Source organism: Ambystoma mexicanum, chromosome 1p (genome assembly GCF_040938575.1).
Source record: "Ambystoma mexicanum isolate Mex_15411 chromosome 1p, UKY_AmexF1_1, whole genome shotgun sequence".
Taxonomy (NCBI): Eukaryota; Metazoa; Chordata; class Amphibia; order Caudata; family Ambystomatidae; genus Ambystoma; species Ambystoma mexicanum.
In genome coordinates, this window is record NC_090921.1 from 64000199 (window position 1) to 64072287 (window position 72089).

Genomic DNA, 72089 nt, shown 5'->3' on the forward strand with positions numbered 1-72089 from the left:
ATAGAATCCTTTGCTACTGAAATGACTTCACCATTACCACATATGCCAACTAATTTTCTTTTACAATTACAGGAAAAAAGAAGATTGACAAAGTCATCTACCGAACAAACAAAACTCTTCACGTCCTAAAAAGTAAGTATATTAATATAGCAGGTACATCACTCTAATTGTAATAATTGTAAAGAAACCAAGCATATTTCTCCATCAAACCCCTTGGAATCCTCTTTTGGTGTGACCGGAGAAGGGTCATCGCTGTTGGGTTCGGAACCAGAGAGGGAGAAGGAGTCTCAAGGTGAGACATGAGATCCCCCTTTCTGTAACACCTCCCTACCCGACATTCCCTCTGTTACCATACATAATTTCAGAACCCATACCTTTGCCCCCTCCCCAATTCCAACAAGTACCAACATGGAAGAGAGGCATAGGAAACGGGGAGAAGGAAATCACATATGTCACCCCATGCCCTACAACAACAGGTCTACTCCCTCTTTCCTGACCATATTGTACTGGATTTTCCTAAACCTATTAATGAAAACTACAATTCCCATGATTCCTCCCCTCTGTCCTTTTCTAAAGCCACTGAAACGAGGAGGAGAGAGATTGGGAGGATTAAGATTACCAACAGGGAACCACAGTCGCAGACAACGGACTCTCCCCTTTCTACAGCAGACTGTCCCATTAATGAGGCCAGGCTAAATCAGACCTCCCTCTTTAATTACTCGCACCTGACTTCCAGGCAGCAGAAAAGGTGAAGCAGGAAATCACACTTCGAGTGAGTTGGGGATGCTGGAAGGTGCCGGGTAGCAGGAGAAAGACCTAGCGAGCTGCAGAGACCTTGGGAGACCTGGAGGGGGACAAAACATCCCAAACACTGTCCCTGAGAGGAGACTGCAGTGTGGAGGAGGGAACTGTACCTCCAGAAGGCAAGACCAGGGGTAGCTGGGGTTGCCTGACACCACCCACAGAAAAACTCCTCCCCTGGGTCAGGCAGGCAACCCCAGGTCTTTGAGAGGCAGGTGGGGAGACCCTGACCTCCAATTAACATCCCCTTTTAGCTCCTGCAGTACCCAATTCCATAAAATGCCATTTCGGGGAGCTGTGTAGTGGGAGTGAAATTAGCCCAGTGCATTCTGGGACTAGACATCCCAAAACCTTTTTATTTTACGAAATTGGGGAAAATGAAAGGAGTCTTGAGCCTGGCTGAAGGAAGCCTTCTTAGTGAGCTGTGAAACGTGAGAGAATGCTCAGGCCCGGCTGAGGGAAGCCTTCATTTGTGAACCTTAAGAGCTGGAAAGGAGGTGAAGCCACCAGACCGAAAACCGTGCCCAACAAAGCAGAGGCAATAAAGGCAGCACAGCCGGGGGGGTCGGTTTGGCTGATGGCAGATAGGCTTGTGTTTTGAGGCAAGGTTGTAAGCGGCAACATTGTATGAAGAAATCCACAAAAGACAAAGTTTGAAGGGCATGTGAAGAGAGGCGCGAACAAGTGGAAACTAAAGGAGTTAATGTACTTTAAAAAAGCCAAATAAGATACTGTGTACAGACTGGTCCGGTACCACGTGGGTGCTCTTACGAAGGTCTCTGTTAGGTATACAACGGAATGGCAACTGCATTGTGAAAAATGAACTTTGTATTGAAGTGGTCCTGCGACGGGTCAAGCTAAACCCTGTGCACATTCAAAAGTCTTCGATAAGTATAAAGTAAACTGCAATTGGTCCGAGCGCAGCTGAGCAAGACTAATTGAATGTAAAGAAGGAATCTGAGCCAGGCTGAGGGAAATCCGGGGTGAACTGTGAGTCACCCAAGAAGGAATATTTTTGGAACCTTAAAATAAAGGGATCTGGATCCACAGTAATAGAAAAGGGATCTGAGCCCGGCTGAGGGAGATCCAGGGAGAGACACCCGAATCACATAATTATACGAAGAAAATAACTTTCTATTTTTGTTTTGTACATCAGACCCGCTGAATCAAGAGACTTTGATGAGAAAAGAGACTTTGGCACAGAAGGCCCTGATGCTGGAATTGGATCTGTATCCTTGTGTCGAGGAAGCCAGAGTGTGTGCTTGGCACGAGTGAACCGCATTGCCCCATGCTGAAAATGTAGTGTGCGATATTTGGGACAGGTTGATTGGGAAAGGACACCTCTCCACGATTTCATCTCTGTTCACCCCACTGTTTGGTAACCCTTGATTCTCACCAGGAATGAGCCATGCCTCCTTTACGATCTGGTGGGCAGTGGGATGTGAAAAGGTAGGGTACATGATGATTCAAGGGGAATGATTGAAGAGTGTAAGCAGCATCTGAGGGTATCAGAAAAGGACAGATTGGAATATTACCAATTAAGACATTGGCTAAAGCAACCTACCATGAGGCCGACAACACAGAGAGAGCTCATGGTGTTCGAAAAATTCATAACGTCAAATGCGGGGGACAAACTACTGGTATCGAACCTATATGCAATTTTACAAGGGGAGGGTTCAGACCATATTTGGCCATACTTGTTGAAATGTCAGAAGACATTAGGTGAAGAAATACCAATGCAGCAATGGGAATGTCTCTGGGCACAGATCCCCAAACCTACTCTATCCATACAAACTAGGGAGGCATGGTACAAGATGGCTCTACACCCCAGAAAGACTGCACGCAATGTACCCAGGAGTAACTCAGGAATGCTGGCGGTGGTGTTTGGAGAGGGGGGATTGGAGACTCATCTGGTAGGAGTGCCGTGGCATTTGGTTATTGTCAAGCTTTGTATTGCTGTATTTGCAAATTATTGAGGAGTCAGGTTTTTTTGTATTTATTTTCTGCTGTCGTTGGGATTCCTGATTGTCCTGTATTTTGTAGGCCATATCTACTATGTTTGTACTATTTTTTTTTAAAGTTTCTGCAACAACACAGTCATACCTTTTCTGGTATTTCAGCAGATGTGTTTTTGAAACTTTGCAATTTCTTTTTTGTATGTGTTTGTAAGGAGGTTGGAGTGTGTGAGGTTTTCGCTAATGTTTTCTAAAGTTACTGAATTTTCGAAGTCACCTTCAGTTCCAAGATATTTACTTTGGATGTGTTCTATTTCTCGAAGGAGTTCCTTAGCTGTTCCATGTAGGAGAATGTTATTTAATGTTTGCAGTTCTAGAGCAGGACTTTTTGCAAAGTACAATCTATGGGCAAGGTTTCGTATAGCAGAATGGTGTGTTGCTAACATTTTGATGTGATGGAAGGTGCTTTAGCAAGCAGTTCCTGAAATGCAGGCTAATGCATTTCCTTGCAGCCCAGTGTGGCTGTGCACTGGGCAGGAGTCCATGGTTTGTAAAGTTTTGATTCTACTTTGTCTTTTAGTTTCACATAGTGATTGAGGATTTTTCGTAAACATTTGTATGATTGTTGGCATACGTTACATATTGAGCTACAGGTCCATTTGTACACTGGACGGCTTGTTTGGACAAAAGGAAAATGTGGTTCAAAGTCTGTTGGGGAAGATTTTTACATAAGGGTTTATTTTGCCATAATGGTGTCTCCTAACACTTCACTGCCTCACCCATTATTTTCATTGGCAATTGGGTTTATTTTTTCTTATTTATAAGCCTCTTCATTGAAATAAGGTTCTGTACTGCTTGTGTGAAACCATTGACCTTCACGGAAGTTTGATAAGGTATCTAGATTAACATTGCACACTTTTTGTAATTTATTTATTCTGTTTAAAATCAATATAAATAACTTTTTCTGTAGTAGAAATTGAGATTGTTAAGAACTTTACGGTGGACATTTTTGTAAAATTGACTTTCTGGAATGTTTTACTGTGGCTACGTTAACATTGGTAGATATAGTGCTAGGATCATTTTTAGGTTGAGTTTAATTTCTGCATTTATTTTACTTTTATTTTTTTGAAAGAGTGGGCTTACTCTTTTTAGTGCTGACTGGTTTAGTTTAATTGAGTGGGGTACTAGCTGTTCTGTTGGAATCTCCATTGTTTTAGAGACGGGTGACTATATGGCTTGTTTTTATTTTTATCCACTCTATATTTTCTTTGTTTTCTACAGAGTTTGTTTTTAGTAGGCATTCTGCTGTGTCTGATAGGGGAAGAAAAGTGTGTGTTTCAAAGTTGTGGAATGTTTATGCATTTATTATTTTACAAAAATGATGGGCGCATGGGTGTCATTGTAGAGATGAAAAACAGTGTTGTGTGATTGTGTAGTGGGATGATAGGTGTGGTCGGGAAGGTTGTTAGAGTACGAGGCTGTGTAGGTGTCATGGGTTGGGTAAATATGACATTGAAATTGGGTGGTGTTGTATAAAATAAGTATATTCATGTGATGGGGAATGGGTAATAAACTTTTGATAGTAGAATGTGTTGAGCAGTCCTGGTGTTAGTGAGTAAGGAAGTGGTGATGTGATTCAATAAGTAGGAATATTATGATGTGTTGAGGAAAAAAGTGGTGATTTAGTGCATAGGTATGAGGGTTGTGTGGGTGTAATTCAAAAGGGGCGAGGAAGAGTGTGTATCAGTGGTAATGTGTGTTAATAATTTGGAATGCAATGTGTGTAAAAGTTGTTGAGTTAGAATTGAGGACTGGAGGTGGATGGGGTTATGGAAGCATAAAGAAATGAAATTGTGGTATAGAAGTTCATGAGATAATGTTGTGTTGGGCAATAAAGAATTGGTGATGTTTTGAATAAAGAGCAATGTTGAGATATGATTAGAAAGTGTATGAATGCTGCAATAGAATCAGTAAGAGGGAAATACAATATTGTTGAGTAGAAAAGAATACTTTAGGCTAATATGTAGTGAAAGTACATTATGTAAGGAAGGCATGGTATCGAAGTAAGACAGACACAAGTGCCACAGTTCAAGGGTGTTTATTGAACGTTCACAAGGGTGGGGTGAAACATGCCTATCTAAACGTAAATCCACAGATGGGAGAAAGCTACAACCATCAAATGATAATAATACAGTCCTAGCAGAGTCTTGTCAAAATAAAAGGGCCTATACTTAGAAAAACTATTGCCAATCCTTACTGCTAATTTACAGATAGTGTGGGGGAATGTTCATGCAAAGGAAAGAAGTGTTCACAAAATGATGTATGTGGCTCAATCCTACCTTTTTGGGCCTATCGAGTTTGTCCAACCACAACATCCCAGAAAGGGGGACCCCGCAAACGCTTGATCCATTCTAGCCCATATTTTAGTGCCCTCGCTAGATAACCATTCCCTTAGGACCCTCAACTGTGCCGCTGCATAATAGTTTGTGAAATTCGGAAGGTCAATCAATGTAACCAGCGCTATTCTCGCAGCTTTCGTCTGCCAGGTGTAATGTGAGATCATTTTATTCAAAGTCTTCAAAAATATTTGTGGGACCTTGACTGGAAGCGTTTGCAAGAGGTATAACAATTTGGGGGGACCCACAATTTTTATTGAGGATTTCCTACCCAACCAGGCTATTCGGAGTGGTGTCCATCTATTTATGTCCGTTCTGATTGCAGAGAGAATACTTGGGAAGTTTGTCCCATACATTGTCGAGAGTGAATTTGTTAATTTCACCCCTAGGTCAGGGATTGAGTTTATAGCGAATTTAAATGGGGAGACCTTCTCCAATGTGAGATGTTTTAACCCAGTTAGGCTCTGCTATGCTGCAGCACTGTCTTATGATGGTGCCAGAAATATCAAATGACCGTAAAACCCTTGTGCGCTCCGAAACCTCTGAAAATCGCGCTTTGCAACGCACAAAAAGATGGCTGCCCAATCTGCTACGAATGTTGTCAGTGGAATATGTCACTGGGCTCCACAACAAGTGAGAATAGAGTACAGAAGGAAAAAGCAGTGTTTTGCTAAATGAAACCCCTAAATCTTGCTTTAAATCCTTTTTTCTTTGTTACTGAAACTGCAGATTGTCGGTGCAAAACACCCTCAAACTCCCAAAATTCTTGCTGGGTGCTACAATTTAATTAGTTTAAAAAATCATTGTGAACTTGCAAGGTCCTGAAAAGCTGAGAGCATAAAGAAAATTCCACAGCAAAAGTGGCCAGTCTGTGGATCTGTCAAAAATCTGAGTGCAGTACCCTGGGCCGCCTGAACGACAGCTGTCAGGAGCCTGCCTGATTAAACTTTAAACAACTATATAAACTGAAATCAAATGTTTGCAATCTAACAGGCCTGTTACTGAGAGTAACCTATGTTGTATTTGTTTTGATCCCATGTTTTAAAACCTTGAATAAGTATTCTAGCTGCTATTTTGAAATCACAAGTTTGTTTTAAGCTTGTTCATCCCTATTCAGTTAAATGAGGGAAGGACTCTGTTCTCGCCCGAGTATGTGTGAACAACGGTAAGAGCTTCATCAGCGAGGCGAGTTTCCGCAAACTCCCAAAAGATCCAGCCATTCCCACATTTAAACTAATAGACAAATGGGAAATGGACCTGGAAACACCCAATTCCAAACATCTCCTACCTATCAGGTGTATGCTCAGAATTGCCACAAGTGCATAGTCCATAATTGTTGGGTCGTGCGAGATGTCCCTGCTGCATTTTATTTAGGCAGTGACATTCTCAATCACTTTGCCATTAGTTTGGACCTAATCAACTTCAAAGCTTGGTCCAGATTAGCGGGTAATCCCATGGACTTTGATGACCCAGAGAAAGCATTTCGGTCATCTCAGCTGCTGCCCTATGCAGTTGAGATTCAGATTGGAGAGGAAGTCACCATCCCAGAATGGACCCGACAATTCTCACTGGAAATAAAAATAAAAAGAGCCCAAAAACTGAAAAATCCTGACGCCTGTGTCAGTCGTAATGCTCATTTCCAACAGCAAGGGTTGGGGGTAAACCCAACACCACTAGTCAACATAGAACACAACACCATTCCAACAGAGATGGATATCAGCGACCTAAAGAGTATCACTCTGGGCGCAGGCACCATTATTGGAATGGTGGTTGATGACCGACATTTTTCCATAGATTTAGGTAATGAACTGTTAGGACCAATCTCCAAGGACTGTTGTGACAGTGATAGCGATGATGACACAACACCAGACTGGATCTTCACCCGGCATGGGGGGAATTTCCTGTTGTACTCTTCCTGCCCTTATGGTAAGGAAGATGTAACTTGTGACTTCAGGAGGGATGAGATGATCTTTCAAGTCGACAAGGACTGCCTTCCCCACCTGAAGCCTTCAGTCCAAATTAACACTTTGACCAGGGACTTCTCCACCCAGCTGGAGGAGGCCGCTGAGATAGCCAAACCAGAAGTCTTCCCAGGCTTCAGGCAAATGGTTGAAGAGTGAGTCAACCTAGCTGATGCCTGTGAGACTCTGGAGCAAAAGCAAAAATGGAAACAAGTTTTCTTAGATTTCCAAGATCTCTTTGCGGTGGACTCATGTGACTGTGGTCGCACCGACATCCACACAACAACAATTCCCACGGACCCTAGCATGACTCCATTGTTTGTGAAGCAATATCGCTTGCCTCTCGCATCAATGGAGTCCCTTACTGTAATAATTAAGAACCTTGTGTCCCGTGGGATAATTCGTCCAGTCCACAGCACCTTCAATAATCTGGTGCTGTGGATTTTTAAACCGAACGGCCAGTGGAGACACTCTGCTGACCTGAGGGTGCGCAACAAACGGGTCCATACTTCCCGATGGCCTCTTCCCTACATTGACCAAGGGCTGGCCCAGATCCAGGGGTAAAAGGTATTCACTGCCATTGACCTGACCAATGGGTACTGGATTGTACCTGTCAGTAGGGAGGACCAATACAAGCTGGCCTTTACCTTCGGGGGGCAGCAGTACACATGGACCCAGACTCCCTTCGGATACATCAACTCCAGCAATGAATTTAACATCTTTCTACATAAGGCCATGCCCAACCTGGGTGAAAGGGGTAACCTGGCCTAGGTAGATGATGTCCTAGTCAAAAGCTCAACTATGGAGGAACACATAGCAGAGATCCATTATTTTCTGACACAGTTGAGGGCTGCCGGAGCAAAACTCTCCTTTCAAAAGGCACAGTGGTGCAGAACACATGTCAATTTCTTGGGGCATGAGATAACTCCTCAGGGTCCCTGTCCCCAGGAAAAGAAAGTAGAAGCCCTCCAGAAAATAAAAGACCCCACAACTCTGCGGGAACTAAGGAGCCTCCTTGGACTAACTAATTATAGCAGAAAGCTCATTGAGGATTACGCAGAGATCACAAGACCGCTGATCCATCTTTTGAAGGGGGGATCAAGTGGGAGTGGGGTCCAGAACAAGCCTAGGCAGTAAGACAACTCAAAAGAAGCCTCTCACAAGCGCCTTGCCTAGCTTACCCTGTCAAAACAAGGAGTTCTTCTTGGAGACAGGGTTCTCAAACACATGCTTGACTGCAGTATTATATCAAAAGCATGACAAGGTCAATAAAGTAATCTCCTATGTGAGTAAGACTTTATCCTCTGTGGAGGAAAAATTCAATGATTGTGAGAAGGCACTCCTGGCAGCGGAGTGGGCATTGAAGAATTACCGCCCGTTTACCCAGGGGGAACATATCATAGTGGAGACTCCACACCAACCTTTGCTATATCTTCAAAGTGACAGAATCCGGGCCGTAAATGTGAGTAATTCCCGAATTAATTCCTGGATTCTGTCAATGCAAGGCTTTCCTGTGGAGGTCAGATATGGCCAAAACAAGAAGAGTCCCCTCCCGCAAGGTCTGGCTGACTTGCATGATTGTGCCAGAGAAAACTGTCTCGAGGACGAAAGTCTTAAAACCAAGGACAACATGGAAGCCTACCTTAATTCCCCACACAAAGTCTGTGAAGAAGACGAGTGTGATGGAATGCCCACTGTCTATGTGGATGGGTGCTCCTACCATGTTGACAGCAACAGGGAAAAGGAACTTGCGGCCGACGTAGGGAATGCATGGGTGAATGATGCCCCAGAACCCTCCATTGGGTACAAAATCGGTCCCCCAAGTAGTTAAGTGGCAGAGCTGATGGCTGTGCATCAAGCCATCCTCACTGCTGTCCAACACCAACTCCTCGAACTGGTCATAATCACTGATTCAGATTATGTACAGAACGGGTTCGTGGAGCACCTGGTTAATTGGAAAACCAGAGACATGCTATGTGCTAATAATAAACCTTTAAAACATGGAAAATGAATACAAAATATTAATTATCTGGTCACCTCGAATGGGACGACCATCTACTGGAAAAAGATCAAAAGATCAAGGGTCATTCTAATGTAAAGGGACCAGACAAAACTGGAAATGACCTAGCTGATCAGCTGGCCAAACCTGGAGCCAACCAAGGGGATCTACTTGAGATTGAGTCCCTGTTGGGGGAAATCCAGGTCACTGCTATCACTAGATCCCAGACAAATGCTCACAATGAACTTGCAACTGCACAATGGAGTAAGGAGACCCCAGATGCTGATTTGATTATGGCTCAAAAAGGGGATCCAATAATTGGTAAGTTTTATCAACACATTGAGGACCCTGAGAACTTTCCCCTGACGGATACCGATTACATTGGGAAAGAGGACCTCAGCGTGTTGATGAAATGTCCAAAAATGTTCCAAATCCAAGACGGTTTGCTGGCAAGGAGATCCATAGCTGGCCATGACCAGTGGGTGGTCCCGAACTCATTCCGAAGCCTGATGATAGGTCACACCCATGATGTGGCCACAGCCGGTCATCGGGATTTCATACGACACTAGAAATCTTGCGAGAGGTTGCATACTGGCCACACATGGGGCAGGACCTCGACCAATACTTGAAGGGGTGTCTTGTGGGTGCACAATTTCAGCCAACATCACTCACACACCGTACTCCCCTCCAAAAGAGGGGGATGACACTGCCTTGGTCAGATTTACAAGTCGATTTTATCGGGCCCATGGTTCGCTCCTCTAGGGGGAACAAGTACATGTTCACCGTAACATAATTGTTCACTAAATGGGTGGAATGTCTCCCGGCCCCAAATTGCAGGGCAGAAACAGCAGCTGCCCTGATGATCAATCACATCTTCTCGCATTTTGGACTACCTCAAAGGATTGAGTCAGACCGAGGTAGCCACTTCACTAGCGAAGTGATGACAAAGATGTGGGAGATACTTGGGGTCAAAAGGAAACTACACATTGCCTACCGGCTAGCCTCTAGTGGTGTAGTTGAGAGATACAACAAACTATTGTGAGCATATTAAAAAAGTTTGTGGCAGATTCTGGGCCAAGTTGGGACATTTGATTACCTCTTGTCCTGATGGCCATCAGATCTACCCCTTCTTCAGCAACAAAAATGTCTCAGTTTGAGCTGATGACTGGACGAAGGATGGTGCTACCCCAGCATCTGCACTACAGAACACAAGAGTAGACCTTGTTAAATGCCTCCACAACTCATGAATACGTTGAGAATCTGAGAAAACATCTTCAACATGCTTTTGCCTATGCTCAGCAAAATCTAGAAAGATCTGCAGACAGTATTGTCAGGTACTGTCAGGTTGGAGTGACATATTCTTTACATACAGTATCATATACTCATTTTCATTGGGTCAGGGAGACACATATTTAGTATAGAAAGGTTTTAGGAAGTTATTATGGGTTATATTTTTAAATAGCCAATTTTGCCCTTAACCTTCATTGCAGTCTATGGAGATTGCCCCAAGCCAAGATGGAGGTTCTCAGTCTAAATTCTGGTTGGCTGGAGATTGTTTATAGGGAGGACAATGAACATTCTAAACTGCCTTTCATCGTCCTTGCCCAGCTGAGAGGTTGTGTGCCTTGTTGCTCCTGCTTAACTTTGTCAAGGGTGACAAGTTTCTAGCAGTTGAGCGGAAGATCTGAAAGTATAACAGGAGTCGTGTTTGGAGTTTGGTGGAGACACAGGACAGGAGTCAGAAACTTCAATTTTTTCTGAGAAAAGAAGTTTTCAAGTCTTATTCACAAGATAAGTGACATTCCAGTTTTGTTGAACTTTGTAAAAAGGTTATATTTATCTAAGGGATTGAAATCGCAAATCTGTATCTAAAAAGATTGAAGCGCGTACGTTTGTTTTTATCGCTACGTGTCAAATCAAACTAGCGCGTGAGTTTTTTTGTCCGTTACTTTGCGCCCGCGCGTGTGTCTCTGCGCGTGAGAGTGAAGCGCGAGCGTGTACTTTGGACTTGCGTTTACTGTTCGTTTACGCAAGGGTTTTTTCTGCGTGATAAAATAAGCGCGTGTGCATTTTGCGCGTGTACGTATTTATTCTTGAGTTGGACTTTAGCGTGAGTGCTTTTTACCCGCAAATTGAATTGTCAGCGCGTGTGCGTTTTTCCCGCGACTTTGAGGAAAGCGCGTGTAATTTTTATCGCGTCTTGGACTTTAGCGCGAGTGCTTTTTACCCGCGAATTGAATTGTCAGCGCGTGTGCGTATTTCCCGCGACTTGGAGGAAAGCGCGTGTAATTTTTGTCGCGTCTTGGACTTTAGCGCAAGTGCGTTTTTTCCCGCGAACTTGATTGTTAACGCGTGTGCGTATTTCCTGTGATTAGGAGAAAAAGCGTGTGATTTTTTTTCTTCCCGCGGTTTCTGGCTTTCCACGTGAAGATTCCATCGCAAGTTAAATTCGTTCCTGAGAAAAAGACTCTCTACAAAGAAAATATTAAAAACAAATACAAGAACTTAAAAGAACTTCCTAAATCTTACTTGAAGACCTTGTTCAAGAATTTTAGAGTTGAGCAGACTAACTACAAAGTCAAATTACATTCATGGACCTACTGAGAAGGCTGAATTATCTATAAGATTCTGGTCCACAAGTAAGGAAGTCTTGTCTGCTTGTCACTTCTCTGGGCATTCTGAAGAGAAGAACCAGGTATGGTTTTTAAACTATTTTGGTAAAGGATTTAGAGTTTAAGGTTAGTATAGTAACCCATGAGTAATGAGGTATATTGCATGTTTATGTTTTAACTACAGGTGAAGAACCAGCGAGTTGATAGCTTCCAGCCTGGTGTTTGTTTCTTTGTCCCTTCCCCCTTTCCCCTGAAAGTGAGGTAAACTGAGCAGTTATATTTATGTCAGCTCAGAGTGCCACATTTTGGGTGGATTGTCGGGGGTTCAGCAGCTTCTGCAGACACCAAGTTCTCAGCATGACAGTATGAAAGGCCAATAAAAAAAAAAAGTGTCTGCCCGAGCTGTTATGAACCCCGACGAGACAACCATGGAGGCATTGGGAGTAATGGTTAGGGAAATGAGAGAAGAGTTACGGGTGGCTCATCGGGAGTATTCAAGTCTTTGTCAAAGAATGGATGAGTTAAATTTAAAGGTAACCCAAATACAAGAAAGAGAAGGTGAAGTTTCAGAAGGTGCAGGAAACCCACCTGAGTTGGTAAGAGTAGGAGAAGAACAAGAACCTAGGCTTCCCAGGGGGGCAGAGAGAGGTTTAGGAACTTTAGTTATGCCTGTTCCTTTGGCAGCTCCAGAACGTTTCTTAGGAGATTCTAGAAAGTTTCAAATCTTTCAGACTCAGTGTGAATTGCATTTTCTAAGTCGTCCAGAGTTGTTTTCCACAGATGCTTCAAAGGTAACATTGATTTTATCATATTTATCTGGAGAAGCTTCTGCGTGGGGAAGTCTTTTGGTTAGTCAAAAGAATTTGGCTTTGAATAATTATTCCCTTTTCCAGACAGAATTTAAGAAAATGTTTGATAAGAGACAGTCATCTTTAGAGGTTGATGGAGAATTACTGGAACTGTGCCAGGGAGGAAAGGAGTTGATTTCTTATATCACTCAATTTAGAACTTTAATTTTAGAAAGTAAATGGCCAGAGGAGAAGAGGGCTTCCTTATTTTATAGGGGCTTAAAGGATGAGTTAAAAGATGCTATGGCTGGAGTTTTGGAGCGACCAAATACTTTAGATGCCTTAATTGATTTGGTGGTACAGTTGGATTTTCGTTTAACAGAAAGATGTTCTGAGCGTAGACGTACTCAGGGAGAGGTTAGGTTTCCGGGAAGAATGGAGAGGCCTAAAGTTGAAGTGGTGAACAGAGAAGTGAAGTCAAAGATAATTGACCAGCAGAGCCGGGTGAAAGGTCAGTTGCCCAAGGAAGAGAAGGCAAGAAGAAGGGAGAATAATTTGTGCTTATACTGTGGTAGGAGTGGTCATTTTCTTGAAAACTGTCCTTTTACCCCCAAGAAGATCTCCAAATCTTCAGGAAGAGTACAACAAGTGGCAAACACAATACAGACAGCGGTTCCTCACATAACGGTGAACGTATCCTTGATGTTTGAAAAGGTATTTTTAGGTTCTGGGCCAATTATTATTGATTCAGGAGCTACGGGTAATTTTATGATAGAGGATTGGCTAAAACTCTAGGTGTTCCTATAGTTGCTAAGAAAGAAAAGGACCAGGTCAGAGCAGTTGATGGGACATCTCTTTCTTCAGGTCCAATCACTCATAATACATCTCCATCTCCAGTTACTTGAGATGGAGATGACTGGAGGTCATAAAGAAAATATCTCTTTTGAGTTAATTGATGCTCCAATCTTGAAAATTATTTTGGGTATGCCCTGGCTTACACTTCATAATCCCAGAATTGATTGGAGTGCAAGAATTGTATCCTTAGAATCAACCTTTTGTCAGGAACATTGTCTTTCAGGAAAATCTTTTGAAGAGAAAGAAAAAGTTGTGAATTCCGTTTCATTCTCGCTTGCAGAAAGAGGGGCAATAGGTTTTGACATTGGAGCAGTTGTGGGTCAACTTCCAACTTATCAGGATTTTTGGGATGTTTTTGATGAAAAGGAAGCTGGAGAGTTGCCTCATCATAGGCCTTTTGACTGCAAGATAGAGTTGGAGCCTGGAGCTATTTTACCAAGCATTAGGGTTTATGCCTTAACTGAAAAAGAGAATGATTATTTGAAAAAATATTTAAAGGAAAATTTGGATAAGGGATTTATTCGGCACTCTCAATCGCCGGCAGCCTCACCATTGTCTAAAGCTGATGGTTCTCTCAGAACTTGTATACATTACAGGGCAGTAAATAGAATGACAGTGAAAAATTGGTATCCTCTCCCTCTCATTTCAGAAATGTTAAATCAAATCCAAGGTGCAACCATATTTTCTAAGTTGGATTTACGTGGAGCTTATCATCTTGTAAGGGTCCAAGAGAGGGATAAGTGGAAGACGGCATTTAAAACCAGATTTGGCCTGTACGAGTACCAAGTGATGCCTTTCGGTCTTTGCAATGCCCCAGCGGCTTTTCAATTTTTTATCGATGAGGTTCTTCGGGAATTTCTTGATGTTTTTGTTATCGTCTATATTGACGACATTTTGATTTTTTCCCAGAATTTGGAGAAACACAAAGTTCACGTCCGACAGGTCTTGAGGAAATTGAGAGAGAATAATCTTTTCGTTAAATTGGAGAAGAGTCAGTTCCATACGGATTCAGTAGAATTTTTAGGATTTGTGATTACTCCTTGTGGTCTGGAAATGAATCCAAAAAAGGTGGAAGCCGTTCGTGATTGGCCTACTCCAACTAAGGTGAAGGAGATCCAGAGCTTTTTGGGATTTGCCAATTTTTACCGAAGATTCATTGAGGGCTTCTCCAGTTTAGTAGCTCCAATTACTCGACTTTTAAGAAAAGGAGTTCCATTTGTTTGGGAAACTAAGGCTGATGAGGCTTTTCAAATTTTGAAGGAGAAATTCATTACCTCTCCTATTTTGATTCATCCTGATACTTCCAAACCATTATTTGTAGAGGCTGATGCTTCCAATGTGGCAATGGGAGCAGTGTTGTCTCAGAGGCATAATGTTACAGGACAATTGCATCCAGTGGCTTACTTTTCTAAGAGATTTTCACCTGCAGAGGAAAATTACACCATTTCAGACCGAGAGCTTCTTGCTATCAAAGCAGCATTTGAAGAATGGCGACATTTTTTAAAAGGAGCACGTCACACTGTGACTGTATTAACTGACCACCGAAATTTACTCTTTTTGAAGACAGCGAAAACTCTGACACCTCGACAACTTAGGTGGTCATTATTTTTTGCGGATTATGACTTTATAGTTACTTTTAAGCCAGGTAATCAAAATAAAAAGGCAGATGCTCTGTCACGGCAGTTTCCAGAAAGTGAGGTTAAGTCGGTCTGTGAGCCTCTTCCATTGATCGCTCCAGAACGTTTTGTTCTTGCTGGGGTTGAAAAGGAGAACGAAATCTTCAAGAAAGTAAGGGAATCCATTTCTGAGACACAACTTGAAGATTGGGTTTGTTTGGATCCAGCTCGCAAAATTAAAGATGGTTTACCTTATTTAGATGACAGACTCTATTTACCATCAATTGAACTTAGAGAAAAAATGTTGAAGGAGTGTCACAAATCAGTCTTGGCAGGACATCCAGGGTATCGGAAGACTCTTGAGTTGATCAGAAGAAATTTTTGGTGGGAACAAATTCAACAAGATACCCTTAATTTTGTTAAGACCTGTGAAATTTGTGCTAGATCTAAGAATCTCATCGGAAAGCCTTCTGGGTTATTGGAGCCGTTACCAGTTCTACCGCGGCCTTGGTACTCAGTGTCTTTAGATTTCATCACGGACCTTCCACAAGATAAAGGTTGTACTTCGGTATTGGTTGTAGTTGATTTACTCACTAAAGAAGCACATTTCATTCCAATGAAGGGAGAGGTTACTGCTGATAGTTTAGCTCATAGTTTCTTGCAAGAAGTGGTAAGATTACATGGAATTCCCGGTCAGGTCATCTCAGATAGAGGTTCTCAATTTATTTCTAAGTGTTGGAGAGCTTTTTGTAAGAGATTGGGAGTGGAGGTATGTTTATCATCAGGTTACCATCCAGAAACCAATTGGCAGGTAGAAAGGATAAATCAGGAGTTGGAAAAATATTTGAGGTGTTATCTGCAGACAGGTGAAGAGTGGGTAGATTTGTTGTGGGTTGCAGAATTCGCACATAACAACTGTAGTAAGGATGCCACCTCTATGTCTCCGTTTTATTTGGGACGAGGTTTTCATCCTCGTTTTCTTAGTATTGAAATTAATAATGATTCAGGAAACCCAGAAGTCGAAAGGAGACTAGAAGTAATGAAAAGAAATTTGGAAAAGGCAAAAGGGGTGTTGGTGGAGAGTAAACAAAAATACAAAGGGTTTGCTGACCGTAAAAGGAAGATTAGTCCTCAATATAGTGAGGGAGATTTGGTGTGGTTATCAACCAAGTTTTTGAGAATTAAAGGAAGAAATAAGTTTTGTCCTCGTTTCGTAGGACCGTTTGTTGTTGAAAAGGTGATTAATCCAGTGGCTGTTCGTCTTAAATTACCCAGTCATATGAAAACACATCCAACTTTCCATGTTAGTTTATTAAAACCTGTGGTTAAAGGAACTAGATTAACACCTACTCCTTCGGCAGTTGTGATTGAGGAAGATGCTTCCGAAGAATTTCTGGTTAAGAGAATTCTGGACTCTAGAAGAGTAAGAGGAAAGCTACAGTATCTCATTGATTGGGAGGGCATGGGTCCTGAAGAGCGCACTTGGGAGAAAGCAAGTGATGTGCATGCTCCTCGTTTGGTAGAAAGATTCCATAAAAAATTTCCATTGAAGAGTGGCGCAGGGACTGGGCGTTAGGAGGGGGGGGGGTACTGTCAGGTACTGTCAGGTTGGAGTGACATATTCTTTACATACAGTATCATATACTTGGGTCAGGGGAGACACATATTTAGTATAGAAAGGTTTTAGGAAGTTATTATGGGTTATATTTTTAAACAGCCAATTTTGCCCTTAACCTTCATTGCAGTCTATGGAGATTGCCCCAAGCCAAGATGGAGGTTCTCAGTCTAAATTCTGATTGGCTGGAGATTGTTTATAGGGAGGACAATGAACATTCTAAACTGCCTTTCATCGTCCTTGCCCAGCTGAGAGGTTGTGTGCCTTGTTGCTCCTGCTTAACTTTGTCAAGGGTGACAAGTTTCTAGCAGTTGAGCGGAAGATCTGAAAGTATAACAGGAGTCGTGTTTGGAGTTTGGTGGAGACACAGGACAGGAGTCAGAAACTTCAATTTTTTCTGAGAAAAGAAGTTTTCAAGTCTTATTCACAAGATAAGTGACATTCCAGTTTTGTTGAACTTTGTAAAAAGGTTATATTTATCTAAGGGATTGAAATCGCAAATCTGTATCTAAAAAGATTGAAGCGCGTACGTTTGTTTTTATCGCTACGTGTCAAATCAAACTAGCGCGTGAGTTTTTTTGTCCGTTACTTTGCGCCCGCGCGTGTGTCTCTGCGCGTGAGAGTGAAGCGCGAGCGTGTACTTTGGACTTGCGTTTACTGTTCGTTTACGCAAGGGTTTTTTCTGCGTGATAAAATAAGCACGTGTGTATTTTGCGCGTGTACGTATTTATTCTTGAGTTGGACTTTAGCGCAAGTGCTTTTTACCCGCAAATTGAATTGTCAGCGCGTGTGCGTTTTTCCCGCGACTTTGTGGAAAGCGCGTGTAATTTTTATCGCGTCTTGGGTTTTAGCGCGAGTGCTTTTTACCCGCGAATTGAATTGTCAGCGCGTGTGCGTATTTCCTGCGACTTGGAGGAAAGCGTGTGTAATTTTTGTCGCGTCTTGGACTTTAGCGCAAGTGCGTTTTTTCCCGAGAAACTTGATTGTTAACGCGTGTGCGTATTTCCCACGATTTGGAGAAAAAGCGCGTGATTTTTTTTCTTCCCGCGGTTTCTGGCTTTCCACGTGAAGATTCCATAGCAAGTTAAATTTGTTCCTGAGAAAAAGACTCTCTACAAAGAAAATATTAAAAACAAATACAAGAACTTAAAAGAACTTCCTAAATCTTACTTGAAGACCTTGTTCAAGAATCTTAGAGTTGAGCAGACTAACTACAAAGTCAAATTACATTCATGGACCTAATGAGAAGGCTGAATTATCTATAAGATTCTGGTCCACAAGTAAGGAAGTCTTGTCTGCTTTTCACTTCTCTGGGCATTCTGAAGAGAAGAACCAGGTATGGTTTTTAAACTATTTTGGTAAAGGATTTAGAGTTTAAGGTTAGTATAGTAACCCATGAGTAATGAGGTATATTGCATGTTTATGTTTTAACTACAGGTGAAGAACCAGCGAGTTGATAGCTTCCAGCCTGGTGTTTGTTTCTTTGTCCCTTCCCCCTTTCCCCTGAAAGTGAGGTAAACTGAGCAGTTATATTTATGTCAGCTCAGAGTGCCACATTTTGGGTGGATTGTCGGGGGTTCAGCAGCTTCTGCAGACACCATGTTCTCAGCATGACAAGTATAAAGACCCACTATGACCTTAAGACAACTAAAAAAGAATACCAAGTAGGAGACCGGGTCTACTTGTACAATTTCCAAAGGATCCAAGCCAAACAGTGCAAATTCCTCCCAACTTGGCGGGGTCCTTCTGAAATTGTAGACAGAATCTCACCAGTCGCCTAAAAAATCTGCATCCCCAAGGGCAGTTTGGCTGAAGGGGAAGACAAGTGGGTCCACATTAACCAGCTGAAGAGTTGCCAACCTAGGCATACTTTGCAGCAAATAGAGGAGCAAACTGGAAACCCAGAGGGGGACATTCCAGATACCTAGAAGAATCCACCTGTTAAAACCATTAGTAAATACAGGCAGGGAATATTGTAAATTGTATTTCAAATGTATGCATCTGCCCAACCACATGAGTAGTAGTGGGGAAATTTCCATAACCATGCTCTGTTCTGTCTCACAGCATTGGAACCAGGAATTTCTGATTACCAAGGAGGACCACTCAGGGACTGGGAGGAAAGACCCAAGGAGCCCGGAGTATCGCTCCATACTCCCATCCAGAACTGGCGAGCAGAGCATGTTGATCCAGCACTGATGGGAGAATCAGCTGACTTTCTCTACCTGGACTATAGAAAGAAAGAACATCCCAATCACCCGACTTCCCCTTGATGGGCTGTCAAACTAAAGTAGTGAGGGGGGCTCTGTGGGATTTTTTAACCACTTAGGCTCTGCTATTCTGCAGCACTATGTTTTGATGGTGCCAGAAATATCAAAATGGACGCAAAACCCTTGTGCGTGCCAAAACCTTTGAAAATCGTGCTTTGCAACGCACAAAAAGATGTCTGCCCAATCTGCCACGCATGTTGTCAGTGGTGGAACAGAGATCTCCCTCGTGGAATGTGTCACTGGGATCCACAACAAATGAAAACATGAAAACAGGAGTACAGAAGGAAAAAGCAGTGTTTTGCTAAATGAAACCCCAAAATCTTGCTTTAAATCCTTTTTTCTTTGTTACTGAAACTGCAGAATGCCGGTGCAAAACACCCTCAAACCCCCACAATTCTTGCTGGGTGCTACAATTCACTTAGTTTAAGAAATCATTGTGAACTTGCTGGGTCCTGAAAAACTGAGAGCATAAAGAAAATTCCACCGCAAAAGTGGTCTGTCTGCGGATCTGTCAAAATCTGGGTGCAGTAGCCTGGGCCGCCTGAATGACAGCTGTCAGGAGCCTGCCTGATTAAACTTTAAACATGTATATAAACTGAAATCAAATGTTTGCAATCTAAGTGGCCTGTTATTGAGAGTAACCTATGTTGTAATAGTTTTGATCCCATGGTTTAAAACCTTGAATAAGTATTCTAGCTGCTATTTTGAAATCACAAGTTTGTTTTAAGCTAAGGGAAAATGCAACAAAATTAACAATTAAATCAAGCCTGGCTAAAAGCCACCAAACTGGAATATCAGGTTTCTCCACAGAAGGATGGCCTTTCCCCCAAGCAGGAAATCACATGAAAGTGATAACTATAGGGTTTGGAAAGAACCTGGTCTACAGAGGCAAAAGGGAACAATGAACAGCTGCCACTAAGGAAATGTGGGGTGTGAGGACAGTCGGAAAATGGCCTCAGCCAAGAGCAAACAGGGAGGAGACTGCTACTGAACTGCAGGGAGACAGAAGGAGGCAGAGACAAACAACCATCTGTGGCTGAACCTTCACAAAGACCACTTTTTAAAAGACTTATAATTTGCCAGTGAAAATTGTGTAAAATATAGCAGTAACAGATTTGTGAATCTAAATTTTGGCTGCACGTTTCAAGAGGCTGCAAAATCGTGTGACATGTTCTGGAAAGAAACGGCAGAAAATGTAATTTTACACAAAATGTATTTTCGCTAGAAGTCTGAAACTTTATACACCTATGCCCATGTTAAACGTGCACACTTGTAGAAATTTGCTTATAAATTGGACATTGTGTTCCTAATGAAAAGGGAAAAGTTCTGCGAAAGGCCGAGAAAAGATCCCACCGCTACGGGGTTTGGAGGGATAGCTGCTGTATAAAATATGTGATCTGTATATGTGATTCTTATAGAGGTTGTACATGTGAAATATGTATGGTGCCAAAAGTAGATTTTGTGTTCAAGGGGCCAGGGGTGGATCCTCAGCCTCATAAAATCATACCATAAAGGTGACACGCTCTTTCTCTCCTCCTATCCAGGCAGAGAGGAGACTCTGACCCAATCACCTGTCAAAGGGGAGAGCTTAGGATAAACCAGCCCACACACCCCTTTATCATAGCATAAATAGAGACAGCTCAACACTCAAAAACACAGACAGATTCACTCACTATCCTGATGCTGGCGGAGCACCCTGCTAATGAACTTTACATCTTCCTTGCTCCAGACTCCAGAAACATGGCAAAGCAGAAATCCATTGCATAGCTGAACCATTTTTAGCTAGGCCTCAAATTCCAGAACTAGAACCCCACAAACCTAAGGGGAAGCATCAAAATACAGCCGGGCTGCGCTGTACTGCTTGACTGCTGAAAGAATTATCATCAGAACCAAGAAGGGCCGATCCAACACAATACTGTGCCGTGCTGTGACCAGAGTGGTTTGCAGATCCAGTCCAGTCCTGTGCCATGCTGTGACCAGAGTGCCTTGCTGATTGCAGATCCAATTCCTAGAACCAGATCCAACTCCCTGACCAGAATCTTGATGGACCAGAATCCTGATGCTTCTGTTTAAAAACATATCTAGTGAGTATCTATAGATTGAACTGTGTCACTAGCATATCTACCTTGCTTAGTTAATCCCTATCTTAAACCCATCCTGTCTTGTATTCAAAACCTGTATTGTTAGGAGTATGTTTTAATTGTTTGAACCCTCTATCCTATCTATCCTATCTTCCTCCTGTACTAGTATTGCTAAAACTATCTCTGCGCTGATCTTTTCTCATCTGAAAAAGGCGAGTTTCCTCTGCAGGCAGTCACTCTGAACAAGTGGCTGTGTTCCTGTGGGGTATTCATTTTGTTCATTGTCATCCGCCAGTATAAGAAATCCTTTTTGTCATTTTAAAAGTGCATTCCCGTTTCCCATTCTTGCGCCTATCTCGAAAAAAAATGACCTCCACTAAAATGTCCATAACTTCCTCGTTTTTGTGCTAGAAGCACAATTCCAACTTCTTCTTGTTGCTAACATCCACAGCATTAAATTGCATCTACAACTGCATCGCAAATCCATACGGTTCTCCCGTTATCGCGATTATCGCACATTGAAATGTTTGCCACAAATTTCGTTTTTGGGAAATTCTGACACGTGTAAAACAGCTTTTGATTACTTCCAACTTGAATTTTAAGATTTCAAATTGTTTCTTGGTATTAAATCATTGCTTGTCTTTGTGTGCAACTATCCAAAGCGGCTCCTATAAGAATTTATAGCAATTTAAGCAATTTTGGCCATATTAGTGTTGTTGCCCAGTCCATTCTAAGATAACTTTAAAAGCCATTCTGACAGCTTGACAGTCAATTCCGTTTTTCTCTTGTGTTTGCTGGGGGAAAGTGGGATTGATATTTTGTGTGAATTCTGCCATTCCTGAATACCTGCTCTCTCCTCCTATCTCTTTACATTGCCTATTGAGGGTTGAGGGGTGTGCAGGGGGAACCTTTAACCACAGTGCTATCTGATCTGCACACACACACAAAAGTATTATTTCTGTGCTGAATTGTTTGCTCGCTATTACTCCTTGTGTATTAAAGAGATTATTCAGTGTTACATCACCCCATTGGTGATTATTGTGTACCCATTAAAACATAGTGTGATTAAATTGTAAATACATAAATAAATATTTTAACTTTGCAAACCAGCCTGATTCCTGGTTCAGTGTGACCGGGTGGGTTCCAGGAGAGGGGCGTGATATGAGTGGTATATCGTTCAGAATAAAGAACTTTTAGACAAAAATAAATAAGGATTTCAGTTGTGCATTACACGCTAGGCCTTGACTTGGGTGTGTGACGGATTGAAATCACTTACACCAATATCGCCAGCTGGTTTCCAGTGAGCCCTAGATTTAAAATGTCCGATTTGGCCATATTGACCTTTAGCCCAGAAACCGTCTCCATTTCGACAAGTTCCTGTATTGATGCTGAAAGTGATGATTCTGTCTGTGATAGAGTCATCAGCATGTCTTCTGTGAATGCTGCCAGTTTGTGTTCCACAGCCCCGTGTTCAGGAACCGGCCTCAGCGTCCTTTTCTTTTTTTTTTCTTTTACGGGGGCTGCAGGGGTTTCCCCCACAACCCCCCGCTCACTATACTGTCAAGTATAGTGAGCAGGGTGTTGCGGGGGACACCCCCAAAGCCCCCATATTTTTCCTTTTTGTTTTTTCGTGGGTGGGCTGCGGGCGTGTCCCCACAACACCCAGCTCACTATATCACACAGTATAGCAAGCGGGGTGTTAAGGGGGACACCCCCGCAGCCTCCATTTGTTTACTTTTTGTTTTTTTTCACGGGTGGGCTGTGGGGGTATCCCCCGCAATACCCCGCTCACTATACCACAGAGTATAGTGAGCGGGGTGTTGCGGGGGACACCCCCACAGTTTTTATTTCTTTTTCTTTTTACTTACTTGCAATGCTACCACCAAAGGCTCGAACATTTGGTGTTCAAACCTTTGGTGGTAGCATATTTAGACCTTTTTGTATGTGCAACCGTTTAGATATGGTCAAAACGTACAATCCCTAGCTCCAGCATATAATAGGGGTGACAAGGGTCACCCATGTCTTGTCACTCGGGATAATTGTATAGAGTCAGATAGGTGTGAGTTTACAGAAATTCTCAAGGTAGGGTTATTATAAACTGCCTTTATCATTTTTACAAATCTCTGATTTACCCCATGTCTATAAGTGTCTCCATTAGAAATGGCCATTCAACTCAGTTGTACGCCTTCTCGGCATCGAGCACAATTAATACTGCTGAGACGCTGTGGCGTTCGACCTTCTCTATCAGGTGGGACACCTTTCTAGTATTGTCCCATATGTGCCTCCCTCTTTTAAAGCCAGCTTGGTCCGTTCCCACAAGCCCTGGTAAGAGGGGTACCAAACGCACCTCCACACCGTATAAATCTTTGCATCCAAGTTTAACAGCGCTATCGGGCGGTACGATTCACATAATGTCGGGTCCTGTTTGGGTTTACTCAACACTATAACTTTAGCCTCTGTCATTGAGGGGCCCAGAATGCCCCTGGAAGTGAACGTGTTGTAGAGTCTTGCTAGTATGGGGCTCAACTTTGTTCGGAACCTTTGTAAAAAAACCTGTCGGGTAGCCATCAGGGGTCTTATTGCTCAGTAAACCTCTAATCACCGCCTCCATCTCCTCACTACCTCCTCACTAGTGATCTCACCTTCCAGGAGGGCCCGATCCGGATCCGCTACTTTCAGCATTGAGGCTCGCTTTAAGTCCTGATTCACCTCTTTTTGGTTGGGATGATCTGATTTATATAGGGCACCATAATATGGCTCAGAGGCATTAGCCATTTTCCCTGTTTCCATCCACAATGTGCCATCACTCATCCTCAGGGCCGTTATGGTATACTTTGTCTCATTTTGCCTTAACTGCCTAGCCAGGAGTCTGTCTGCTTTATTGGCGTTGATGTAATAACACTGTCTAGTGTACAGTAAGGACCTCTCCGCTTTATGAGAACGAAGCAGTTCCAGCTGTGAATTAAGATCTTTCAGAACCTATATGTGGACCGTTTCTTATCGGTTGCTAAGGAATGCATGGTCTCCCGTATGGTATCTGGTGTTTCCATCTAATTCCTATCCATCGAATTCCTATCCATCAAATTGTATTCATTGAATTGCTTTTCCATCGAAAAGCTTATTCATTGAATGAATTTCAATGGATAATTTTGATGGATGATTAGGGTTAGGGTTTGATTTAGGACACAATTTAAGGTTAGGATTTAGGGTTAGATTAAGGGTTAGATTAAGGGTTAGATTAAGGGTTAGATTAAGGGTTAGATTTAGGGTTAGAGTTAGAGTTAGGGTTAGGGTTAAGCTTAGAGTTGGGGTTGGAGTTACAGTTAGGATTAGGGATGGGTTAGAGTTAAGGGAGATGGCCGAGGGGGTTGAGGGTTCTGGGGGGAAACCCCCATTATACAATAAGCATTAAAAAGTTACAAGGAGCTGGCCAGTGCTGAAATTTCAGCATTGGACAGCTCCATGTAACGTTTCAACCTGGAAAATAAATGCATCGAAATGCTATCTTTTACATTTAAAAATAAATATCCATGGAAATTGTCCATTGCTATATTCGATGGACAAGTTTCGATGGATATGTACTTTTAATGTAAAAGATAGACTTTGGATGTGTTTATTTTCATTGGATTTCTTTCAATGGATTGTCTTTCGATGCATTATTCTCGATGAAAAGACCATAAACCCTCCTGTATCTGGGCCTCTATGTCTCGCTCCACCACCTCTCTCTGTCTCTTTTTTGAGACTGTATTGCTATGATTTCCCTCCAAAGAACCACCTTGAAGGCCTCCCAGACCCCTTCCAGTGACACCCCGCATTTCTCAATTTCTGTAAAGTATTTGTCTATTTTGTCTCCCAAGGTGCCCAGAGTCACATCATCGGACTGAATCTTCCTGGGAAGTGCCCATGCCCATAGTCCTCTGCGTGGTACCCATCTGCGTATTGAGATAGTCAACGGCGCATGATCTGATAAAGAGGTTGCCCCTAGGTCCATATCCTCAACCTCCCCAACACTGACAAATGTAGTCGATTCTGGAAAGCGTCTGGTGTACAAAAACAGGTGAACCCACTGTCCTCATCCTTCACTGCTCGCCAGGCATCCCTGAGGGCAAAGTTCTCAAAGGCTTCTTTTAAGCTTTTAGGAGGGGAACTGTAACCTTGAGCACTATTTGAGCTCCGGTCCCTAGTAGTATTCCAGGCTAGGTTGAAATCACCTGAAAGTGTCATCTCTCCTATCGCAAATTTTTCTAGTTTTAGGAGTACACTACGGAGCAAGCTGGGCTGGTTAGATTTTGCTTCGTATACAGAGTTACGTTTTTGGGTCCCACTTGTATTTGCACAAAGACATATCTTCCCAATTTATCCTCCATAGAATGTAAAACCTTTGCCTGGAAGGAGCTTCTGATGCCTATCATTACCCCTGCCGTCCTCCCCAGTGTGTTAGCTTGATATATGTGTGTGTTAACTGTTGAAAGTGGGGGACTGCTTTGCCCGCTTTTTTATGTGGGTCACCTGTAGCATAATAGTGTCTGGTTTGTTGCGAATAAGTAACCTTTTAACTTGTTTTCATTTGGCGGGGGAATTCAGTCTTCGTACGTTAAAGGAGGTGATCTTAACTGACATTATCCCTGTAGTAACCTCTTCCTTTGAACCACGTTATTGTAAAGGTGTGTCCCTGTCCTTCCGTAGCATTGCAGGTTCCCTTCATATCACTTCTTAACTCCACCTTCCCCTCCCGCATAACCCACTTAATCCATCTGGCCAGAGTGGAAGAGGATACCGGCTTATGTGGCTTCCTATAGGAAATCAGCAGCTGAGAGGTGTTAGGAGGTCTAAGACCCTCTGGGCCTCATTACGAGAATGGAGGTAATGAAAAAAGGAAGGCAGAATGGTAATAGCGGCATCGTTAACGGGTCCGGGGCATTCCGACCCGACAACCCGCCAATACCGGCATCGCCCGTACCGTGCCCCCTCATACCAGCATGTGCGCGTACACGCGTCGCCTTCGGGGAGCAAATACCGGCTTGCCGGTAATAGGAGGATATCACAACCCATGCGGACATGCAAATACCGGCATCCCGAAGGCGGTAATCACGGGCTGCACAATGCCGGCCATACGGCATCGCGGACCACCCGCAAACAGCAATCAGCAATCAAGCCAACTGGCACAGGTGCACACAATCACCACAGGTGGACTCAATGGAGTCAGGGCCAGTATAAAAGGAGTACACCACACCCCTTCCTACACCAAAATGCTACCACTAGCTGTTGCAATCATGGCGCTGGAGGACATGCCTATATTGCTACAACTACAGTAACAACAGCAAGTACAACAACAACAGCAGCAACAACAGGCAGCACAGAGGAGACGCAGGAGGAGAAGGAGGGTGAGACAGGCCCAGCAATTACCACCAGTGCAGCCAGTAGTCCCTCATAGGCAGCCGCCAATTCCTCGCAACAGACTTCAATCTAACCCCTGAGCAGATCCACACCCTATAGCGGCTGGACCGGAACACCATCACCACCATAGTGGACATGATAGGCAACAACATTGCCAGCCTCATAGAAATACGCACTGCCATCCCCCCGCTACTAAAGGTGGTGTCTGTGCTCCACTTCCTGGCCACAGGCACCTACCAGCACACAAGGGGCCAACTGCATGGCATTTCACAACCACTATTTTCACGCATGCTGACCCAAATGCTGGATGCCCTCCTGAAGCACGCTAGCACACACATATCCCTACCACAGACTGCCCAGGAGGTAGCCGATACCAAAATAGGCTTCCATGCACTGGCAGGCATGCCCAAATGTGTTGGTGCCCTGGACTGCACCCATGTCGGATTGGTTGTCCCCCATGCCGTAGAGGCGGTGTACCGCAATTGCAAGCAATACCACTCCATCAATGTGCAGATGGTATGTAACTCCAGCAAGATCATCACACATTGCTGCGCCCGATTTCCCGGATCAACACATGATGCCATGGTGCTGAGGAACTCCACGCTAGCTCATCACATGGAGCGACATGCTGGACCACGTGCCTGGTTACTTGGTGAGTGGTGTGAGTGGGCCATGGCAGTGCATTGGGGTAGGGATGTGTTTCGATGTATACCCCATCTGGGTGGGAAGGGGGGGAATGCATACCCCACCTGGGTGGGAAGGGGGGGTGATGGCATACCCCACCTGGGTGGGAAGGGCGGGGAATGCATACCCCACCTGGGTGGGAATGGACAGTGAGTGGAGAATGCACGCAGAACTAATGACACCTGACCTGAACCCCCCAACCCCAACAGGACACATCATTGGCATACATCTGACCATTAACGCATATCATTGACCACATGTAAGACGCACAACCTGACCACCATGTGTATGTCAAGCAATGCATGACTAAACAGGATTGCAACTGTGCCATGCACAGTGTAGTATACACAGCATAAATGGGAGGTTAAACATTGTCGTACAACCACAGTACATCCCCCTCAGCATGCATCATTTCACCCTGCATCATCTATTGAACGCCATCCAGACTACCACACCTCATAGCAGTATAGTATGCATCTAGTTAACATTCGTGCATGTCCACATCAAATAGCTGCGGCCATGACTGTGATTCCTGAAGGTGGCAGCTCAGAGTGACACACACCTATTTGTATTGGCTTGCACGTTATGGAGGATATCCCTTGAGGCCATGGCTACTTACCCCTGTGCGGAACCTGCAGAACAGCCATAAAGAGGACTACAATCGGGGACACACCCGTACCCGTGTTGTGATTGAGCGGACCTTTGGCCTGTTGAAGGTGCGGTTCCGCTGGATAAGCAGGTCTGGTGGCACACTCCTTTATAGGCCTGAAAAGGTGGCAAAGATCACCATGGCCTGTGTCATGCTGCACAACATGTGCGTCCGGAGAAATGTACCACTGCCACCTGACATTGACATGCATGCACTGGGTGAGGATGATGAGGATGGAGACGCATGTGAAGCAGCACCCCTGCCAGTATGTGATGCACAGGATGGCCATGCAGTACGCCAATCACTGATTTACGAATACTTCTGAACCACAGGGACTTTGACAGGCATGTGTCAGTGACACACGGGGTCCATGTGGACATGCCCACAGGGAATGTTGGGATTTGGGCACTGAATACCATCATACAATAAATGGATACACACCAAATCACCAATGTTCAGCCATTTTGTTTTTTATCACAACGTGTGTATTGGATCAAAGTGCAAAAATGTGAAACCCCCCCAACTCCCACAATAAACTCCCCAACCCCCCCATTGAACTCCCCAACTCCCCCCAATAAACTCCCCAACCCCCCAGTGAACTCCCAAACCCCCCCAATAAACTCCCCAACCCCCCAATAAACTCCCCAACCTCTCCAGTGAACTCCCCAACCCCCCCAATAAACTCCATCAAATGCTCCCATTCACCCCCAACCATGTGTCTGACTCCCATTGTCTGCCCACACCACTTGCAGGACTTTTTGCTGTCCAGGGGAAGCATTTTGCTGTGCCTTGCACTCCTTCTGGTAGGACGCACAGGGCTGGTGGGGACTGGGGAAGCAGGTGTGGTGGCTGATGAGGAGTCGGTGGCAGATTCAACACCTGCTGCAAGGCGTGGCCGCTGCATGTGGAGCAGGATGGACGTTAGTACCTGTGTTATTGCCCACAGACAGTCCCACATCAGCACTGCCGAAGCATTCACTGCGGCTGTGTTAGCTGTAATAGCGGCAGTGGTCCTCACTATGGCAGTGGCTATTTCCTGCCTGGTGTCCTCGCCATCTGCAATGTATCGCCGCAGGAGCTCCAACATGGACTCCTGTCAGGCCTCCACCCTCGTTAGATGTGACTCGAGGGTGTTGGTGGGAGCAGAAGTGGTCACTCACGGGGCCTGCATTTTCAGTGCTGTCCTCCTCGAAGGGGCTCAGGTCTGAATCATGCAGGCGGGGATCAGCAAAGCTGTAGGTGGGTGAGGGCTGAGTTTGGGGCGGGTGGGTGGACATGGGGTTTGGGGTGGGTGGGCATGTCATTTCCGTGACTCCCTCCTGGTCCACATTCTCCTCCAAGTCATCTTCTGTGGTGGCCAGTGCTTGTAGGGACTCCCCTTCCACAGGTGTGGATGTGGGCTGCTGGGTCTCGAGTGTGTCAGGCACACTGGCTGTAGGTGTGGCCTGCTTGACTGCCCCGGAGGTGGTGGTGGTAGCCCTTTTCTGTGTGCGGGACGTGGATGCGTTCGCGGTGGTGTCTTGGCTGGTATCTTCTGCATCGGTGCCTGGGGAGTAGGAGATGCAGGGCATCAGTGATGGTGTTACATGCCAGAAGCATACTATGGTGCTGTTCATTATTCATTAAATCATGCATTCATGTCTTACAGGTGTGTCACAGAGGGTAGTCTAAGGGGGCATTTTGGCATTTGCTGCATGGCAGGTGGCATGCCGTTGATTTGGGGTTTGTGTGATGTATTACATGGGCACGGTCCATGTGTGTTGGCTGTGTGTTGGTAATGGGAATGGCACTCAGCATGCATTTCTGTCTGGCAGGGTTTGGCCCGCCATCTGGACTTTTATGTGTTCATGTGGGTGTTGGGACATGCATTGCCTTGCCTAGACTCTCTTCCACATCACTTGTGCTATGTCAAGGGTTCCCCTACAGGGATCTGCAGGGTCACTCACCTCCTTCTGGTGATGAGGCCGCCCCCTTCTCCATCTCCCGAAATCCCTCAATAGTCTCTGGATTAATGAAGCTGCTTGCGGTCTCCTCCCAGGTGGTCATTTTGGCAGGAGAGTGGGGACCCCCGCATGTGGCCATGGCCTCCCTCCTATTGCTTGCCACGATGTTACGGACCCTCAAGCGGAGGTCGTCCCACCTTTTCCTGCAGTCCTTGACACTACGTGGGGTGGTTCCTACAGACAACACCTTGCGGGCTACCTCCTGCCAGATGACCTTCTGCTGCTGCACCTCACACTTGAGGTTCTGGGATTTTATGACATCTGCATGTGCAGCAAGGGTGTCCGCTAGCATATTTAATTCAGCGTCGGAAAAGCGATGTTTCTGCAACCGGGGGGTGGTCTTCCGGGTTGCCTTGGACATTATGGTAGTACTGGCACAGAGCTCTCCAGGAAACAACTGGTGGCTTCGGAGGATTGCAATGGATTGTGTTTTTAAAGATGGTTGCCGGGCCATTTCCCATTCCGACGCAATGATGTTATTTCCAGGTCCGGTATTACGAGCCCGGTATTAGCATGTTGGTATTACCGGGTCGGTATTTAGGGGTTCCTTCTAGGCGGTGGCGGTATCAGCGGGTCCCGTGATGGTGCTATCAGGGGGTTGGAGGGCCTTTTGCAGCATGCCGGTATGGCCATTACTGGCATGGAGGTTTGCGCAAGCTCGCGCACTGGTAATCACCCTCTATTAGCGGTGTCATACGAGCACGGATCTGCTCGTTCCGCCATGCCAGTAATGACCCCTTTTTTACCGCGCTACTCGTAATGAGGCCCTCTGTCCTCAACTCAAACATTTTAAACACTGAATGACACATAGTTTACATTCCTCTGGAAAAGCTGGATAAGATATTGAAGAAATTAAAAGTTTAGTTCTCCTTGAAATAAGAATGTGACCCTTTGAGGGGTGGACATTTTGTTGTCCACATCCAACGCTCTGATATCAGACACCCTCTTAATAGACACCAGACATAACAACATTGCCCATTTGTTAAATGTTAAATGTTAAATGTTAAAGGTATTTGTACCGCGCACCGTCACCAAGGGAATTGGTCGCCAGGTGCTCTGGCGGATCTGTAAACGATAAGGTGGGATGGGTTAGTAAGGTGAAGAGCGAGTAGGATAGTGAGAGGAGTGGTGTTCTGTTGGCAGCTTCAGCTCGGTATACACCAGATACTGAGCTTTAGTGCAGGTACTGGATCGGTGTCAGTCCGCGTGTGCTGTTGCTCTGTCTTATGTGTTGTTGCAGTGTTGCGAAGTGCGTGCAGCTTGTGGTGCGAGAGATGGTTGTGTGAGTTTTTGAGTGAGATAAGTTTGCAGAGTTTGAGGTTATATTGGTTAGTGGTTTACCTGACCTTTAGCATGTTGGCCTTCACAGTCTTATCTAGCAGCGGTGCAAGCCAATGTTCAGGGTTCTATCTAGGTGTGGGCATGCTAACATTCACAATCTTATCCAGGAGGGGCGTAGGCTGGTGTTCACAGTTCTAAGTGCGGCACATGCTAACCTTCAAGTTTCATCTGGGCGCGGGCATGCTATCCTTCAATCAAAACCAATCTAGATGCGACACAGGCCGACGTTCACAATTCCAGCTATGTGTGGACATGCTAATATTCACAATTCTATCTAAGTGTGGACATGCTAATATTTACCAATCTGTCTAAGTGTGTGCATGCTAATATTCACAATTCTAGCTAAGTGTGGACATGCTAATATTTACCAGTCTGTCTAAGTGTGGACATGCCAATATTCACAATTCCATCTAGATGCGACACAGGCTAATATTCACAATTCTAGCTAAGTGTGGACATGCTAATATTCACAATTCTATCTAAGTGTGGACATGCTAATATTTACCAATCTGTCTAAGTGTGGACATGCTAATATTCACAATTCTATCTAAGTGTGGGCATGCTAACCTTCAAGTTTCATCTGGGCACGGGCATGCTATCCTTCAATCAAAACCTATCTAGATGCGACGCAGGCCGACATTCACAATTCTAGCTATGTGTGGACATGCTAATATTCACAATTCTAGCTAAGTGTTGACATGCCATTATTCACAATTCCATCTAGATGCGACGCAGGCTAATATTCACAATTCTAGCTAAGTGTGGACATGCTAATATTCACAATTCTATCTAAGTATGGACATGCTAATATTCACAATTCTAGCTAAGTGTGGACATGCTAATATTCACAATTCTAGCTAAGTGTGGACATGCTAATATTTACCAATTTGTCTAAGTGTGGACATGCTAATATTCACAATTCCATCTAGATGCGACGCAGGCTAATATTCACAATTCTAGCTAAGTGTGGACATGCTAATATTCACAATTCTATCTAAGTGTGGACATGCTAATATTCACAATCCTATCTAAGTGTGGACATGCTAATATTTACCAATCTGTCTAAGGGTGGACATGCTAATATTCACAATTCTATCTAAGTGTGGGCATGCTAACCTTCAAGTTTCATCTGGGCGCGGGAATGCTATCCTTCAATCAAAACCTATCTAGATGCGACGCAGGCCGACGTTCACAATTCTAGCTATGTGTGGACATGCTAATATTCACATTTCTAGCTAATTGTGGACATGCCAATATTCACAATTCCATCTAGATGCGACGCAGGCTAATATTCACAATTCTAGCTAAGTGTGGACATGCTAATATTCACAATTCTAGGTAAGCGTGGACATGCTAATATTCACAATTCTAGCTAAGTGTGGACATGCTAATATTCACAATTCTATCTAAGTGTGGACATGCTAATATTTACCAATCTGTCTAAGTGTGGACCTGCTAACATTCACAATTCTAGCTAAGTGTGGACATGCTAATATTTACCAATCTGTCTAAGTGTGGACATGCCAATATTCACAATTCCATCTAGATGCGACGCAGGCTAATATTCACAATTCTAGCTAAGTGTGGACATGCTAATATTTACCAATCTGTCTAAGTGTGGACATGCCAATATTCACAATTCCATCTAGATGCGACGCAGGCTAATATTCACAATTCTAGCTAAGTGTGGACATGCTAATATTCACAATTCTAGGTAAGTGTGGACATGCTAATATTCACAATTCTATCTAAGGGTGGGCATGCTAATATTCACAATTCTAGCTAAGTGTGGACATGCTAATATTCACAATTCTAGCTAAGTGGGGACATGCCAATATTCACAATTCCATCTAGATGCGACGCAGGCTAATATTCACAATTCTATCTAAGTGTGGGCATGCTAATATTCACAATTCTAGCTAAGTGTGGACATGCTAATATTCACAATTCTAGCTAAGTGGGGACATGCCAATATTCACAATTCCATCTAGATGCGACGCAGGCTAATATTCACAATTCTATCTAAGTGTGGACATGCTAATATTTACCAATCTGTCTAAGTGTGGACATGCTAATATTCACAATTCTAGCTAAGTGTGGACCTGCTAATATTTACCAATCTGTCTAAGTGTGGACATGCCAATATTCACAATTCCATCTAGATGCGACACAGGCTAATATTCACAATTCTAGCTAAGTGTGGACATGCTAATATTCTCAATTCTAGCTAAGTGAGGACATGCTAATATTCACAATTCTATCTAAGTGTGGACATGGTAATGTTTACCAATCCGTCTAAGGGTGGACATGCTAATATTCACAATTCTATCTAAGTGTGGGCATGCTAACCTTCAAGTTTCATCTGGGCGCGGGCATGCTATCCTTCAATCAAAACCTATCTAGATGCGACGCAGGCCGACGTTCACAATTCTAGCTATGTGTGGACATGCTAATATCCACAATTCTAGCTAAGTGTGGACATGCCAATATTCACAATTCCATCTAGATGCGACGCAGGCTAATATTCACAATTTTAGCGTAGTGTGGACATGCTAATATTCACAATTCTATCTAAGTGTGGACATGCTAATATTCACAATCCTATTTAAGTGTGGACATGCTACTATTTACCAATCTGTCTAAGGGTGGACATGCTAATATTCACAATTCTATCTAAGTGTGGGCATGCTAACCTTCAAGTTTCATCTGGGCGCGGGCATGCTATCCTTCAATCAAAACCTATCTAGATGCGACGCAGGCCGACGTTCACAATTCTAGCTATGTGTGGACATGCTAATATTCACAATTCTAGCTAAGTGTGGACATGCTAATATTTACCAATCTGTCTAAGTGTGGACATGCCAATATTCACAATTCCATCTAGATGCGACGCAGGCTAATATTCACAATTCTATCTAAGTGTGGACATGCTAATATTCACAATTCAAGCTAAGTGTGGGCATGCTAATATTCAAAATTCTATCTAAGTGTGGACATGCTAATATTTACCAATCCGTCTAAGTGTGGGCATGCTAATATTCACAATTCTAGCTAAGTGTGGACATGCTAATATTCACAATTCTAGCTAAGTGGGGACATGCCAATATTCACAATTCCATCTAGATGCGACGCAGGCTAATATTCACAATTCTATCTAAGTGTGGACATGCTAATATTCACAATTCTAGCTAAGTGGGGACATGCTAATATTTACCAATGTGTCTAAGTGTGGACATGCTAATATTCACAATTCTATCTAATTGTGGACATGCTAATATTTACCAATCTGTCTAAGTGTGGACATGCTAATATTTTCAATTCTAGCTAAGTGGGGACATGCTAATATTTACCAATGTGTCTAGGTGTGGACATGCTAATATTCACAATTCTAGCTAAGTGGGGACATGCCAATATTCACAATTCCATCTAGATGCGACGCAGGCTAATATTCACAATTCTATCTAAGTGTGGACATGCTAATATTCACAATTCTAGCTAAGTGGGGACATGCTAATATTTACCAATGTGTCTAAGTGTGGACATGCTAATATTCACAATTCTATCTAATTGTGGACATGCTAATATTTACCAATCTGTCTAAGTGTGGACATGCTAATATTCACAATTCTAGCTAAGTGGGGATATGCTAATATTTACCAATGTGTCTAGGTGTGGACATGCTAATATTCACAATTCTAGCTAAGTGGGGACATGCCAATATTCACAATTCCATCTAGATGCGACGCAGGCTAATATTCACAATTCTAGCTAAGTGTGGACATGCTAATATTTACCAATCTGTCTAAGTGTGGACATGCTAATATTCACAATTCTAGCTAAGTGGGGACATGCTAATATTTACCAATGTGTCTAGGTGTGGGCATGCTAATATTCACAATTCTAGCCAAGTGTGGACATGCTAATATTATGGTACTCTATGTCATTGGGAGGTAAGATAGAGTGGCAGTGGTTTTCTGGAGTAGAGTAATTGCTGCACTCCCCACCCATGCCACACTTACAGTTTTTGTTGGTGTCTGTTGACTGCTGACTTCACTGGCTTCCCCTGCGGACACCTGCAGACACATCTTGGAGCCGCCAATGTAGGAGCCGTCCTTGGCCTTGGGGTCCTTAGCCACAGAGGCTGCCGGGCAGAGGGCTGCCCTGGGATGGTTTATGATATGTGGCTAAGAGACCAATCAGGTTGCCGGGGGAGGGTTGGGAGGCGGGATTGGGCTGGAGAAGGAGGGTGGGAGGGAGGAAGGGGACTGGAGCGCCGAACGCGCTAAAAGCCATTTTCAAACACTTTTACAGTGTTTGAAATGGTTGTGGGGCCATCTGGGGGCAAAACTCACCGTGGGCAGCATCTTCCAGTGTGATGGAGGTGGCAAGAACGCCACGTTCGTTTTGTTTTGGAAAACAGTTGCTGCAAAGACTAATTTTCATTATGAGGCCAGGCTCAGAAAAGATCCAACACCAAGTTAACATCCCAGAGAACAGAATACCTCGCTTTTGGTGGGACCTTAATGCGAATGGACTTTAGGACTCTCCGTACCAAAACATTTCTACCGATAGGTTCCCCTTTAACCAAAATGTGACCCGCTGGAATAGCAGATCTGAAACCATTTATAGTCCTGTAAGCTTTGCCATCTTTAAATAACTCCACCAGAAAGTTAACTACCTCTACTGGCGGGGGCAGAACAGGGATCAAAATGCCTAGCCACACACCAGCCAACTCAGCGGCTCTATGCTGAAGAGTATCCTGACTTAGTAGAGGCCACCCAGGTGTCTTTGATGACCGAGGCAGAGTCCTGCAAAAGTCCCTGGAAGCACCAGGAAGAGCTGAAATCTTCCAAGACATAAGAGAGGGGTGCCCCTGAAGGACCAGCTCATGAGAGAGACCCGTCGGATCGGACAACAGCCGGGGATGGAGAGGAAGAAGACGAGGAACGTCCACTGCCAACTCCAGGAGGGCTGGGAACCACACCTGGGAAGGCCAAAAGGGAGCAATCAATACCAGAATTGCCTCCTGCCTGTGCACTTGAACTAGCACCCTGGCTATCATGGCAAAGGGAGGGAAGGCATAAGACAGAGGGCCCGACCAATCCTGGAGGAAAGCGTCGGTAGCTAGAGCACAGGGATCCGGTCTCCAACTGTAGAACCTGGGAACCTGGCAGTTTAACCTTGAGGCAAACAGATCCACTGCAATGGGACCCCAAAGAGAAAATATCCTGGCGAAGAGTGCCCTGTCTAACATCCAGTCGCTTCTGTCCTGCAGATGCCTGGAGTTCCAATCCACAACCGCGTTGCTGACCCCAGGAAGATATTCCACGTTCAACATAATGGGCCTCATTACAAATCAGGCGGTCCAGAAATAACGGTGGCGGTAAACCCGCCGCCACCGTTGTTTCCGGACTGCCTGATCCCGACTCCTGCATGCGGGAGGTGATGTTCCCGCCAGGTTTGACCTGGCGGGTTTAACACCGCCCGCCTGCAGGCGGACGAGGAAACACTGGCAGCATTACGAAATGCTGCCGGTGTTTCCATGATCCCCATTCCCATTGAGTCCCACAGGGCTCAATGGGAATGGGGATTAACACCATTCCGCCTCCGTGATTCCCGGAAAACCGGGGTTGTAATGCCCCGGTAATTCCGGGAATCACGGAGATGGAATGGTAATACGAGTCCGGCGGTAACCAGGCGGTTTTACTGCCTCGGTTACCGCCGGACTCGTAATGAGGCCCAATATATCGATCCAGGCAAAAATGCCAAAATTCCCTTGCTAGATCCTCTAGGGCCTTGGACCTGGTGCCCCCCAGGTGATTGATGTATCTCACTGCCGAGACATTGTCGATGCAGAGGACACAACAACTCCCCTGATCCTTGAGAAGGCTCTTGACTGCGAAAGAGCCTGCTAACAACTCCAGACAGTTGATATGCAGTTCTTTCTCCAAATCGGACCACTTCCCCCCTGTGGAGACCTGTCCTAACCTGGCTCACCAGCCCGCTCTGCTGGCATCAGACTCCAGAATGACATCTTGTGAGGGACCAAAAATTGTTCTGCCAATCCAGGTATCCATGTGTCTGAGCCACCAAAGGAGTTCTAACCTGGCCTCGGGGGACAGCACCACTAACTGTGAGTAAGATAGACTCTTGCACAGGTACTTGGCTTTGAGGCATTGCAACGCTCTGTAATGTAGGGGGGCTGGAAAGATAGCCTGAATCGATGCTGACAACATCCCCACTATGCTGGCCAACTGCTTGAGGAGACCTTTCCCTTTCTGAGGAGAAGACACATTTCCTTCCTTATCTTGGAGAGCCTGCAGTCCAGGAGGATGCAGAGCTTTGAATCTATATTGAAGCCCAGAAACTGGATACATTGCGTAGGCTTCAATATGGACTTCTTTACATTTATGACAAACCCTAATCTCTGGAGAAGGGACACTGTAACCTCCAGATGAGTGGGAAGAGTCTGAGAGTTCTGAGCTAAAATTAGCATATCGTCCATTTGGATCAGAGGTGAGCCATCACTGGTTTCATTAACTTGGTGAAATCCCAGGGAGCTGACGACAGGCCAAACGGAAGGGAGGCAAACTGCCAAATGCGATCCCCCCACTAGAACTGAAGAAACCCTTGGTGGGGAGGGAAGACAGGGACCATGAGTTACGTGTCCTTGAGGTCTAACAGACCATCCAGTCTGCTAGGAGAAGGGTAACCCTGAGCAGATGGATCCCTTCCATTTTGAAGTGATGGTATACTACAAATGAGTTGAGTGCTCTTAGGTTTAGGACCAGACAGATCATGCTCAGAAATTGAGAGGCTGTGTAGGAGGATGGGACTACCGCTCCTTTGGAAATTAGGTCCCTGACCTCCACATCTATCAGATTCTATTTGACCTCGTCGAACACCAAGGGAAGGGCAAAGGAGAACTGAAACCCCTTTAGGATGTGAAACCCCTTTACTGTCTACAACACTCAAGGGTCCGAGGTGAAGGCCTCCCACAGAGGAAGAAACCTGGCTAGCCTGCCCCCTAAATTTCTGTGGGAAGAAACCTTTAACACATGCAAAATTACCTGATGCTCCTCTTGATCTGCCAGCACCACGGCCGGCACGTCCTCTCGAATGGAAATTTCTTGGAGGGTAATACTGGGCAGTCGTTCTCCGAGCAGAGGAGGAATTATGCGTGCCTCTTGATGCGTATTGGCGGGGACAGCTAGCGCCCTGGGAAAAATGGCAAGAGGAGAGGACTCTACCTCTTCCAGCCTTGTTGAAAACCTTAGGGGCAAAGACCTTTTTAATGTTAGCTTGAGCTTTGTCCAAATCAGTGAACGTGTGCACATAGGCTGAGAGATCCTTCAGAAACCTATCCCCAAACAGATTGCCTTCGGTCAAAGGACCCCCTTCTCTCTCTGACATTTTAGCCAACTTTGGATCCAGCCTCATGAGCAGGGATTTTCACCTCTCTTTAGAGATGGAAGCATTAGCATTGCCGAGCAGGCAAACAGTTCTTTGAATCCACCCTCTCAGGATGTGAACGTCCACAGGAATGTTAGAGGTTGCTGCCTCCTCTGCTAACTCAAAAATGTTTGTTACCGGACCCAACACGTCCAATAACTTGTCTTGGCAGCTGCGCCAGGCTTTATCAACCTTATCGGGAACCACCGGCCTAGGGCATTCTGAGCATAACTTATTTATGTCCTCTCTGGGGAAGGGACACCTGACCCAATAGCTCAATAAAGAGGACACCTCCTCTGAAGGATGCCATTTGGCAGACCTGGGGTTTTGGATAAGGACAGGTTCAAAAAATGGGACCCCTTTAACATCCAGAACTGGCCTCTTTTCTGGAGGGACAGGGGCTAGTTTCCTTTAGCGCCTTTTTGGAGGTGAATCGGAATGTTCTGAGCTATCCGAAGATGAAAAAGGAATTACAGGAGTTGGAAGATGAGAGATGGCTGGTCAAGGGGGAACAGAGTGGGCCTGTTGGGATTCTTACAACCTACGCTTCTGACCCCTCCCCAGGGAAGAAATTTGAGACGGGACAGTGGATGGACTAAGTTGTCCGTGAACATGCTTGGTCTTATTAGTACATTTTCTAGGGGCTTGAGTATTAATGGAGGGACCCGCCTCCTGGGAAGGGTGAAAATCAGATATTCTATGAATAGCCTGTCAAAAGCAGAGGCAAGGGTATAATTGAGGTCTGACAAGGCTGTGTCTAATGACAACTGAATTGCCTGAGCCACCAACGGCTGGCTATGATGGGAATGGTCTCCCAAACCTCCCCCAACTTGTCACTTTTTTTAGAAGGGCGCGCCTGAGTGCTGGCATCCGCAGAAGAAGGACCCTCCAAACTTCTAGGCTCCATGACAGCACAAAACACCAAAGTGAAATTAAACCAAATAAACAAAGAAAATATAAATATATATATATATATATATATATGAAATATATATATATATATATATATATATATATATATATATATATATATATATATATATATATATATATATTTATGCAAAGAAAATTGTGTAATTCCTACAAAACAGACCAAAAGTCTTGGTATTGGGCACCCCTTGTGCCTCCCTGGAGGAAAAAGTCAAGCAGGAGTACCTCCCAGCTGCTTGCCCTAGCAGGGTGTGAATACCAGCAGCACACATGGACACAGCCTCGCAGAAAAGTCAGACACTGCCTGAGGCCTAGCAGGCATAAACACACGAGCAGTGTGAAACACCTGGGCATAAAAGGCTGTGAAAACTTCAAAGAAAGGATAACGATTTCTGTGAATGGTTATGACTTCTGTGACACCCAACGAGCCTGAAGCAAAGCTTCTTGCAGGCCGCGCAAGTCACAGCAAATGAGGGAAAACTATTCACGCCGTACTATTGCTGTTTATTCTCCTGCATGCGTAGTTTGGAAAGCAAGAGCAACAAAGCCTGCACGTGACGGTCTGAAGCAACGGCTTCAAAGGCACGCCCGGCAGGCGGTCACTAGAGAGCTCTGTGAGGAACAGGGGACGGTGTGTGTAAACGCGCCGTCAAGCAAATAATGCAGAGTGCATGCGATGGCCTGAAGCAAAGGCTTCAAAAGCATGCACGGCAAGCAGCCGATAGGGAGCTCCGTGAGGAACACGGCGCAGTGAGTGTAAACGCGCCGTTAAGCAAATAAAGCGAATTTCACCCGCTGACAAAAATATATAAATTATTAACCCTAACGGTACACTTTCCGAATGCGAGCGTGAAACAAAAGCAAACGCTGCACCTGGAAAGAAAAACACTGTAGCAAACAATTGTCGCCAAGTATCAAAGTCAAAACTTGAAAGGAACTAGAAGGAGTGACTTAGATGTGACGTCAGCAGCAAAGAAAGAGGAGTTGGTGTTAGAGTAAAGGACTTTTATGGGGATGGGTCTCAGCTCATTGGCCATCTGCAGGGCATGATCTGCCCTCCATATTGGACTGGGGTGTTCCCCATACACTGTCTTTGAACTGTGTTCTAACTTATGGTTTAAACTTTATTTGTTTGTAAAAGTTTTCTTTGTTGCTGTGGTTTCAGGAGTAAAGATTGTAATGCATAATATGAAACCTCCTGTCTTGTCATAGAATCAGGGTGGAACTCAGTGACTTGCAGTATCACTATTAGTTCACACAAATGGTACAAGCCCCATATGTCCCAGGAGTACCCAAGTGTCTCATAGACAGCCTGAGCATGCTGCTGGTTCAGGAGCAGGCATGGGAACTCAACAACACGAAAATACTCAAACGGGTCTTCTCAACCAACTTAAGGTCATCCAGATATGAACTTATTTGCAACAGGTACAAGTGCAAAAGGCGCAGACCTCAGGTGCGAATGTACACAACAAGGGTCTCTCAGCAACACTCTGTGGATGACTTGGTCAGGGGAATTTGCTTATGCTACCCCCCAATTCTTCTCCCATGAAATGTGATCCACACGTTGCTGCAGTTTAGATTGACTATAATCCTCATGGACAGCAGGAGCATGTACAAGTGTGTTAGTGCCAACTCGTACAATTGTCACTTCAACTACTACTCAATTTGCATATAGCACACAACCTACCCAACAACATCAGCGTATAACCCAGCCCAATCCACAAACTATGAATGTCACATCCTGGTTCATGGGGTCACAGAATGATATGACATGATATGACATTTATAATGCGCCTGTACACAAGTGTTTCTTGGCGCCACAAGACATGGGAGGATAAGACAAACAATCCTATTAGGTCTTGCGTCATTTGGGTCGTGCAAGTGTGACAACGAGAAGTGCACAGGAAAGGACAGGGGCAAGTGCAAGGCAGAGGGAAAAGGGGGAAGTGTGATTAAGGCAGCATGGCTTTGAGTAAGTGCAGCCATGGCAACGCAACACTGGGTAAGTGCAAGGAGGCAGGGGGGGCTGTAGGGGTTACAGTTGCAGCCCCTAAGTGCACGGTAGGCCAGGAGGCAGTGCAAGAAAGATTGGTTGTGTAGGAGCCTGGCACCCAGAGACTATGAGTTAACCAAGCAACCAGTTGGTGCAGCAGACAGTAAATTAGCAAGGGAGCGAGAGAGAGTAGGCAGAGGAGAAAAGGAGGGTCTTTAGCTGCTTCCAGAACTTCAGGTGGTTCGGCTCAAGTCTGAGAGGGGTAGGGAGTCCATTCCAGAGGGAGGCCGCTGCAGAAAAGAGAGATCTACCCCCCACTCTCTGCCTGGAGAAGCGTCTGACCCTCAGAGAGTTTGAGGTAGCTGAGTGAAGGGCTCTAGAAGGAAGGAATTTTGAAAGAAAGAGTTGGATGTTGTGCGGGCCCCAGGCCCCAGAAAGCCTTGTGGATGATTCAGAGGGTCTTGAACTTGATCCTTGCAGCCACCGGGAGCCAGTGGAGAGATTTCAGGGCTGGAGAAATATGGTGCCTGCGCTTGAGGCCAAGGATAAGTCTCACAGTCCTGTTCTGTATTAGTTGCAGAGGGCAAAGAGTAGAGGTAGGCAGATTGAGAAAGAGGCTGTTCCACTAGTACAGCCTGGAGAAAACCAGGGCTCTGGAGAAAGTGAGCTTCTGGAGAAAAGTGGGAAACAGTAGAATACCTCTGAGGAGGTGCAGCTGGATGTGGGCCTTTATGGCAAGGTCTGTGATGTGAGGAAAGAAGGAGAGAGTGGAGTCGAAGATGACATTAAAGCTTTTTGCCTCACAGGAAGGCGAGGGTAGAGGGCCAGATGAGGGAGTCCGGAGTGAGAGAAGGAAAGCAGGAGCAGGGGTCCCAATGAGAAAGATCTCCGTCCTAATGGCATTAAGACAAAGATCGTTGGAGGCGCATCAATCCTGAATCGTGAATAGACAATCAGGAATGAGCGAGGGAGGAGAGGAGGCTGAGGGAAGTCTGAAAGAGATCTGAGTGTCATCTGCATCACACTGAAATTTAGAAGAGAAGGTGGTGATCAGGTGGGCCAAAGGGCCAGATAGACATTGAAGAGCCGAGTGAGTGGATAGAGCACTGGTGGACACCACATGTCAAGAAAGAGAGGTGGTGGAGAGAAAGGATCCAAGTTCGAGCTGGGAGGGCTGGTCCAGGAGGAAGGAGGTCAGCCATGCCAGGGCCTGATCCATGATGCCCAGCTTCACACAGAGTCGGTTGATCAGGGTGGTGTGATTGACCATGTCGAAAGCAGTGGAAAGGTCAAGGAAGATGAGGACAGATGGAGAGCTGGAGTCAAGGTTAAAAATCAGATCTTCACGGGTGTTCAGGAGAGCAGTTTCCATGACTCTGGCTGTGCTGAAGCTGGACTGATTCTCATGGAGGCAGCCAACAGATTTAGTGTGGAGGGTACACTGGGAGATGGTCAGCTTTTCCAGGAGTTTGCCCAGGAAAGGAGTGATAGAAATCAGGCGATAGTTTTCCAGACATGTAGGATTGGCAGAAGACTTTTTTAGGAGGTGGTGCACAAGAGAGGGCTTAAGGAGAGAGGAGAAAGATCCAGTGGCGAAAGAGTGATTGCAGAAATCGGCCAATGCTGGAGCGAGGGTCGCAATGTGGTCCTTGATGGTTATGGAGGAGCCGGGGAGCACCTGTTTGGATGACAATTTAATAGATCGAACTTGTCTAGAGACATCATCAGGTGCTGTCAGAGAGAAGGAAGAGAAAGGAGGAAGAGAGGGAGAGGCGACCAAAGGGGGCCTGAGAGAGGGAGAGGAAGAGGACAGCGAGGCAGTGAGTTTTAGTAGTGAAATGAGAGGCCAGAGCCATGCAGTGCAGAGGTCCTTGGAGGGAACAGGAGAGGTGGAGGCTGCCGTAGGAAAATGTGGTCATTTGATGCTGCTTCAAAGGCGTATGGACATATTGGGGGTCATTCCGAGTTTGGAGGCAGCCATGGTGCTATTAGCACCATGGCTGCCTCCAAACCCGGGTCCGGGGCCAGTCTGGCTGAATGGGGATTTACCGGGTCATTCCGACCTTGGAACACCCGGTAAGTCCCCATTCAGTAAACCATTCCCCATTCCCATTTGAGCCCCCATAGGGCTCAATGGGAATGGGGAAGGTGCTAATTACGGGCCCGCAAATAGCAGGCCCGTTATTAGCGCCCTGGTCCCTTAGCGGGACCCGTAAAGGACGTGTGGTCAGACCACACGTCCTTTGCGGGTCCCGCTAAGGGAACCCAGAATTGGGCGGTAAGGGTTTACCCGCACCAGTATCCTTACCGGTGCCTGTTAACCCTTACTGCCCAACTCGGAATGAGGCCCATTGTGTGACACCAGGACACCAAATACAAGATACTGCTATTTCCAATAAATGAAAGTGATTTGCAATCATGCCAATAGATTGACAATAGATTGTTCACTAATGGACATTGGTACCTCCCTCCTCTTCCTTCTAGATTCAGCATTTGTGTAAAATTCACTTAAGATGAAATTGGCAGCATCAATAGCACTCCACTTAACAGCACAAGGTGTTGTGGTGGAAGATATTGCTTCCCTCCGGCGTACCAAAGCTCAGGCCGGTGGGCCATTAAAGCCCATATCTACCCCCCAACCAGGGCGTGAAAGCTATAATGTTCATGCAACTCTTCCACCACTTGCATCAGGTACTGCTCGCACATGGCCAAAACTTCACAAGCGTCAGACGGTTACACTATTTACCCAGTAATCATCTTTTTGTGGCTTGTATTTGTTTAGAGTCACATGCACCCACCCAGTTTCCCCACATGGGAGTAGAAGAACACACCACTCATCCTTACTCAAATGTCACTGTCAGATCATGTCAGAAAATGAAACAATCTGGGCACATCGACACATAAGGGATCAGGGGTACCTGCACATTTAGGGTAGAGACAGAGTGACAGGAACATCTCTGTTGATGCCCCTTTTGGAACTAAACAACTTGTCCTATGGTGGACCAATCACTAAGATAGTGGCCTTAATGGTTTCAGGTTGTGCTGGCACCAGATAAACTAAATGTCCTTGATGGCACCCAAAACCTTCTTCCTGAAGACGTTAAACATCAGGCATGACCAGCAAATGTGAATCTCTTCCACCACTATGCCACAGCCCACATGACACATGCTTGAATGATATGGGAACATGCAGTGCTGTCTGACTAGCCCCAACTACCTATTGTACATCACTCTGTAACTCAGCCCATTCCTAAGGTTATCTTCCCAATTTATCAAGAAATTGTTGGTCGGCATTCCTCGGCACACAGTGTATTAGCAAAATGGATTCTGAGTGGAGAACCCCTTGAAGCTGGTGGGATTTCTGCAACCAGCTAATTTAAATGTTGGTTGCCTCACCTAGTGTGGCATGTATGACTATATGAATCCATCTTCTCCTATAAAGTTGAAATCTGTCTTGCAGTGATTTAATGGCATCAGATCAGGACAGATATCAAATGCAGTGGCACCCATTGATTCAGAGTTTGGTAGGGTGTACCTGTTGTGATTGAGTAAAGCTTGTATCAAAGTGAATGGGTGTTAACAAGGAGAGTACTGCTGTCAAATTGTATTCCAGGTGTGATGCAGGAGTTGGAGGATTGGGTTGTGTAGATCTACGCAGCCATAGAAGGCCACACAACGGTTCCACTGTGATGACTTGGCTGTTCCTCATCTTTTCAGTGCCCATTCATGCAAGATTCTTATCTGTGCAGCATTTCAGTAGAATGCTAAATATCGGAAGACAGGTTTCCTATGAACTTTAGGTGACTTTAGCCATTTTCCAAGAGCTACTAAAAGATTCCTCTCTCCAAACATCTGTTGCTAATTTTTATAACAGACACATAGAAAGGTGAGGGCTCCGCTGATGCGATGATGTGGGTGAGGTAAACCAGGAGAGGAAGGGTATCTATTTTCACCCCAGCTGCGCTACTGATCCAGGAGATATATAGTCAGCTTGCAGATCTGATCTGTCTGTTCTCAGAGTCTTGGGGAGTCAAGGTTATGTGCTATGTTCACACTTTCACAGAGGCTTTTGTGCTTGGACTATTGGACACATGCCACTGTCTTCAGGAAGATGAAGCGAGGTTTAATAGCTCACGCCAGCTACATTGTGAAAGTGTAGTATGCTTGGAAAATGTGAGGCATGGACCCGAGGAGGTTTGTCAGGACCACTAATATATATTTGGCAAGCCATGTCATTCCCCACATCTGTGCATTGTTTCTAATATTATTTGCAAGCAGTTCTAACATAAGTGTGAATAGCTGTGGCAGTAGTGGGCAATCCTGTTTGTTGACTCGTTAACGCTGCAATCTTTCAACACCAGACTCATAGAACACAACAGTTGCTGTGCAATAATGAAACCCTGCCTTAACAATTCAGAGGAGATTTTCTCTTCGGTCTGTTCTCTCCAATGTATTGAACCGGAATGGCCAGTCCACCTGGCCAATTCATTCCTCTCTGCCTAAGGTAATCAGAATGTTTTGGATAAGGTTTATAAGACAGCATATTTGGATGATTAGTACTGATTCTTCATGTTAATCTTTGATTATTGGTTATAGTTTTATGGACCTGATTCAAAATAAGGAATGCGTGATGCAGTTGATGCAATCTGAGCAGAGGGTACATATTCACTTGTTTGACATACACACTTGCTCAGATTGCATCCATGAAGCCAAGCAGGATCTCCCTGGGAGGATCTTAGCATCAATGGAGTTTGGAGCAGTGGCTCTATGGGAAACCCATTCTGTCGGGTAAATCACTGACTTCAATACTCTCAAAATAAGTTACTTGTGAGTGTACTGCTTTTTGGGGGGCTCGTATTGCGTGTCTTACCTCCTGCTCAGCAATTTTCACTCGTAGTAGGAGTGTTTGCTTTGGCAGTGATGGTCCTGGAGATAGACTTCCTGCAGTGAATCCTAGGTTCTGTCCAGTTTGGAGAGGAAAATGTACAAGACTAATTTACTCCCATTGCATCCGAATAACCCTTAATATTGCTTGTTGGTCTGTGCCATTCCAATAATGGGAATGGCACATTGTAGCGGATGGCAGCAAGCCAAACTACCTACCTGCTGGTGTGGACAGCAATGGAAAACTTCACGTGACCAACATCCAATAGACCATTTCTGGTGTCCTACACAATTGAGGGGTTCTGCAATTCAGAATCTTAGCTACCTGGGAATTGTACCACATCTCTCATTATCAAATGCAAAACGGTATTTCATATAAACTCCATAGATGCACGTAAAATAACAATTTATTTTAGCATTTATAAGAGCGCACATAGCCCTGAGGTGTCTAGGCCCTGGTTACAGGCAGGAAAGAAAGTACATATATACAAAGCTGGTTTAGCAAAGTGCTGATTAGTCGAACAAGTGGCTCTTTGATTGTTTTCAGAATAGTCTGTAGGAGGGTACTTATTTGATGGATGGGGGCAGCGAGTTCCAAAGTGTGGCCGCCGATGCAGGGAAGCTGGACCCTATGGCTCTGGATTGTCTGAACTTGGGAATGGCCAGGTGGTTGAAGTAGGCGGTGCCGGTGGTTTTGGTGGAGGTGGGTTTGGAGACTCTCAGGGTCAGGTAGCTAGGGACTGTGTCAGAGAGGCAATGGTGGTATGATGGTCAGGAGTTTGAACTTTATGCATTCTCGGATGGGGAACCAGTGTGCATTTTCCCTTGTGGCAGAGACATGATCATGCTTATTGAAGCCAAAGGTGGCAAGGAGGGCATTGTTTTGTACTGTCTGCAGTTTGTTGAGTTTTTTTCTGGCTTTCCCCCGAGGAGGGCATTATAATAGTCCAATTTGAAGCCAATGAGAAATCAGGCATTTTTGAAGCAGTTCTCGGTGGTTAAGAAGGGTCTGCTGGCTGTGATATGTTTGGTGGCATACGCGGGTGACGAGGCAATGGCGTTGACATGGCGCAACATACTCAAAGTGGCATCCAGGTAGAAGCCAAGAGTTCTAGTCAAGGGAGAGATACGGATGGCGTGGTTATCAATGTTGATCAAGGCGTGTTCAGGGGCCAGGTTGACAAGGCGGGATGGGTTGATGATGATGAGGAGGAGTTCAGTTTTCTTGTCATTATGGCCAAAGTGTTGGGTGGCCATCCACATTTAAATAGTTTCGTAAATGGAGCTGATTTTTAGGGAGGTGTTGGTTGGCGGTAAGAGGGATGAGGATTTGTGTGTCATCCGCATAATGCCCAGGAAGTTGAGGCGGTCGAAGGCAGAAATCATATAAATGGTGCAGAGGGCGTTTGAGACACAGGAGTCTTGGGGAACTCCACAGTGGAGGCCATGGGGGTTAAGGAGGTAAGGAGTGGTTATCAGTGAACAAACAGGTAGTGCGGTCAGTGAGGAAAGCGGTGACCAAATCGGTTGCTTCTGAAAGCTGAAGAAAAGGCAGCAGAGGGGGTGAGATGGTGACAGAGGGTGATGTGGTCTACAAGGTTCAATGCTGCAGATTTATCAAGGAACATGAGGAGGGAGAGGTTTCCGGAGTGTCTGGCACCATCTAGCTGGTTTTTGAGGTCAAAGTGTGCTGTTTCTATACCATGTCTGGGGTGAAAGCTGGATTGGCGAGTGCTTAGACTTTGGTTGAGTTCAAGGTGTTGCTGTATTTGGAGATAGGCAGCACGGTCAATGAATTGTAGTAGGGATGGGACTGTGGTGATGGGCCGGTAGTTGGTTGGCAGTGCTGGATCGCGGACCGGCTTCTTGAGGAGAGGTGAGACCCAGGATTCTTTTAATGATGTCTGGACTGAGGGGGAAGCTAATGAGGTATTGATGATGGCTGTGATTTGCGGTACTAGGACGTTGGCGCATTCCTTGATAAGGGGTGCCAGGCAGGAATCCCCTCTACAGCTGGAGGGTTTGAGGCCTTTAAGGATGTTGGTGGTGTCCATTCCAGAGATAGGATGGAAATGGAAGAGGGGGATGTGCTGTACGGGGTTGGTGGATGGGTGGAGAGGGAGTGAGGCTGATTTTGGATAGCTTGAGTTGAAATTTGTTTTTATAGCAGGACGATTTAACTATGAATGTGTTCTGGATGTCGTTGCACTAAGTGTCATCTTTGGAGATAGTGGTAGGGGAAGGCACTGGATATTCCAGTTCGCATAGTATTTGGAAGAGTTTGTGGTAGATATAGTCGACATTTGTGATGCCGGTATTGTGGGCAGATGCATTGGTAACATATATGGCTTTGTTGTGGCTTCTAGAGGCCACTGTGAAGCAAGATTTGTTAGCTGCTCAGGGCTGTTTGCACTATGCGGCTTCACCGGCACGTTTATTAGAACGCATGGTGTGTGAGTGGGTCAGGGTGAACCATGGGCTGGTACTTTTGGACCATTTCGGCATTTGTTTTTTGAGAGGGGCAAGTGAATTGATGTCTGATGCGAGTGAGGTGTTGTATTGGCTAACCAGGAGATTTACATCAACAGTGTGGGGATGAGGGGGGCAGGAGGTCTGCCAGAAGTGGCCGTAGTGATATTACGGGTGCATCTTGAGATGATGTGTGGGGGGAGCTCAGGGATGGGGGTGGGCTCTCTGTGGTGGGGGTTCTGAATGCGATGATGTGGTGGTCTAACCCAGTATAGGGAGTGTTGGAGAGGATCGTGGCGTCACAATTGTGATCCAGTAGCCAGTCAATCATGCACCCCTATGTATGCATGGGGTCACACATTTGTGGGGTGTAACCGAGTGAGGCAGTGGCACTTGTGAGGATAGCCTCTTCCTTGTTGTGGGGCTCCGTGTAGCTGAGATTGAGGTTGCCCAAGGTGATGTCTTTAGAGGTTGCGCAGGAGGAGCTGTGTGAAGTCTTCCCCGATGGTAGTTGTGGCTCTGGGAGGGTGGTAGGTGACATGTAGGGTGATGGTGGAGGTGGGTGAAAGTGACCGTTTGGCTGAGAGCAACTAGCAGTTGGGCAGGGATGCGGGGGTGAGCTGCAGATGGGAAGAGAGTCTTCATAGATGATGACAACACTGCTGCAGTTCTGCGTGGGTCTGTCATTGCGGAGGATGGCATAAATAGGGGGTATGGCGATAGTGAGCGCAGGGCCATCAGTGACATGGAGCCATGTTTACGTGATGGATAAAATGTCAAGATTGTTGGCTTTAATGAGCTCACATATGTCTAGGGTGTGCACAATGAGCGACCATGCATTGATTAAAGCACATAAGATGTTAGATGATGATGACATGGAGAGTTCAGGGTGGGTGTCAATGCTGAGGGTGGCGTGGAGGCACTGGTCAGGGCTGGTAGTGTGTCACGATTCGCTCCCTTCGCTCCCGTTTCCACCACTTGGGGGCATGATTTGGGGTTTATTCCCTACTGGACTTTCCTTCCGAACCTTATGCTACAGTGCTGTGATGAATTGGGAGCGTTAAATCCTTATTTTCCAAGCTACTTCCCTTCCGGATCCATTCCAGGTTTTTGGCAGCCAGTATGCTGCTTTAATCAAATGACTATGCTTCCCAGAATGCCTGGCCCACAGCTTCATCTGTACCCTTGCAGGACAAGGCTGGGTGGAGGATAGGCAACACCTGTCTTCCTCTGTTTGCAGGCAGCCTTTCTCAGTGCTTTCCCTTTTGGTGCAGCCCAGTTTGCCTGTGTTCTATATCTCTTTGACTTTGTCCTTTGCTGCTGTAAACCTTGATGCTTTAGTCTTTCCTCTTTATAGATTTAGCTTCTTGCCTTTTTCCTTGGATGGGTGGGGGAAGTTTGCCTTTGTAATTTAGTTTTTCCCTGCTCCTGTTCCTTTGCTTTCTCTTGGAATCCATTCCATGTTTTCTTATGCACTTCTGCATTTATTTCCCATTGATTATTAGGTGTGGTGTGCTGTTATAGCCTAGCGCCTGTGTGAATGCCTATGTTTTCCTCACTATTCTATAATCACTATTCCTACTTGCCCCTTGTCTTGAGTCTTATGTATTTAGTTATCCTCCCATTGCTGTTATAGCCTTTCTGGGTCCCTGTTTGATCAACAGGGTTTGTGGGCTTCCTGACATTCAAGTGGTATTTCTTGTCCTCGTGAGTACTGTTTTTAAGTTCCCTTATTCAATACCATCAAGAGCGTTAGATCACAGATCCTGTCGTTGCTTGCCCTCTACGTGGGCTTAGCGATGTCAGTACCTGTAACAGCAATTTGGGGTAAGGAGCTTGCCGACTTTCCTTGCAGTCATAAGGAGCTTCTAAGTGCTTACCCCACATCCCTTTTTATATATTTGTATTGTTGTCACGCTCTATTTGCACTCCTGGGTTTAGTATACATAAGTCTTGGTTCCTGTGTGCATGTTGTTTGACTCAAAGCTATTAACCGTGTGATTTTGTGCACATTTCCCTTGCCATATTCACTGCCTTTGTCCTTACCTGACATAGTGGTGTAGGGGCACTGGTCAGGGCTGACAGTGGTGTGGAGTGACTGTTCGGAGCTGGTGGTGGCGTGGAGGCCTTGGTCAGGTCTGGTAGTGGCGTGGTCAGGGCTATCGGTGGTGTGGAGGCACTAGTCAAGGCTGGTGTTGGTGTGGAAGCAATGGTAAGTGCAGGTGGTTATGTGGAGGCACCGGTCAGGACTGAAGCAGTGGACGTTGGTGCAGCAGATGCAGGTAGAGTGAGTGGAGGTGTGTGCTTGGGTTTGATAATAGGGCGGCTAGACCAGCTAGCAGCCATAATGTGCTCCAAGGGCAGCGTTAGGCTGGCAGAGGGGTAACAGTGCCTATAGGTGCGCCGTGAGGAGTAGCATGGAGAGAGAGAGGGAGGGTAGGAATTATGGTGGGGGGAAGGGGTTGAGCATTCCACAGCAGAGTTAGAGCATGCAATGCCGATGCTTGGAGGTGACAGCCGTCTCTTGCTTACCTTCATACAGGACGTAGGTGGTAGAAGGCTGGGGGTAGGGGCTTGGGGCTGACCTGGTAGCATGCTGCTGAGAAGGGTGCCATGGGAGAGCGGCTGATGGAATGTTAATGACCTCCGGGCTTACCTGGAGATCACTCGTAAACAGGTGGTTGTGCCACCTGGTCAGCATGCCATTCTTCGAGTTTGCAGTCGCAATGGGGGGTGGAGGCCATGTTTGAAAGGCCAGGGCAAGCTACGGCATCATCGGTGGATAAAGCTTGGTGTGACGGCGGTTCCCAAGGCCCCATTTTGGAATTATCCTGGGTAGGTAGTAGCTGTACCTGGATGCCTTCAGGTTGATTAGGAGGACTGGCGATTTTGAGAGTGGAGAAGTGGTATGGGCTTGTGTTGTGTTGGAAGTAAACTGCGGGGCCCCTTCCGTGTCCTGACAGGCCCAGACAGGCATTATTAGCCTTTGAACCTGGCCTTCGAGCTGGCCCGACTCTATTGGCAAATGGTCATTTCCCTGCTTTGCCAGCGAATGGGGAGGCTTGGCAGGAGGGGCTCAGCAAACATCTGCTCCGCAGCTTTCCAGTGTCTGTGTGGCGAGGTTGCAGGTCATGGTGGCCATATTATATATTCAATAATATCATCTAAATAATAAAAGCATCAGTTCAAACATGAACGGACCATAACTAAGTCATGTTCCTTCATAGTTTAAGCCTCCGTTAAGAATGTCTTCACTGCCCAAGTTACCACATGACCAGATAACAGTTGTAAATACAAAAAGGAGAGGGACACTGATCAAAATCTTGAGCTTTAAGAACAGGTATGATCATATGCCAATGAATATTTTGAAACAGCAAAAGCATATGAAGTGCATAAAAGTCTCTTCATGTGGTGTACAAGAAGGGCACAAACAGCTTTCGCCACTCAACCAACAGCATAGGAATAAGGAATGACCAAGGCATAAGCAATTACATCTAAAATCCCGCCCATATCCCTGTAGGCGGAAACCAAGAAGCGCAACCTGTTCTGCTTATTCAGGAGTTCTGATTCTTCCTTATCTGCCAGCATCGTATTCATATGAGAAGACTTTGATGTGCTTACTCTGCAAGTTAGTAGATGATATGGGGTTAACTAAGGTTAATATATCGTCAACCTAATTAAGCCACAGAATCTTTAACATATGTCAAGTAAACCTTTTCTCATCGATTCAGACTCAGGATTTCTTCATAAGTATAACCAAAATCATACAAAACTGCTCTGCCCCTCAGTGCAGCAAGGAAAGAATCAGAAGACGTGGATCCTCTGTTTACGCCCTCAGGCTCTGGAACCTCCTCCCCATCAACTCTAGACTTTCCCCCTTGCTTCTACATTTCAGGAAGGAGATCAAGGCCCTCCTCTTCAAGGAATAGGTCCAGAAACCCACCACTCCCCTCCATCCGGAGACTGGACCATCTGCAAGTCCTCTTTCCTCCCGTCACTGCTTGTAGATCGCTTGCTGCCAAAATTCCCACACATCCCCCGCCCCGTTGTTAGCTCCACACTCCTTTGTAGTGATCCCTTGAGATCTACTTCCCTTGCTTTGTACTTCCCCCATTGGTCTTCGAAACTATGTCCACGCTCAATAAATACCCTAGTAATAGTAATAAAAGTAATATTAATAATAACGAAATGATTACAAATATTAATCCAGATAGTCTTGATTGAATTCTGAATGTGTGGTCAAATTAATTGAGGAAGCAGGAAGAAATAAAACATGTGTTAAAAAAATGTCTTAAGGTTTTTGTAAATTGCTAGAAGACTCAAAACCTGCACATGAAAACCACAATGGTAAGCAGCACTAGGTTTTGCCTGATAAATACAAAGTATAGTTGGTACTAACTGTTTTGTGGGTGGGAGTGGGTGACCAGGATGCCCACTAGGAAATCACTGAGGGTAACAGTTTCTGTTGTAGCCTTGGGGGTCCGTATATGAGTAAGACTCTGTGAGGGAGAGAGAGGGTGATGAGAAATTTAACTAGGAGAGATTTGCAGTCTGCATTGCAGGCTTGTTCCTCAGAGTGTGAGACGGTGAGGTGTGTTTTGTGGAGGATGGCGATCCCGCTTGTCCTGCTGGTTCTGTTGTGCACAATGAGAGTGTAGCCTGGGGGAGAGTCATTGTGTGCAATGGGTCGGAAGTCCTCAGAGAACCAGGGTTCCGTGTTGACCAGGGTGTCAGGGCCTTCAGAGCATTATAAGCAGTATATATTGTTGTGATTTGTGGAGACAGATCTGGCATTTACTACGATGCACAACAGTCTGCTGTTGCGGCGTGGGTGGGAGCAGAGAGGGCGCGGTGGTAGCTGGCTCCAGGAGGGGATGCGGTGGAGGGCAGGCTTAGGGGGTGAGAGAGGGCACGGCTGGAGATCACCTAGGGAGAGCCCCAAAGAAGGAGTCAGTGTGAGATGGAGCAAGGTTGGGGGATGGGTGAGCAGAGGAGTAAGGAGGTTGAAGGCAGGAGATGGGTAGTTAAGGGAAGGTGAGGTCTCTCCATTGGGGAGGAGGGAGAAGATACTGCTATTCTTGGTGTGTGTGAGAAGAGTGCTCACGAGGTGAGGATCCTAAGGGGGAGCTCTGGTGTGGTGGTGGAGTATGGAGATAGTGTCAGGGAGAATTGCAGCGGTCTTCTTCCTCATCTGGGGTGTGTAATCAGAGATAGCAAGGGGGACTGAATGGGTGCTGGGTGGCGGCAGGGGCTGGTGAGTGTGGTTGATGGTGAACGGAGGTGGACAGTAGGGCTGGAGTGTGGTAGGAAGGGGACGGATCATGTTGCTGATTGCTACAGGAGTGCAGGGCGGGGTGAGAATGTTCAGTACCTGGAGTGTTGTAAGATAGGTTGAAAAGTGATTTAAATGGGTTGGGTGAATTGGGGGAGGACGTAAGTGTGTAAGGGAGAGGTGCAGTCATGGATCTGGGGGAAAGATAGGGTGAAGTGTGCAGAGATTAAAGGGTCCGGGTGGTGCAGTGTCTGTTTTTTAAAGAGAGGGAAATTGGCATGGATGATCCCAACAGCATTTAGGGATATAAAGACATTGACGGGGGGGGGGATGAGGGGATTGAAGGCGGAGAGAATGCAGGGGGATGAGTGACAAGTGTGGGTGCCAGGATGGGAGCGGGTGGACTGCGATGGTTAGGGAGGGCTTCTGTGTAGGAGGTGCAGTGGGAAATGACTGAAGAGGTGGGATAGCGCTATTTTCCAACCATGGGTGATCATGTATGAAGGGGTGGTGGAGGGTAGGGAATGAGGATAGGAGGGCATGGCAATGTGTCTGGTGAACTACAGTGCCCCTCTCGAGCATGCCTTTCTTTTCACATTCAACCTTCACTTCATCACAGTTCAGCACAGGCTTCCCACCGCCAAGCTCCAGCCTGTCTTTCTTTTCACACTTAAGTGTCACTTTCCCACAGTTCAGCAAAGGCTTCCCTCTGCTGGGCTATAGCCTGTCTTTTGTCTTTGTGGGGGTCCCACTCCCCACGTTTTGTCTTTATCTAACTTTTTACTGTCGAAGAATTTCTAAACTGCAAGGTTTTTACATAGACCTGTGCATGACCACATCGGCCTCTCTTTAAACAAATGAAAAATCAGCAATCTTCTTTTCTCTTCACCTCGCAACGCCAATGCTTCTTGGTACTTGTAGTTTCTTTATTTGCCCTCTTGGCATCTTTCAAAGTTCATATACTTTGCCCTCTTGGCATATTCAGAGTTCACATCTTGGGCTTTCCTTATTTTTACAGTTCAATTAAAGGTCACTCAGGCGGGGCCATGGCCCCTCAATTTTTCAACTGTCAGAATGCTTCATTGTATCACAACTTATCATAGTGCCTTGTATCTAGGCCCTCCTGGGCATACGGCATCTCATTTCAACAGTTCTCATATTTTACTCCCACTTCGCTTGCTCCCCTCAGCAGCACTTTTTTCTTTTACTTTCGGGAGATTGGCCTTGCAACCTTCTTTCAACACGCATCTTTACACACCGGTCTCTTTCTTCCTTCAAGTATTCCCCAGCTGCGATAGACTCTCTCTTTCATTCCTTCAAGCTTCAAGTTCCACAATGTCATGCTTCAGCACTCTCAAACTTCAAGTTCCATAATGCCCTTCTTCAGCACTCTCAAAGTGCCACTTGCACCTTCTATCTGTTTACTTTCTTTACTTTATCCATTGCTTTACTTCTGCGCCCCTTTTGCACCTTTACTTGCTGGGGGTCTTTATTCTGTTGCTTTGTCCCTTTTTATCCGCTCCAGCCACCCACACGCTAGGGAGTTTCTCTCGCTTCCTCATGAACAAGAAACTCACCGTAGCATGGTGCTGGCAGTTTGCCTTGCTGGGATACATCTATCGAGGTCAGGGACTCATCGGCTGCCTCTCTGCCATCCCCGGTACCCGCGTCTTGGGGGAATGAGCAATGGCCTGGGCACGGCCAGCCAGACACAGCTTTCTCCCTCCAGGCCCCTTGGCGATACGGCTCCCTCACCAGGCTGCAACCCTCTCTGCACACAGGGCCAGCGATCTTGTGCTCTGCCCTCTCTCAGCATCTCTGGATCTGCTCTGCTTCCCTGGACCACCTGGCATCCCAAACTTGTTCAATTGGGTGTTTCTGGCCCCACCTTTTATACCTTGCTGGCCCCTTAATAGGCTTCAAGTGTTGGTGATAATGGTCTTGTGCCTGATCTTGCCTGTCCTCGTTAGCGTAGGTAGGGCTGTTGCTTGTATATTCCTATGGTTAATCTTCATTACTCCTGGTAGTCTCTTCCTAGTCCCAGTACTTTGGCAGTCAAAGGGAAACTAGAAATTATGGGAGTTGTAATGTTCCATAGGGGTTAAGAGTAAATAGGGTACATTACTGTCAGGAAAGGGGGGATAAATATGTTGTTGTGGGTAAATTGGTTTCTTTATCCTTTGTTTATTTTCTGTGTTAGGAGCGGGGATTTGTCGGGGTCTGTTGAAATAGATGGATGATGTTTTCCAGCTTTTGGGAAGGTGCTGGGGTAGAATGGGACTAGGAAGTAAATATCCCATGAAGACTGGGGTTATGTCGGGTAGGGGGGTATTCGGAAAGGGGGAAAACCATGTATCACCCTTGGCCATTCCTCCCACATTCCCTAAGGACACCTCGCCCAGGTAACCTTTCATCACTTGTCCGTCCCCAGGTTCAGGATCCAAGAGCAATGGCCCTTCCCTGGCCACCTGAACAAAGAATCCCCGGGGATTACATGTGAGAATGCCCTCAGGTTTGTCACACCCTGAAGGAATGAATGTCAGCATTTAACTCCAAACTACCATTTGTTTCGTTTACCAGATCGTCGGAGGCAGAATGCACAAATAGATTTAGAGAGGCTTAGAGAGGCTGAAAGACGACTAGGGTCTTTAGTTGTCGCAACCAACCCCATATCATTACTTCTCAAAGGGTTCACTAATGCACTAAAATCATTGGTAAATTAGCTTCCCCTACTGCTATGCTCCGTTGTAATGAATAGCATAGATCAAGTAGGCAGTTATTGTCTATGTCTTCGAGCACAGAGCACTCTTTGAACTGAACCTCATTTGAAGGATTGATTGTCGGTTCCAGCATAAAAAAGGAAGTGATTTTACCTTTTGAATTAGCAGTCCCTATTGGGTGTCTTAGATTCTGTTCCCCCTGTGCATATCCCGCTATAAGTTGAAAAACTGGTTCGGGAAGATATCTCGCGCTCACACCCGTGCTTTAACAAAATTCCTCAACAATTTTAATCTAAACAACATCAATTAAAGTCCATCAGTGCAATGATTCCTAACAAAGATGTTTTTTAATTTGTCAACGAAAAAACAGCCGACACGTGTTTCGACCTTGGGTCGTTTTCAAGGCTATGTGAAATTATACAGTCAAATAATATATAGCAATTAAGAAAATTAATAAATGGAAAACCATACCATATAGTTCCACATTTCAGGTCAGGATGAGATAGGTTTTTTGCCATAGTCAAATATTTGAAATGATATGAAAGAAAATCACAGAAAAAAATCAAAAGCCATAAATTAGTTCATATATCCAAAAAATCTATAATAAGGAGACATTACCCCCATAAAAACCATTCTTTATAACGACTAACCAAAATTAAACTGAATTTTAAAGAATTAATATTTAGTATTTCAATACCCTTATTACATGCATAGTTAGTTTTTAAACACAAAATCCTATTTTTTCTATTTTTTATTTTTTCTATTTTTTCTTATTTTTTCTTGTGAGACCACTCTAGCTAGACCAAAATATAAATTATCGTGAATTTGTACATTTGACTATGTTCCCCTGCTAGTACTTAATCAATCATGCAATATTACTGTAACTGGGGCTTACCCCATATGTGAATCACTAGAATTCTCCTGTTTGAAGTGTAACGAATCAATCGGTTTACTCGGTCTTGAGTTATCCATTCAATTTCCAGATCTGTATAAGAAAATCCTTTTTTAATTTAATTCATTAATTAAGGTTACTAAACTGACTAGTATAATATAATAGAATAATAATACATAAATGTGTAATAAAATGCTCACCAGCTTATAACGATTAAGTTTCCCGAACAATTTTTTATATAGCTGAATGCTATCACTTTCCATACTGTTTAACACATAAATGTGTATCTGGAAACAAAGTTCACCTACAGAAATAATGATAATGGACTCATTTAGTATGTATCACTATGATACAATCTCCTTCATTAAACATTAGTCTTACATTTTCTTAAAACTCACCAATCAAAGGGTTAGATCCCACGTCTGTTATTTTCTAAAGGGATCCTGCACCCATCACAGGATCTTATATACATTTTACCCGCGAAAACGCGGGCCGTGTTTTCAGTGACGTCACGCGCACACGGACGCGACGACGTCATGCGTTAGATACCGTGATGACGTCACGCGTACGAGCGCGCGACGTCGTGCTCGAGTACTTTTAACAACAACGGACGTGTGACTTGTGATTTGCTTTGCTCGCATCAAATGGCTATTCTTTGAAGAAATGCGGATTCTCACAAAATAACTCAGTAACCCTCAAATGGACTTCAAAATTTAGCAATCAATTTAGACTATAAAATTAAAATAAAATAAAAAAATAAAGCAAGCGGAAGCGGGAGTGGAAGCTCCGACGAAGATCAGGGTCGTCCTGGAATTCTGACCAGGTCCAGTACCAAGAAACGACAGGGGAACCAATGAAATGTGATTTGGTTATCAATTTGTCGGATAAACGCCTCTCAGAGGTGGAAATTGCTGTGTTGAATAAAGGTTTTTCCTTTGCACCAAGTGTAAAAACAGATTTTGTGAATTTTCAGATAGACATTTTTAAATTTATCAGAAAATTGAAATTAAAGAAATTCTTTGCAACTCAGGTAGAAGTGTTTCAGCCTAAAACCACCTTGAACCCGCTGAGTTTGTATACTATCTCTGACATTCATAACATCACTACCCTGACAAACTTAAATCAAGATACTATAGTGGATACAGAGTCAATTTGTCAAACATTGGGTGTCAACACCAGACATCTTAATTTAAAAGAATTAAAGCCAAAATCGAAATTTACTCCACAATTGGGTACAGAGAATGTAATTGAAACTTTCCATAAAGCAATCATTAAAGATATCCATAGACATATGGATAGTGGAACCTATAAGAGAAAAGGATGCAGATCCAATTTAATGAAAGAGGAAACGGAAGCCTTAGTGGCTTTAATGAATGACAAAATGATAACTATCAAAGAAGCGGACAAAGGGGGTAACATTGTAGTGATGAATACGAATGACTATATTACAATGGCTATGTTACATTTGGATACTTCACAATGTTACACCCCTTTGAAATCTAACCCTACAAAGAAAATTGTAACTGAACATTTGAAATTAATACAGTCATGGTATGACAAGGGCTTTTTATCATACGATGAAAAGGCTTTTTTGACCAATATGGAGCCGACTATGCCCACCCTATATTTTTTGCCCAAGATTCACAAGATCTATGAAACCTTACCATCAGTTAGACCTATTATGAGTGGTATAGGGTGGGTAACAGAAGGCATGTCACAGTATTTGGATGAAGCCCTAAAACCTTATGTCCTGAAAATGAAATCCTATATTAGAGATAGTGGACATGTATTGCAATCTCTTAAAAATTTGAAATGGGAACCAGATTACCTTTTAGCTACGCTAGATGTCTCAGCACTCTATACTAGTATAGATCATGATTTGGCAATTCAGACAATTGACTACACCTTTGGAAATTCGTCTGCCTCTTATATACAACATATAGACATGCTCAAGAGTTTTTTGAGATTCACATTAGATAACAATGTATTTATCTTTAACGAGCAATACTATGTACAGACCAAAGGGGTGGCCATGGGTGCAAAATTTGCACCGTCTCTGGCCAACCTGTTTATGGCCCAATATGAGGAAACACACATCTATGTACAAGAAACGTTTAGAACCAATCTAATAGTATGGAAGAGATGTATAGATGATGTATTAATTGTATGGAAAGGATCACCTGAATCATTTGAAACTTTTGTGGCACATACCAATAACAACAAATTTGGTATTAGTTTTACTGGTTCAGCTAGCTCGGAAAACATTGATTTTCTTGACTTACATATTTTTGTTGACAATGGGCATTTTGGGACCAAAACATATCGTAAACCAACAGAGGTAAACTCTGTACTTTGTGCACAGAGTAGTCACCAAAGATCTACGATAGAGAATATCCCAGTGGGGGAATTTTATCGAGCCAGGAGAAACTGTAGTAGGGACATTGATTACCATGAAGAAACCAAATTGCTTGTGAACAGATTTAGAGATAGGGGTTATAATTTGAGATGTATAAAGAAAGCGGTTGAAAAGTACAAAGAATGTAGTCAAGCGGAACTTTTATGTGAACATGTAAAGAAACAACCAAGTGAACATATCTCTATAATAACACAATTTTCTCAAGATTCATCATATCTCTACAAAATGGTGTCCAAACATTGGGACATCTTGAGACTTGATAAGGATCTGCTACCTTTCCTGACGGAAAAACCTAAGTTCACTTTTAAGAGAGCACATACTATAAAACAGAAATTGAGTCCGTCTTTTTTGAACATCAAAGAGGAAAATATTAAGGAGACTTGGTTAAAAGGAAAGAAGGGTTTTTTCAAATGTGGTAATTGCAATCAGTGCAAGTATGCACATGTAAATTGTGATGTTTTTTCTGATATCAATGGAATGACAATTAAGATTAAGGAATTCATTAATTGCAAAACCAGTTATGTTATTTATGCTATCATCTGTACATGTGGAAAATTATATATTGGTAGCACCATTCGACAATTGAGATTTCGAATAAGGGAACATTTGGCTAGTCTAAGAAGTATCGACCCGAAGTCACCTCTAGCAATTCATTGGCAGCAATGTCATCAGTTAGATAATCAAGAAAACATAAGGTATATTGGACTAACACAGATTAAAATGGGGAAACGAGGTGGTAATCTTAGGCTCAAACTAAGGCAAGAAGAATGCAAGTTAATTTGTTACTTTAGGAGTACTGTAAATGGTCTCAATCATGATCATGAGATGCATGTGTTTTTATAAATTGGCAATATCTCTTTCATGAATATCTTATGATATATTCATCATTTGTGAGGCCACTCTATCATACACCAAAATTAATAATGCGCAATTAAACCCAATTGGTATATTCCATAAGGTAACTCTTATATATATATTTTTCATATATTTTTTTATTTTATTTTAATTTTATAGTCTAAATTGATTGCTAAATTTTGAAGTCCATTTGAGGGTTACTGAGTTATTTTGTGAGAATCCGAATTTCTTCAAAGAATAGCCATTTGATGCGAGCAAAGCAAATCACAAGTCACACGTCCGTTGTTGTTAAAAGTACTCGAGCACGACGTTGCGCGCTCGTACGTGTGACGTCATCACGGTATCTAACGCATGACGTCGTCGCGTCCGTGTGCGCGTGACGTGCCTGCAAACACGGCCCGCGTTTTTGCGGGTAAAATGTATATAAGATCCTGTGATGGGTGCAGGATCCCTTTAGAAAATAACAGACGTGGGATCTAACCCTTTGATTGGTGAGTTTTAAGAAAATTTAAGACTAATGTTTAATGAAGGAGATTGTATCATAGTGATACATACTAAATGAGTCCATTATCATTATTTCTGTAGGTGAACTTTGTTTCCAGATACACATTTATGTGTTAAACAGTATGGAAAGTGATAGCATTCAGCTATATAAAAAATTGTTCGGGAAACTTAATCGTTATAAGCTGGTGAGCATTTTATTAAACATTTATGTATTATTATTCTATTATATTATACTAGTCAGTTTAGTAACCTTAATTAATGAATTAAATTAAAAAAGGATTTTCTTATACAGATCTGGAAATTGAATGGATAACTCAAGACCGAGTAAACCGATTGATTCGTTACACTTCAAACAGGAGAATTCTAGTGATTCACATATGGGGTAAGCCCCAGTTACAGTAAAATTGCATGATTGATTAAGTACTAGCAGGGGAACATAGTCAAATGTACAAATTCACGATAATTTATATTTTGGTCTAGCTAGAGTGGTCTCACAAGAAAAAATAAGAAAAAATAGAAAAAATAAAAAATAGAAAAAATAGGATTTTGTGTTTAAAAACTAACTATGCATGTAATAAGCGTATTGAAATACTAAATATTAATTCTTTAAAATTCAGTTTAATTTTGGTTAGTCGTTATAAAGAATGGTTTTTATGGGGGTAATGTCTCCTTATTATAGATTTTTTGGATATATGAACTAATTTATGGCTTTTGATTTTTTTCTGTGATTTTCTTTCATATCATTTCAAATATATGACTATGGCAAAAAACCTATCTCATCCTGACCTGAAATGTGGAACTATATGGTATGGTTTTCCATTTATTAATTTTCTTAATTGCTATATATTATTTGACTGTATAATTTCACATAGCCTTGAAAACGACCCAAGGTCGAAACACGTGTCGGCTGTTTTTTCGTTGACAAATTAAAAAACATCTTTGTTAGGAATCATTGCACTGATGGACTTTAATTGATGTTGTTTAGATTAAAATTGTTGAGGAATTTTGTTAAAGCACGGGTGTGAGCGCGAGATATCTTCCCGAACCAGTTTTTCAACTTGTATCTTTGTTACAAACTTTGTGGGAAGTTTGAGGGTAAGATATAACTTGCTGCCGACCCTAATTTTAAGAATTTTGGTGGTAAATAGCGCATATGACCCAATAGCGATCCCACAATTGTTGGCATATCCCGCTATAGTTTGTATTGTTTTGTCAGTCGGAATCGGTCATCCTTTCTGTAAATGATATCTGGCTGGTTTCATTTAGTTTTTGTTCGGCATCGTGACATCTGGCTGCTATAAATGGTGTAAATACTTCTGGATATATGTATATAAAAGTTTGTATGAAATGATGCAATCACACTTTGTTCTTTACAAATATAGACAGATTAAATACACGTACTGTGTAATGCGGAGCCCCTGCATCCGCCGGCAGGGCTGCGAAACAGCACTCGCAATGGCACTCCCAATAGACAACAAGCATCACAACACTGCACCTCTACAAACAACGTACATACCACAGCACTGGCCATTGCATCCCAGGATCACCGATACACTAGGCTCTCCTTCAAACACGCATGCCTCTCTACGCTCGACATGGAACATCCACAATGTTCACTTTCTCCCCACTAACCTAACACCCGCTGGCTTTCCGATCCACCAGAGTGACCATGCAAATGTAAAGAGATTGTTGTATCAATGCCAGTTAAATAACATAAACCAAAACGACAATGCTACCCTACAGGGGTAAATCTGAGGGAAGAATAATCATACCGGGCAATCACTGAGAGAAGCAATGACCAGGGGCCAGGATCACATTAAGGAACAAGCTTAAATGTGCAGCAAAGGTGAGGGGGATTGGGGGGACAGCAATAACAAATGTTCAAATGTACTGAAACTACACGTGGAGACTTGTTAAGAGGATTCGACTTGTTGTTGCCATGGAAGCAGTGCCGACCCACATGATTGGGCTGGGGAGCACCACCCCCTCACTTGAGTGACAGCCAGCACAGTCTATTTCTTTCAGTGGACTGTGCTGCCTGACTCTGAGCAGGAGTGTGTCCGCCCACTACATTTATTTAACTTTTTTCAATGTCTAGCCCTGTGAGTTCTGCATAATGTGCAGAGCACAATGACACGAGTCTGGCGAAGTCATAGGAAGGTCAGTCCCATGGCCTCTCACCTTTGCGCTACTAGCGTAGGAGATGCTGACTGACAGGAGAAGACACCTTTCCTCTTCTATCAGCCAGAGCACTCTGCATGGGGCATGTCTTCTGGTTGTGTCGTGGATTGGGTCAGCATGCTCTAGCTACAAGCAGGAGGTACATGAAATTTTAACGATTTTGTGTATGTTGTGTAATGTGTTTTTGTGTATACGTGCATGCAAGAGGGGTTGTCTGAATGCCACTGGCAGCATGGAATTTACTGGGCATCAATGGTAAAGCAAATATGATGAGTGCTATTACATCACTAAAATGGCATACTTGATGCTGACTGTCGAACTATACTTCCATACTGTGACATTGCATTTTTACTGGGCATCAAAAGTAAATCCAACACAATGAGTGCTATTTCATATATAGTCTGATATACTTGGGTGCAGCCAGTGTAACTCTACTTTCTCACTGTGTCATTGTATTTTTAACTAGGCTTCAACTGTGTAGCAAACATGATGAACAATATTACATTTCTAGACTCACATACTTGAGTGCAGCCACTATGGCTATACCTTCTTATTGTGGAATTGTGTTTTTCCCAGGCATCAAGGGTAAAGATTACATGATGAGTGATATTACAAATCTAGCCAGGCATACTTGGGTGCAGCCAGTGTAGCTACTCTTTATTAATGTGGCATTGTATGTTTTACAGGGCATCAAAGGTAAAGAAAACATGAGTGTTAATACATAACTAGAAAGTCATACATGGGTGCAGCCAATCGGGCTATACTTTCCTACTGTTGTGTTGCATTTTATGTAGGCATCAAGGGTAAAGCAAGCATGATGATACATACTTGGATGCAGCCAATCAAGGTATACTGTTTTACTGTGGCATGGCATCTTTTTATTTGGCACCAACGGTAAACCAAATATGATGAGTGTTCTTAAATAATTAGACTGGCCCTCATTGGTGCAGCCAGTTTGCATATGCTCTTACTGTGGCATGGCGACAGGGCATCAAGGGTAATGCAAACAGGTTAATACATGGCTAAACTGGTCTCCATTAATTGTGCCAGTCTGGACATATATCCTTACTGTGGCATTTCATATTGTTGATGGGCATCATGAATAAAGCAAACATTATAATTGTTATTACATGGCTGGGCTGGCCTTCAGTAGAACAGCCAGTATGGGCATGTTTTCTTACTGTAAAATGGCATTTTCTTAACTTTCAAATCCTGCAGGAGTAGGTGGTAATAATGGCTTCTATTGGTGCAGTCTGCATGGATCGGTATGGACACAGCCTGCCTGAACATGTATTTTATACTGCCATATTTTGTGTGCAACGGTATCATGAAATTCTGTTGGAAAAAGCTCCTATGCACTGTTAGTGATGTAGATTGATTGCACTTTTTACTGTGCACTTTTTACTGTGCTACCATATAAAAACCTATTGCAAACTGTGGATTTTTAGCAACTTTTTGTGTTATAGAAATGCACCATATTAACACATTATTTAAAATATATTCTCAGGATTTAACCCCTCCCCCTCCCCGAACCCTCTTTGGTTGGTCTGTGCTCTCACCCTCGATCACTTCTGCATATTGTAGGCAAACATTGACCCATTGCAGTAAATAAATACATCAGCATCTAGTGCCTAGAAGTGATTCTTCTTTTGGCTCTTTACATGTGTGAAATTCCACATCCACCATTTTGGTAACCCACATTCTGTCCCTACGGGATTTCCTACTTACTGCCTTCATACTGCTTATGCTGCAGAAAGACTTTCATGGGTAACTTCCAGGAGGCCTGTCTTGTGAAGCCTCTTCTGGCAGGTGAGCCTTTCCTCCCTCATGCTTTCACTTCTACAGTCATTCTTTCATCGCCTCTCTCTTTATATCATAGGTTGCCATTTGGGGTTGAAGACAAAGGGGGTCATTGTGGGTTCTTGGTATCCCGACAGTAATTCCGGCAGGATACCGGGCAATTGACCTACAGTTACTGGTGCCGGATATCCCGGAATTGCCAGTATTTCCAGCACTGGTAACACTGGTGCCAGAAATACCTGCTGTTTTTTGCCAGTGGGTGCTTGATTTACCTCCAACTTTTGGCTGGAGGTAAGTCAGTCAACCTCCACCGGCTAACTTGGAGTACGCCAGTGCAGAAACGTGCCAGTACATGGAAAAATCCACACTTTTTTCCGGATCGCCATACTCCTAATGAGGGCCAAAGTCTTCCCAAAAAACATTTTTTTACATTTTTTTTTATTTGTGTGTGTTCCAATCGGAACTTTACAAAAAGGTGTATGTGAGATTTTACTCGTTTACTTCTGAAGATCCGTGGGGCGTCAACCCAACATTTTCATGGTTTGTTGGTTTGTTGGAGGATCTTTACTAGTGCTATTTGCCAAGTTGATCTGTCTCCACAGATCATTCGGTGCCACCATTGATCATCGTCCAGCTAGCCGTGGATCGGAAAATGGTTTAGGTAGGCAATTCTTATCGAATGATTTTTCGGGCAGGATGAGAGCAAATGGCGGATGGTTTTGTTTCCTGCGCCACAGAGATGCCAAGTCTTGCATTGCGGCAAAGGGTACATTGTATGGTGGCCATAGTCACAAATGTAGATAACAAGTGCACACTCATGGTATCCTTTCGCTAAAAGGTCACAGATTATGTCAAGGAGGTCTCTGAACTGCAAACATTACAACTTCAAATTTTTGGTACCTCAAAGATCAATAGTATCGGTGGCCCCTTCTACCGGACAGTATAGACCAACAGCTTTTGTAACCTAATACCTATGCAAGCTACCAATGTAACCATCCTCGTTAAGCAAAAAGCGCCTAGTTGCCTCTGTGTTAGGTGCACTATACTAATGTCTAAATAAATAAATAAATAAATAAACATGTTTAATGATGACAGCAAAAAGCAACTCAAAGTAAATGAGGTATCTAGGAACCGTCACCATGTGGACACCACGGGAACATCATCAAAGTTTCCAAGGAAGTAAAAACCCTTGGTTTCTACCTTGATTCCACCATGTCTTTTGATAAACAGGTAAAAACCCTGGCCTCTGCCACTGCCTACACTTGCAAGCTGATAAGAGCTGGCAAGACATTCCTTTCCAACGACAGCTGCATGATCCTGGCCAGAGCCTTAATACTCTCCAGAATCGACTACTGTAATGCCCTGTACAGTGGCGCTAACAAAATCACCATTCGGAGGCTACAAACACTACAATATAATGCCTTGAGAGCAGCGCTTGGTATAAATAAAAGAACTCATATCTCCTCCACTAGACGCCAACATAAATGGCTTTCTACTGATAATAAAATACAGCTTAAAATGATTTCACTGACCCACAAAGCCCTAATAACGCTGCCCCCAGCTACCTTATAGATAAACTTCATAGAAGAACCTCTCTCAAACCTACTAGAGCTGGCAATGCCAACTGCCTGGCAGTACTTAAGTACAGGCTTACCACGATCGGTGGTAATAGCCTCCCAGTAAAGGCTGCTAAACTCTGGAACTTACTTCCACAAAATCTGAGAGTAGACCAACCTTACCAACACTTTAGAAAGAATGCTATTAAACATCTCATTTCTACTGACCCCCAGTCTGTTTCCGCCTTTGGCTCCCTCCTACCCTAGGCCTTAGTATAGACCCACTCCCCCAATATTTCTATTTGAACATTGTGTCACTGCCAGTAATACTATGTGTAATTTATTCTACTTTTTTGCGCGTCTGTGCACTATATTGTAACCTGTATATATCTGTAACTTTGTAAGCCTTGCATATCCTTATTGCTGTGCCCTGTTACCTATGGGTTTGGTGCGCATAAAAAGTGAATAAGCAAACACCTGTGTGAATAAAGTGCACTGGGTCCTGATGAAGATGATGAGACTAAAGGGAAGAAGAACCTCCTTATTAGACTTATGCAACAGCACAGCATGTAGACAGAAGTCGCTCTACAAAACCTTCAGAAAGTCCAAAATGATCAAAGTCCACCCTGATATTTGAGCACCACCTGATCCCCGCACTGCAGGCCGATCTCTGGTGACAGAAAGGGGTGCTCTGTGCTTGTTCAACAAATGACAAGTCTCACAGTTCAGGGCAACTGTGCTTTATTTCAACATTATCAGCCATAAAGCGACTATTAAAATGGGTGACCTCCACAATTGACGCTGGAGAAGATCCAGGATCCAGGATGTGCAAAGGCAAACCAGAAGACTCGGCACAAGCCCACCATGCTCCTGGCGGGGACCACCGAAGAGTGGAAGATGAAAGTGGACGCAACAATTCAGGATGGCCCCCTGCACACTGTCATTAAAGGGGCCACAGGATCAGCCTTGGATGCCAACAGATAGGAGTCTACGTGCACAAAATGTGTGAGTGGTGCAAAACTGACCAATTGATCCAGGACGGGTCTGTGGAATTTCTGGAACCATAATCTCTGCTGTTGCATGAGGGCTTCACCGTTTCACAATTGTATGCCATGTAGGGTGCACACAGAAAGGGCAGGGCATGGGATGGGCCATTCACTGCAGGTCCACTGGGCGTGCATTATAATTGTATAATACATCAATATCACAAGACCTCTAGGAAAAGCCCTCCTTACCTGGATGGTTCTGCCCCTGCTCTCTTCAAACCACACTACCTTCCTGCTGTTTCTCTTCTTACTACCATGAGTCCATCCCTCTCTTTCGTTCCAGACAGTTTACATATTGTATGAGCCTTGCTGTTCCTATGGTCACATTCAATATATCCTGCAGAACATTTTATCGTTTACAGTCTTTCCTTTCAACTTCAAAGTCACTTATGTGGTCCTTTTTTGTAGTGCCAAGAACACTCCTAAATGCTATTGATGATGTCCTGAGAGTGCTTGATGGTGGCGATGCATGGTTGCTGGTACCCCTTGATCTCACCATGGCTTGTATTATGATATACCATGGAGATCCTTTCCTGCCCTAGCGGCAGACATAGGGATAGGAGGCATGTCCTTGAATGACCGAAACATTATCATCTCAACGGCGGGTACCAGTTTGTTCAGATGAGTTCAACTATATTCACCCCCCTCCAACTGAGCTGTGGCACTTTACTTGGTTCCATATTATCACCCACCTGATTATACATCTATTGGAACCACTGGGTGGCCTGATTGATGGCCCGGCATCTCTTATGCAATCAAATGTAAGTGGTCTAATATAGTGCCCGCCTCTCACTATTGGAGGCCTTGCTGTCCTTGGCCCTGTAAGAGAAAAAGGGGTTGGCATTCCTTAGACAATGGGAAAGGCAGCTGTGAAACCTGTGGTGTTGATGGATGCCTGGGGAAAGTCCCTGGCTCCTGAGTGCCAATGTGCTTTCTATGGGTTTGGCGGAAGAAACCTGTGATTATGTTATCCATACAGAAGAGCAGAGGCTCTGGAAGACTGCACGGCTTTGGGTCTGCTTAGCCTCTGATTTGGGCAGGTGCAACATGGCTAAAGAGGAATGCTTAGTCGTGGCCTACGGCCTCCTCAGGAGTCTGGCGGTATCCCGGCGGTAATACTGCTGGGATACTGCTAGCGCAAATGGTGTTAATGCTTATCGGTCCGGTTCTATTAGTGCTGGTTTACGAGTAGCAGTACAGCGGTAGGTTCAAATTCCCCATTGGGTCTATTGGATTATGGGGTCCTATTACTACTGGAGGCAATTTGCATAGGCAGTAATAGGGCCAAAAACTGCAGAAAACGGGCTGTAAGGGTATATTTTTACCTCCAGCAAAAAGCTGAAGGTAAAACTCCCACTTACCGCCAACCCTTAAATGCGGTGGTAATAGCGTTACTGTCGCATTTAAAGGCTAAGGCCCAAATCATGATGAGGCTATTCGTTAGTGTTGGTGTGTTAACGGCTAGGCTTGTGGTAGATGCCTGTGAGGGGTTTGTGCAGTGTAAGGTGGTAAGAGATCTTAGAGGGGAGTCAGACAGTCAGGGGAAGGTAGGGGTAGGCCTCACAAGGCAAAACAAACTGCAAACCCTGCACTCCTAAGCCTGCCCATTTGCTGACAGGACCAAATTTCTTTCTTTCTTTCTTTCTTTCTTTCTTTCTTTCTTTCTTTCTTTCTTTCTTTCTTTCTTTCTTTCTTTCTTTCTTTCTTTCTTTCTTTCTTTCTTTCTTTCTTTTTCTCTCTCTCTCTCTATCTCTCACTCTCTCTCTGAAGAGGTGGTATCCGTTTCACCTTCCTTAGTATGTTGGTTGGAAGGTTGAGAGATGCCTCAAACCTCACTCTAGCATGCTCAAGTGTTATGTTCATTGACCTGCTGGGACCTTTGCTCGTATTAAAAAGGAAATACTGTTTCAAAGGCAACTTTTGTAATACTTTGAAATAATTCATAACTTTAGAGCTTAATAGTTTAGGATTTTATGTGGTTTACTGGATTAAGGATTCTGAATGTATATTTCATGAGTAATCAATGGGGGGGTCAAGGGTCTCACAATGAAGAACCATGGATGCAACGCAGCACATACCAAGCATCTGCACTAACGCTGGAGGCCGACCCAAACAATGGGATGCCAATCTATGTAGCGAGAACTAGCAGCACACAGGCTTGCATCCTAAAAAGGCGACTGTGGAAACCATGAGACTGTGTCATTTATTTCGCAGTTGAGGACAAGTTTTCTGCATCTAAAGCAGCCATCTATGGAGGAGCCATGGGTCATGTTGCGCAGTAGTGAGAGTCTGAATGAGAGCAGGAGTTAAGTGATTAAATAAAACGTGGGGTGTCATTGTGTGTTCTCTGAAGGTAGACAGGGGTCATGGAGCGTCCTCCACAAAATGGCTCCCCCGGGAATTCAAAATGCCATCAACGCGGTTCCCTTACTATAGAGGGAAGATGGATGTGCCCCATGTGGGCTTTGAGGGAGGTACTGTGAACACAGAGAAACAAAAACGGTAAAAAGGAGGGATGGAGGGATGAAGGGATAGGCAGCGGCAGAGACAGGCAGGAAAGATTGAGAGTGTGAGACAGTAACGAGCGTGAGTAGCAAAAGTCACAGGAGGTGGGCATGGTATAAGCCTGCTTTCCAAGCTCCCCAACAGCTGAGCGTCCCTCGCTCCGGCCTTACCTTTTCCCTCCCACCTCCCCCATACTGACCTAGCACCCCCGAGACAGCTTCACCTCCTGGTTTTTGAAAGGGTAAACGACTTGGTTTAGCAGGGGCGTGACAAAATTGATTCTGAATCAACACTGAAGACAGAGTTCTGTTGCCGACATGGCATCACACGACTGAATGAAGGTACTTTTTCCTTTTTTTTTTAAATGTTAGCATTGCTTTTAGCACCTGCGTGTATTTACTTGTGGATGCCAAAGGGAATGTTTGTTTGTTTGTTTGTTTGTTTATTTATTCATCAAACGCGCCGGACCCTTAGGTAACTGGGCGCTGAAATGAAGAGACTCTCTTAGGTATCTGTGGTTACTTCATATAGTTTATAGCCAGCTCTTTGGTTACAGCTGATAAGTAAGTTACAGGACAAGAAACACTGCCATACCCATCACCCAGGCAGATGCTTACCAACTGCCTGGGCTAGGAACCTTCTCAAAGCATTCTATCATTCACACCCAAACACTCCAGGTGACATCACAACATTCCACCATGCAAACCAAGCACCACACAACACATCTCCTTCCCTTACAGCACCACACACACACACGTGCGCCAGGACACACACACTCATCCACCATTCGGTAGCAGGCACTACACAACAGATGGCACAGCATACAAGGTTACTTCAAGCGTGGTTACAGAGTGAGGACAGATACAAATATGGAGGAAATACATAATCAACAGATCTAACTAGTGGATAAACAAAAGGAGTACATAAATATACATAGGGGTGGGTTCAGAAGAGATCAGGAATCAGATGATCACAGGTGCAATGTGTATTGTCAAGCAAGGTGTTTGTTAGAGCATAGCCATATGAGGATGTTTCGTCTGAAGTTGTAATAAGATTGATCTTTTCCGAGGTCAAGTGGGAGTGCGTTCCAATACTGGGCCGCCTTAACCGGGAAGCTCCTTCAACCTGATTTTTTTAGTCTAAATCTAGGTATTAGAAGGCCATAAGAGTTGGCGGTTCTAGTAGGACGAGTTGATGTTCTTCTGACTATTCCTTCCGTCAGGTATGGTGGGGCTGCATTATTGAGGCACTTGAAGGTAAGTGAGGCTGTTTTTAGTGCAATTCTATCTCTGATTTTTAGCCAATGATGTTCTTTTCTCATATCAGATATATGTTCTCTAGTGGGAAGGTTCAAGGCCGTTCTCAAGGCGTTATTCTGTAGTATCTGAATTTTATCCATGATATATTTATTAGCTCCTAAGTAAATGGCATTGCAGTCATCTAATCTGGAAAGTATAAGGGCATTAGCGAGGATTGCCCAGAAGATGCACCAACACCTTCTAGAAATTCAAAAAGAGCTCAGTGTTCGCTGAGCAAAAAAGGATGTGGTTTGGAAAAAAACCTCCTTAAGGACAACTTCACTTCCTGGTTTTTG

The 72089-nt window shown here is 44.4% G+C and overlaps 1 protein-coding gene across 1 annotated transcript in view; it reads right to left on the reverse strand.

The window, feature by feature from the left end:
• Window positions 1-72013: 72013 nt before the first annotated feature.
• LOC138447665 (olfactory receptor 5V1-like) overlaps window positions 72014-72089 on the reverse strand; it is a 951-nt gene continuing 875 nt past the window's right edge. Inside the window, exon 1 of the mRNA XM_069603952.1 lies at window positions 72014-72089. This exon is cut by the window's right edge and continues 875 nt beyond it. Within this exon, the coding sequence (XP_069460053.1) occupies window positions 72014-72089 (76 nt within the window).